Raw genomic sequence first — 72,089 nt, forward strand, 5'->3', positions numbered from 1 at the left:
CATGTGTTGAAATTTGTTGGGAGGAGGAGAGGGTTGTCTGTGTACATGAGGCAGTTATAACATTGCCTCAAGATTCCCAGATTCACCAGCTGGACCGGAGAGGAGATTGACAACTGACCTTTGTACATGCTAGAATAATATTGGGAATTTCTTAATAATTGAAAACAAGGGCCAGTGGGGAGTGAGGGTGTAGTGCTATTAATTTTTAGTGCTGACTTATATAATTGCTTTAGTGAGCAAGTGCCAGGTAACTTAAGTGCAATGTGTTACAAGTAACTTAAATGCAAAAACGACAAACAGTAACTTTCTTTCAAGTGAAACAAGGAAATAAGTACAGTAAGCAATGCAGATATCACTAGTGATCCACAGAAGCGCTGAGAAGCCGCATATTAGGTGGAATTAGCATTCCAGGGAAATAACAAGCAAACAAACAACAAGCATATAAACAAAGCTAGATTCAGCAGGCCTGGATCTAGTCTATGCTACAACAAACAAGGTGTCCCAATTTCAGTAAGATACAGTTCAAATATTCAGGCACTATAAACCTTTAACCAGAAATTCCCAGCTCAGAAGGGCAGAGTTCAGCCTCTTCTCCCACAAGAGTGCAGACCATGAACCTTCTTAATGTAAAATAACTGGCCTGAGGCCCAAGTGCTTAAACCAGAACTAATACACTTGGACACCGGGCTCTCAATCAGCAGTTCCCAACTTAGAAGAATGAAAGCTACCTGTCCTGCCACCACAGTGCATGCCACAAACCTTCCTAATGTAAAACAACTGGTCTGAAGCCCAAGTGCTTAATTCAAAACACTTAGAATGATAGCTACACTTTAATCAAGTTACTACCAAGCAGTAATAAATACAATTGAATACTTTAGAGAATGTCTGGATTAGTGCTCAAGTTACACAAACAAAGCTAGATCCAGCAGGCCTGAATCCAGTCTATGCCACAGCAAACAAGGCGCACCAACTTCAGTAAGAAGCAGTTCAGATATGCATGCACTATAAGCCTTTAACCAGAAATTCTTAGCTCAGAAGGGCAGAGTCCAGCCTCTCCTCCCACAAGAGTGCAGACCGCGAACCCTCTTAATGTAAAATAACTGGCCTGAAAGCCCAAGTGCTTAAACCAGAATTAATACACTTTTAGAATAACAGGCACTGAGCCCTCAATCAGCAGTTCCCAACCTAGAAGGATGTAAGCTACCTGTTCTGCCACTACAGTGCAGATCACAAACCCTCTCAGTGCAAAACAACTGGTCCGAAGCCCAAGTGTTTAAACCAAAAGGCTTAGAATGAGTTACACCAAGCAGTAATAAATACAATTGAGGATTTTTAAGATGATGCAAAAGTAAAATAAAGTAGGTAGAAACACAAGTACAGTAAAAGCAGATGAATTTTTTTTTTTTTTTTTTTTATCTGAACAAGTGCTGAGATCAAAGAAACAGATTTGAGTGCTGAAACTAGAAAACTGGCTAGTTATAAGAAAAAAAAAAATAAGCTAGAAGGCTCCCCTCCAACACAGAAGGGCTTGAGGGCTCAGAAGCCTACAAATAGTCTATACCACTTAACAGGAAAGGCAGGAAACAAGCTTAATTTTTTTTGTCTGTTTCCAAGATGCTCTCTTTGTACACAGTAGGAGTGCCTGAAATCAGAATATGATCTCACTGCACTCAGTTGAGTGAGCAAATGAGATGGGCCCAGAGGCAGGCTGAGGGGCGGGCAGTATAAAGGCCACTAAGATTAACACCAAAACAAAAACAAGGAGGGTGGGTGGGACTAACTGAAGAACAGAGTCAAAACTTCCAGTTCAGTTAATATTCCTGCAACACAGTTTAAATCAATTTAAATGCTGTATTTTTTTTTAAAAGTGCAGATAAAGGTACTTAAATTCTCTTATACGTCCAGTTGAATACAACAAGTTCTTAGCTGGCCAAAGCTGAGGTTTTTAAGCAGAAAATATTTCACACTGTACCACTTAAATAGGCAAGGAACAGGAAATCAAAGAATGTGGCTACCCCCACACCTGTAATTACTAGCAAATAACAAAATTCAGCAAACACTGACTAACTTCCAGTTCATTTACTGAAGAGCAGAGTCAAAACTTCCAGTTCAGTTAATATTCCTGCAACACAGTTTAAATCAATTTAAATACTGTATTTTTTAAAAAAAAAAGTGCAGATAAAGGTACTTAAATTCTCTTATAAGTCCAGTTGAATACAATAAGTTCTTAGCCGGCCAAAGCTGAGGGTTTTAAGCAGAAAATATTTCACACTGTACCACTTAACTAGGCAAGGACAGGAAATCAAAGAATGTGGCTACCGCCACACCTGTAATTACTAGCAAATAACAAAATTCAGCAAACACTGACTAACTTCCAGTTCAGTTACTGAAGAGCAGAGTAAAAACTTCCAGTTCAGTTAATATTCCTGCAACACAGTTTAAATCAATTTAAATACTGTATTTTTTTTTAAAAGTGCAGATAAAGGTACTTAAATTCTCTTATATGTCCAGTTGAATACAACAAGTTCCTAGCCAGCCAAAGCTGAGGTTTTTAAGCAGAAAATATTTCACACTGTACCACTTAAATAGGCAAGGAACAGGAAATCAAAGAATGTGGCTACCCCCACACCTGTAATTACTAGCAAATAACAAAATTCAGCCAACACTGACTAACTTCCAGTTCAGTTACTGAAGAGCAGAGTCAAAACTTCCAGTTCAGTTAATATTCCTGCAACACAGTTTAAATAAATTTAAATACTGTATTTTTTAAAAAAAAAAGTGCAGATAAAGGTACTTAAATTCTCTTATACGTCCAGTTGAATACAACAAGTTCTTAGCCGGCCAGAGCTGAGGTTTTTAAGCAGAAAATATTTCACACTGTACCACATAAATAGGCAAGGGCAGGAAATCAAAGAATGTGGCTACCCCCACACCTGTAATTACTAGCAAATAACAAAATTCAGCAAACACTGACTAACTTCCAGTTCAGTTACTGAAGAGCAGAGTCAAAACTTCCACTTCAGTTAATATTCCTGCAACACAGTTTAAATCAATTTAAATACTGTATTTTTTTTTTTAAAAAGTGCAGATAAAGGTACTAAAATTCTCTTATACATCCAGTTGAATACAACAAGTTCTTAGCCAGCCAAAGCTGAGGTTTTTAAGCAGAAAATATTTCACACTGTACCACTTAAATAGACAAGGACAGGAAATCAAAGAATGTGGCTACCCCCACACCTGTAATTACTAGCAAATAACAAAATTCAGCAAACACTGACTAACTTCCAGTTCAGTTACTGAAGAGCAGAGTCAAAACTTCCAGTTCAGTTAATAATCCTGCAACACAGTTTAAATCAATTTAAATACTGTATTTTTTTTAAAAAGTGCAGATATAGGTACTTAAATTCTCTTATATATCCAGTTGAATACAACAAGTTCTTAACCGGCCAAAGCTGAGGTTTGAAATGTGTGGCTTTGATCATTATTACTACCCCATAGAAGACTCGCCCCATACTACTCACCTCCCTCTCACCTAATTCCTATCTTTCTCCTATTCACTATCCTACACTTAAAGTTGTCTCTTGCTCCAGTCACCTCAACTGTACAGTGCATCTTACTGAGGGAATTTCAAGTCCAGTTCTCAGAAAAGATTGTTCAGCTTGCTTTTATTGATGTAAATATGTGTATACTGTATGGATTTGCTCATCATGTGCTACATTGTTGCGTAAATTTTCTTAATTTTTGATATGCCTTTGTTCTGTCTTTATGCTTCTTTTATATCTGATTATTGTTTTTATACATGCTTGCTTGCTGTTTTTATAATTGCTATATTGCTATATTCTTAATTTTGCAATTGTGGAGCCTTTCTCCCCAGTCCTCTGCTGAAAAAGGGCTTTAGCTTAGTCAGACTAAGTCAGAAAATGTCAAATAAAATAAAACAAATAAATTATTATTATTATTATTATTATTATTATTATTATTATTATTATTATTATAATTATTGTTGCACAGACATCTGAGAAGGATGTAGTCAACAATGTAGGTATAATTGTTGGGCTTGGGTATGTCTGTGGATAAAAATGACTGACCTTGCTGAGGTGATAAAGTTAAAAAGTCATTAGTCTTTGCAGGCCTAGTATATATTTGTGTACACCAAACTGAAATACTTTGGCCATTTTTATCATAATCAGACATGTAATTTGTACACAGTAAATTAAGTGCTCATATCTGTTGAGTACGGGTATTTGTGGATTGTAATAGCAGCAGGTTGAGTGGCCTTTTATGGTTCAAATATTAAGAAATAGATAATTTTGTTAATATTGGTTCACACCTTTTGTTTCACTGCTTACTGGAAAAAAAAATGTTCAAAACTACAGATTTAAAATGCACTCTAAAAATATTTGCTGTATTAACTCATTACAGCATAGTGACGTCTCTAGGCATTTCTGTAGTTATATCCTGCTAAAGCATCTAGGCATTAAATATTGTTTGTTCATATTTATAATTACTCCAAAATCATGCTACATACAATGTATTAGTTTTATGTTAAAGCTTAAACAGACAAAAACAACTGCTTTGATATTTGGTCACTGTCTAGTGCAGATAAAGAGATATTACATATAATTTGTATGGTATTTATTTTAATTGTAAAAGTTTTCATATTTCTCTAAATATTTCAACAATTTGAACTGTAATAATTTTCATATTTATGTAAATATCTCAACAATCAAGTGACAGACAGAACTGTTTAATTTAGCCTCATTTGAAAACTCACAGCTGTGTGAAGAATGGCCCCAGGATTCATGAATCTCAGCGCAAGGGCAGTTTTAGTCTTGCACCAAGCATCCTCCTTAGAGATGGTGCAGCAGCATCATATGAATATTTATGAGGGCACGCTGCTGCACCCTCTACGTGAACAGGAAACATGTGTGAGTGCAGGGGGCGTGTTTAAGTGTGGCGCGGAGGCTTAAACATGCCCCCAAAGTTGCACAACCTACAATGCTTACTATTAGAGCCTGCCCCTAATAGTAAGCAATTAATTTAGTGTCTGTGGATATTGAAATGTATGCAAAGCACACAAGAGTGTCCACAAACACTGAAATAAAATCAACGGAGTAAACACACAAGCATGTAGTCGAATGTCGAGCCCCCGTCCCTAGAACTATTACATTTAAATTCCCCATGTTCCTATTTTACATTTGTATTTCTTTGTTATTTAAAGTGTAAGTGAAGCCCAGCATGTTTGCATGTCACTGTCCTTTGCTTAGTGTAGCTTACACATCAAAATCATCCAAATAGTAAAAACATGCAGAATCAATGTTAATGTCAATAGTGTAGTAGTTAGAGCATCCGCCTAATGAACAGGCATTCAGGATTTGAGTCCCACTACAACACATACCATGTGAAATGGGTATATGAACATATTTTTACATCTTTTTTGCTGTATAACCTAAATAATAACATGTAAATGTGAACTGGAGTACTGCATTAAATGTTTAATTAATTTAATTTAATTAAAGTGGTAGTGTCATAATGAATAAGGCACTAGTAAGCAGGTTTAAGCACAAATAAGCAGTAGTAAATATATATAAGTACTTGTAGGCATGTTTAAGTGCATTTGCACAGGTGTAAGCAGTGCCTACACACATTAAGCATAGTAGAAGCTAACTGAATTAAAGAAACTGTAATTGGAAGTTAGCACTGCTTACCGTCGCGCAAACCCACACACACCCTCTCACAACTGCTTAAAAGTGCTTTAATCACTCTGTATCCAATGGCCCATGTTCTGCCCATCAACAAAATAAATGGCATCTGCAAAGTTCAAACCCAGGACACTGCACACCACAGCCAATGTGATTTACCACTAAGTCATGGCAGATGTGCATAAATCTGATGTTATCACAAACATATTATCCAGCACAGTCATGCAACAGCATAGGAAATGTATATAATTATGTAGATGTATTTGCATGTGTATGTACAGATGTAATCTATATATATATATATATATATATATATATATATATATATATATATATATATATATATATATATATATATATATATATATATGAAGAATGAATGTCGTGACAATAAAGCATACAAAAAGAAAGAGAAGAAAAACAACAGCAACTCCTGTATTATTTAGTGCTGTCATCTTATGTCATATCAAGCTGGGCAGGGGTGAGGAAATCATGGCATCTCAAACCACAGGCAGGATACTACCAGTGGGAGTAACATTGTCGACCTGCTAAGTCTACCTTACAAACAATTACAGGGTAGTCCCTGGTGGGACTACCCAAACATTGCAGGTTGTTTGGACTTCCAACCATTACACAAGCCAGGGCAGGTATGTTCAAGGACTAAAAGGTTAGGAGAGCCTGATGATAGATGGGTTGATACAACATACGTGTAGGGTTCCTAATGCTGGGGAGAGGGCACTGTGTGGAGGTGTGTTATGGCTGGGATAGCAACTGGAGAATGGATGGTTTGCTTGTATGTGGAACTCGGGCGGGGTGGAGGAACCATGGGTATGAGATTATTTATCCAGGCATGTCAGATTTGGATGGCCAGGTTCTAATTGGACCGCCTCATGGAGGTCAGCGAGTTTGTTATAAATATATATGCATGCACACATACATACATCTATATGTAGAAGTACATTCCCTATACCACATTCATTCCTTTTGCAGACATAAATAATATGAAAGTGTCCCTACAAACCTCAACAGTAGATAGAATAATAGGTTGTGCATAATCATAAATTTAATAGGTTCATAGGTTCATAGGAAGGTACTAGGCTATCTGCCCAAGGGCATTTATAAGCCTAGCCAAGGTGTGTCGGCTTACGCCACCCCATTGATCAATTTACTGAGCCCCTGTCAAGAAGAGCTATTGAATTGAATCCAGTATGTTCTAATCATTGCCCCCCCCAATTATATTTGGCTTTGGCTAGACTTCTTACATTAAGAGGTTGAGAGGTATGATTCTTGCGTATATTTAGTTGTGTTGTTTGGCCTCTAAGGCTCAAGTCATGACTAAATGGAGTCCTGACTCATTGGAACAGTCTGTATACTCAATTAGCAGATGTTAAATAAACATTTATTTATAGTTCATTACAGAAAATATGGTGACCCTCTTCTCTGCACTGTGGCTTATATATCCTGACTCAATAGCAGGCAAAATGCATGGCCTTTGTAACAGTGCAGGCCTTACTTAGACTGTCATGAAATGCTTGTTTTATATATATATATATATATATATATATATATATATATATATATATATATATTTATATATATATTTTTTTAATTATTATTTCCTTGCGACATTTTGCACAATTTTGCTGGGATATAAAATTCCAAGGTGAAATAAGTTGTTATGTTTCCATTGTATATTGCAGTACTATAGTATTAGAGTTAAGAGATGACAGAGGGAAGGGACGAATCTGCAAAAATTCAGAAGTGTGTATTATGTTTGAAGTTAATGCTGTTCTCATAAAAATAAAATGTGAGGACTTTCTCATTATGAAATAGTGGAATCAATCCTGTGATTTGCCGGCTACGTCAATGCCAATCACTAAACCAGTCTTATTTGTAATATAATTTTGCCGAACTCGTACATTATTAGTTTTCATGTGTAACATGTGCGTTATCATATAATCTTAGTTATTCATTTATTGTAGTGTCTTGTTAACTGGAGTAATAAAGTAATGAAGTATAGAGTCTAATCTTGAAATAAAGACGTGTGTCCCAGGTAGGACAACCCAAAAATTGGGAATAGTGTCCTATTTGTCACTCATTTCACCAATGTTTGTGAGCTAAAAGGTTGGGATGTCTGAGGATACGTGGATTGAGTTAACCCATGGGATGGGTCCAGAGGAGTAGGGAGTGGCCAATGTGTAGTGGTGTGGATACACCGAGTTCCCAACTGGAGAATGGATGACTGTGTCAGTGAAGTGTTGGGGTGGGCGTTTGGGTAACTAGGATTCATGGGTATATGGGTATATATGCAAATGAAGCAGCACAGCAATCGTGTAGTAGTTAGAATATCCATCTAATGAACAGACATTCCCGGTTCGAATCCCACTACAACACATCCCATTTTCCATTGGAAATCTGTATATGAACATATTTTGACATCTGTTTGTTGTATAACCTGCATAATAACAATTAAATGTGAACTGGAGTGAAGTGTCAGTGTCATAATGAAAAAGGCACTAGTAAGCAGGTATAAGCATAAATAAGCAGTAGTAAGCATATGTAAATACTAGTGAGTGTGTTTGCACATCGGGAAGCAGTGCTAACAGCTGGTTACAGTTTTTCACACTCAGTTTGCATCTACATTACTTAACCTGTGTAGGCAGTGCTAACTTCCACTCAAACAGGCTGAAACCCACCTTCTGCTGCTTAAAAGTACTTACTTCCACTTACCCCCTCGTGAACAGGCGTAGACATGCTTATTGCAGGAAAAAGGTGAAAAAGGGGCACAAATAGGGAAAGACAGTAGGCAAGATAGCTAGGGATGTGCAGGAAGGGTGTAAGGGAGGTCCATACCTGTCCATTTATTCTACAAATGTGCTGGTGCCCGGTGCCACCTGCACTGATAGCATGATACAGGTATTCCCTGGTGTCAGTGGCATCTGTCCATACAGGGCATGTGTGTAAGGCAGTGTATGTCCTTTGTGGATCAAATTTGATGGCACCACATATATTGCAGGTGTCCAATGGGGAACATAGTAAAGGTGCATTGTCCGCAATTATGTGCCACTGTACCAGTGGACAGGGTGCCATACCCTCTGCAGCCCACTGCAATCACACCATGCTTACTATCTGTCAGCAATATGCAGGGTACTAGGAATGTAGCGGCAGTCTTCAAGGCAAGTGTGTTTCTGTATGAGACATGGGTTCAGACTGTATTCTGGGTAATATTAGGATTGCTTACTTTGTTCACCAGGCCTTTTATCAGATGTAGGGTTATGACATGTCAACCCAGTCTCTTGGCTGATTGAAATCTGTAATCCTCGTCAGGTGGACATTGTGACATATAATATGGCCACCATATAGTAAAAGTACAAAACCCACTCCTCAACAAGTATACACATACACACGCGCACACACTCACACACACACACACACACACACACACACACACACACACACACACACACACACACACACACACACACACACACACACACACATATGCCTGCCATGTCTCGGAATATAACTCCTACCTAACTAGTCCATCACACTACAGCATTACACAGTTATAGCATATGCTATAGAGATTACTGGGCTACAAGGTTCCTAGATGTGTATTTCCAGGTGGGTGACATCAGCAGCCTAATTCTGAATGCCTTGCAGCATACTACCCACATATTGGCTGTTCCCTAGGCATATGTGCATATGACACATGGGTAGAGTGTGTGCTCTGGGTAATAGTGGGGTTGCTAACTGTGATTGGCTGGCCTTGATGTCACATGTATGGGTATGGCTTTGCACCCTAGCCTCACAGCTAATGTACATCTGTTATCCCTATATGGTTGACAATGTGATATAGAGTACGGCCAACATACAAACTATGCAAAACCCCCTCCACATTGCCCACAGGTGTCACACACTTACCACCACCACTACAGAGGATACAAGTCACACACACACACACACACACACACACACACACACACACACACACACACACACACACACACACACACACACACCTGTTATTTCTGGTATTCGAACCCCAATCTAACTAGTTTATTACACTACAGCAGTACACAGTCATAGTATGCACCACAGACATTACTGAAGCACCTCTTCCCCAAAGGTATATTTCACAATGAGGGACATCAGCAGGATTATCAAAGAAGACCATTTTAAGTGTACTGCGAGTTTTACATTTCTTTTAAACATGTTTACCTGCTGCTTACTGTCACGAAAACACATTTACACCCGCTTAAAAGTGCCTTATTCTGGCCTAAACAAAGTTATGAACCCTGGACCATGCACACCATAGTCACTGGACTTACCACTAAGCCATCTGAGTTATATACATGTTTTATGGCTTTTAGGATACACTGTTTACTACAGGTATTCCACAGTACTGAAAACACATGGGAGAGTCACTTTGTGTGCATATGTACAGTACCTTTTAATGTATTGTACATTGTGAAAAAACATAGACAAGTCTACATATGTACAACTGTTATAAATACATAATAAATATATATATGCCTTTATATGATGCTTACGCATATATATATATATATATATATATATATATATATATATATATATATATATACATACACAGACACATTTATAGTAATATATATAAACTTCTCTGAACACCCTTTGTGACACAGAAGTATTCCAAAGGAATTGACGTGTACACAAAACACAGGCAACTCTTGTATTATAACATTTAAATATTAATTAGTTCACCAGAGAAGGGATGGTTGTTGTGTATGTGGAGTTTGGGGTGGGGACTGATGGGTAAGGAAATACACCCCGGGGATTGTGGAGTTTGGGGGGAAATGATGGGTAAGGAAATACACCCCGGGGATCACTTCTGAGTCACTGCTTGACAGTGGCACAGGAAAATAACATACCCAACAGTAGTCATTCTTGACTGTCTATTCTTTTCTATTCCTAACTATGTAATAATTTGTAGACTCCACTCACCACAGATGACTACCATGGTGTGCAGCATGTTAAAAGACATAACACATGTGTATGACTGGCTACAGTGTAGTCACACACACACAAACACTTGCCAGTATTCTGCTTACAAGTCTTGCCTAAAGGTTACTAGTAGAGTGGTAAGCAGTTGGGGGATGTGCCACAGAACCCATACAATTACAGTTAATCTGATTCTGCGTCTGAGCTGGGTGACATCACAGGAATGATTACTTGGAGTGGGGAGGGGGAAAGAGGGTGGTTTAGCAGATGACAAGGATAAAGGCCAGTGCAAAACGTGTTTTTTCTTTGGAAAGCAGTAAAACCCACTCTCATGACAGGATGCAGACACAAATACACACACATTCAGGGATTTTCAGACACACACACACACACACACACACACACACACACACACACACACACACACACACACACACACACACACACACACTTGCCAGTGATGGGATCAGAACTCCTGCCTATCTACAGATCACTATTACAGTACAATGCAGTTATGAGACGCGCTACAGAGATTACACATTTCCAGGCAGTTAGAATGCCCTTCTAAGATTGAGGACATCAACAGGAATACTGACAGTTAAGATATACATAGCTGTAAACCTGTGTGTTTAAAGTAGGAGTCCATTACAAACTGTATGCACAAACAAAACACATCATCTGCAGGTAAGACATAGGTAGGCATGAGAGGTGTATTTGTAGCACAACAAGCCCTGTACTGGAGTATGTCCATCTGTGGAATGGACTACTACTATCATTATACAGGGTTACAGTGGGCATGCTAATATTCTTAGTAGCACAGGGCCATTTGGGATGCACTCTGACTCCAACTACACAAGGTTATACTGGGGATGCTCATACACTTAGAAACAAAGGGCTTGTTTGGATGCACTGACTCCAATTACACAAGTTGGCAGTGGGCATGCTCATACACTTAGTAGCACAGGGCTGTTTGGGATGCACTCTGATTCTAACTACAGAAGGCCACAGTAGGCATGCTTATACACTGATATGTACAGAACATAATGTAATGGACTCCTATTGTAAGCACACATGTTTACAGCTATGTACATCTTAACTGTCAGTATATATGCACATCATACAGTTTACTAACATATACCTATATGTGGCCCATGAATGATATATCTGCGTCTGTGCTGTGTGATACACATGCATACATGTACATGAAGTACTGCCATATATATGTGAAGCATGCACAATCATGCATGTGTGGAAGTGACAGACAATTGGTTAACTGGGACACACAGGTGGAAGCAAAGAATAGCATGTGTCACACACATAGCTGCCCTGAAAGGCATACATTGATATCAGGTTGTGGACAATGGCATCATAGTTGGAACAGTGGCATGTGCAAGCATAATATGTTAGCCCCATTGTCTAATGGTACTGAGGTGCAGGTGTCAAGATGACCTCACATGCCTGTGTTAGTAGTTGTCATTATTAGCAGGATTGTTCCACTTAGTATATCTCACATTGGTCATCTACACAACATCTGCTGCTGTCCATCACCTTAGATGTAGCATTTGATACCAAGCACAGTACTGCCACTTGCAGTGATGTCATGGTACGAGTGGCAACTGTTTGACCAAAACAATGAGCCAATGTCCTGCGAAAATGATGAGGTTGTCCAGTGTCTGTCATTCTTGGATGACATGACTGAATGAAGACAAGACTTTGTCACATATCACATGCAGCCATCATTCAAGGGAGTGTGGATAATATCTAGGTTGCATTTACCCATATAGTGCCTTTCCAAGGCAAATGTCCTAAACACTGAAGTAACACCCTGACACCTAAAAGACAATTGCATTGGATGCTTATGCTAACCAGTGCTAGATGTGTGGCTTTCATAATCCACTTGCTCAATATAGAACTTACAGTGGGGAATACTGACATCTGTGCAGTGAGGAACACTTGGCTGAAGGCTCTGTAGTGCACAATAGCACTACCACCATATAACTCAGATCCAAACATGTGGGCCATAACACTGGTATGGACCACTCCAGGTGGTGGTGTCCCAATATTCATAAAAGCTACTCAAAAGTAAAGACCACTACTCCAACATAATTCATCACAGATGAGTCAGGTACAAGTGACAGTGGCAAAATATGCATACTAGCTTGTATCCTCATATACATCCTCCACCCTGTCCTCAGACTACAAACACACATCCATAAATGTGGTATGAAATATTATGGTGCAACACCAAATAACCTTAGACTGGTGGACTGTACCTAGCCCTACATCAATTGTGCAAAGTACCCATGTACTGACACTGTTGCATAATGTATTATGCAATTCAATAATACCACTGTATTTAACCAGGTCAGTTGTACACATGCCAGGGTCGATTGGATGTTGTCAGCAGTAACACAGTTGACTATTGCTATACACCAGTAAACAACACCCTCATGGTCGGATATGACCTAGACGTACCTGCCCTGGATATGTACATCCCACACTCATACACCATACATGAAAATACCATAGCTGTTGTTGTCCTTTGTACATACAGGTGGCTACATTCATTACACACATGCACATGGAAGATAGGTCCATGGCTGCTGAATGCTAACAGTACATAAGGTTTGATATCTATGTTGACAGAGGTAATAATCCTTCTCTACTGGTCACCCATGACACCTATCATATGTAGAATATGAACAGCCAAAGCATGTGTTTGGGGGAATTGAGTATGTGACAGTTTGTATGTATTAAAATGTACTGTGTACTGTGAACTTTGAATGAACTCTGAGCAACGAGAAAATACTGGAAAACAAGAGTCTGCCTGAAAGCAGGAAATGTGCCTTTTATGGAACTGCTTCCGATTTTCTTTCTTTGCCCAGAAATATGATGATGTGAATTGTCTTATGTTTACGGGTAAACCTTTGATTGGTTAATTTCCCTGTATAACGATCTAATTGGTTCATTTTTATATTTTGTACAGTAAGCAATATCACCAGTATATAAGCTTGTTTATTCTTTTGTTCTGGGAGTCTCCCTGGTACTTTCCATGAGGCTCCCACAAGTGTGTACTGTAGATAATAAAAAACACTGAAAGAGAGAAAAAAGTATTTGTCTTCATTTTCAAAGTATTGTGAAATGTAACAATTGGTGCCGTGACTCAGATCTGAATTGAGAACAAGCTGCAGCAGTCAAGAAGTGGATGAAATACTGCTAATGAAAGGGCCCATAACAGACTTTTCTGTTTCTGCAGTGTTTCTTTCATCTCTCTGTATATGCCTACCTTAAAGATTTGAAATTTTTTTTTTTATGCAGAAAAAGATATGATTTCTCTCATTCAGTTGTTTTGAGGTAAGTGGCATGCATTTCTCTTCTGCTATTAAATGTGCAGTATGAGTATGGGTTAATACGGAAATACTGGCGACATACGTATGAAAGGAGGAATGATAGTGGGGTAACAAGACGTTTATATAACACCTTAGCTAAACCTGTGTTAAACAAGTATAGCTTATTGAGTGAAAATGGGAGCTAGTGCAGGAAAAATAACTGAGCCAGAAAGAGGTACGCCAGCTGGTTATATGTTTTATTGTGAGTTGCATGTTTTTAAATCAGTGGATCGCCCTTACTAAAAATGATGGTGACCTTGCTTTTCCCGAAAATGATAGTTTTAATAAAGATATAGTGACTAATTTGCAAAAGAAATTAAAAAAGAAAGGAATAATACCAGGGTTGTGCTGGACAGCTTTTAATGATTGGATGTGTGAACCTAAAGAAAGGGAAAAGGACTTGGTCATTAGTAGTCTTAAGGACAATCAAAAGAAACTAAAAGACAAGATAAAGGAACTGAGACATACTGCGGGTAATCTGGATGTAGCAAATGGTAAATGCTTAAAGGAACCGCCCTTTAAGGGATTATATCCTGTACAAGAATTAAGTAAATTGCAAATAACTGAATCATCTGAAGATGATAACCCCTGGTTCCCCCACCTCCTACGGCCCCTCCACTATAATATCAGCCTTCACAGGTTCAAGACGGAGCAGTGAGCACCACAACAGAGGGTGAAGGCCGGCAGGGAGAAGAGCAGACTGCACTCGACTCTGGAAATGGAACTCAGGCAATGGGAGGTCAGCCTAGCAGACCACTTATAGAGCAACCTGACCAAACAGATACAGGTAAACCATTACCTAGACTAACCTGTTCGAAGACAAAAAACAGCAGAAAAGAAAAGCACAAATGCTTTTTGACCCTAGGTCTAGCCAGTCGAAAAAATATTATAATAAAAAAGCCATATATTTACACAAGGGTAAATATTGCAAACAAAATGTCCAATTATGATTGAAGACAAAGATGACTACAGTGGTCCAGACAAAGCTAATCCAGATTCTGACTCTGAATCGGGCACTACCCCATCAGATGAAGAGGGAGTATTCCCATTCAGAGAAGTCCCAAACCCAGCACATGCTAGAGATGCGGGACAACTGGCTACTGTAGTGGTACCTAGGGTGTGGTCAGCAGTTGATTTTCAAGTGATCACTAAATCACTTCCACCTATTCGTAATAACCCAGCAAAGTTTCAATGCATATTGGCAGGACATATCTGTTTGCAAAATCCTACCATAGAAGAGGTTAGAGCTGTCTTCTAATACACTGTCCCAGCTGATCTCATGAAACATATCTGGGATCATACTAATGTTCCTACCCCAATACCGAAGCACAACACACAAGGGGAGAATGGATTTGAAGCGGTTAGGCAATTTATAGTTGATGCTATCACTGTAAAAGTGCCACCTACCCCCAATTGGTCGAAAATTAAATCAGTCATACAGAAAAAGGATGAACCTATAGACAAATACTTAAATCGACTCACTGATGCCTTTGAGGCATATTCCAGGTACCCAGAGCCCACCGAGGGACCAGCACAAAGTAGGCTGTCAGCTGCCTGTGTAGATGGGTTATGCCCTCAGGTGAGAGGCAAGTTAAAGGAAGTATGTTTAAACTGGCCTAGTTTGGGCCTACATGAGTTAGTCCAGCAGGTACAATACCTATCTGACCATCTAGCTAAAGAAAATAAGGATTTACAGGAGAAATTAGTCAAAGCACAAATCCAAATGTGTAGCGCTTTTGGTCAGCAGGGTAGAGGACGAGGGAGAGGGAGGGGTGGAAGCCAAGGAGCAGTAAATTAAAATAGACAAAACTGGCAGGGAACACAGTCGGCTCCACCCCAGAACTCTACTAATCAGACAGAGTGTTTCAATTGTGGCCAACCAGGCCATTGGAAAAATGAGTGCCCATGTTTGGCTGAGCAACCTGCACCATACACCAATACGTCGCAACAGTGGAATTCTAGCTGGACACCGTCAAATCAACAGCAACCACAATGAAGGTTCCCTGAACAGAAACAACAGCAATTGTGTCCTATTATTCCTGTGGATCAGGATGGACCACATGTTATGTTACTGGTTAAAAATGAACCCTATCCATTTTTAATTGATACCGGAGCAACTAATCCATGCTAGCTGGCAAAGCAGCCATGAAGGTTCCCCTCTCCGACAAAATAACTAGAGGGGTGGGTGTCTCTGGTATACCTATTGAGTATTCCAAAACTATTCCAGTCCCAGTAACTTTGGGACCTCTACAGGATAACCATGCATTCTTAGTAGGACCATCAGCACCTTTAAATCTGTTAGGAAGAGACTTGCTATGCAAAATGGGAGCCACCATTTGTTGCACAACTGATGGAGTTTATCTCCAAGTACCTTCAGACCAACAGGATAGTACCCTGGCAGCTTTAGATGACTCCGTCATTTTACAGACGGTGTGTATCCAGCCAAATTCTGACAGAAACGAGTATTTACATTCCTTACCCTCACAGCTGTGGACTACTCATGACAATAATGTAGGGTTTCTGACCTCAGCTACTCCTGTAAAAATAACCCTAAAACCAGGTGCAAAGTTACCACGAGTACCACAGCACTCATTGACAGCTGAGGCTATATCTGGTATTGCCCCTGTTATTTCTGCATTAGAACAGCAAGGGATCATAGTACCCACCACCAGCCCATGTAACACCCCAATATTACTGGTGAAAAAACCTGGCAAACAAGCTTACAGATTTGTGCAAGACTTGCGGGAAGTTAATAAAGCTGTTTTGCCTGTTTTCCCGATTGTACCAAACCCAGCTATTTTGAGCTGTATTCTACCTACTGCAAAATGTTTTACGGTAATACATATTTCACCAGCCTTTTTCTCTATTCCAGTACATCCCGATAGTCAGTATTTGTTTGCATTTACCTACAAAGGACAGCAGTATACTTGGACTCGATTGCCCCAAGGATATGTAGAATCCCCAACCTTATTTTATAGAGAGATGCATAGACAGTTACAGGATCTGCAACTACCATCACGTTCAGTTCTAGTCCAATATGTGGACGAAATTCTTATAGCTTCACCAGACAGTAACTCATGTAGGGAAGATTCCCTTCTAGTGTTAAACTTTTTGGCTACATGAGGGTTTAAATAAAATAGATCGAAATTACAATTCTGTCAGGAAAAGGTGCAGTATTTGGGACATATTATTTCAATGGTTTCTTATCAAATACTCCCAAATCATATAACTTCTATTCAAAATGCCCCATGCCCTGTAACTCAGAGGCAGCTTCGAGGATTCCTTGGCCTAGCAGGATACTGCAGATAGTGGGTACCTAATTTTTTGGAAATTTTGGCCCCCCTGTTACAACTCCTAAAAAAGGATATTAGGGAACCTTTACCCTGGATATCACAACACAATGAGGCTTTTCAGTCTATCAAGACAGCCTTGGTAAATCCTCCTGCCTTAGGGTTGCCAGATTATTCCAAACCATTTGTTTTCTTTTGCTGTGAGTAAAACAAAACTGCCTTGGGTCTCTTAGCCCAGCAACGCACTGGAGGCTACCGGCCTTACTACAGCACTCAGCTAGGTCCGGTTGCCTCTGGTTACCCAGCTTGCTTATGGGCCGTGGCAGCCACTGCTGTCTTGGTTGACATGGCGAATCCACTAACCCTGGGACATGATACTATACTAGCAGTCTCACATGCAGTTCAAGTGTTACATTTGAAAACAAAAACACAGTATCTTTCAAATGCACGTCTTAGTAATATGAATTAAGTTTAATAAATAACCCCGCCCTGCAAGTCATACGCTGGCCACCACTGAACCCTGCATCTTTAATACCAACATCGGATGAGGGAAAACCACATGATTGTGTGCTTGTAGTTAACTCTGTTCTTTCTCCTAGATTACACTTGTATGACACTCCTTTGCAAAATCCTGATTTGGTTCTCTTTGTTGATAGATCCTGCTTACAAACAAACTCCAGAGAATTCCAAGCAGCTTGGTCAGTCTGTACTCAGACTGAAGTTTTAAGGTCAGCAAGATTACCCCCAGGCACTTCCGCGCAGGCTGAGGAACTAGTTATCGAATGCATGCAAAATAGCTAAGGACAAGTCTGTTACTATATATACTGACTCCCGTTATGCCCATGGTGTTGTTCATGATTTTGGTATACTATGGAAGGAACGAGGGTTTTTAACTTCTTCCGGGTCACCCGTTAAAAAACATTTTTATATTAATAACTTGTTACAGGACTTATTGTTACTATCTGAACTTGCTGTTGTTAAATGTGCAACCCATCAATCTAATGACTCTTTTGAAACTAAGGGCAATAATTTAGCTGACTGGGCTGCTAAACAAGCTGCTCTCTCACAAACTGTTCAGGGACATTTTTTGCAGCCTTTGCAACCAATAGTTACTTTTGATACCACAGTGTTGATAGCTTTACAGGATGAAGCTCAAGAATCAGAAAGGAGACCATGGCTGGCTCAAGGTTGTTTTAAATGCTCTGATCTCATTTGGCAACATCCAGATGGCAGACTGGTCTGCCCAATGTCCATGTTAAATTCTCTTATTAAAGCATATCACTTGCCAGCTCATGTTGGGGTACAAGCATTAATAAAACAAATCCAAAAGGATTGGTTTGCCCAAAGACTTTCTGCTTCTGTACAGCATTTTTTTGAGCATGTGCTCCACTTGTTTACAGTATAACATTTCAAAAGGCACTATGGCTCCTGCACAACCACTGCCAAAACCATTGGGACCATTTTGCACTTTGCAATGGGATTTTATTGAACTTCCGCCTTGGGCTCATTTCAAATATGTTTTAATTGTTGTTGATGTTTTTTCTGGGTGGTTAGAAGCCTACCCATGCACTAAGAATGATGCTATTTCAGTTGCTAAGAAAGTTTGTTATGAATTGATACCTCGTTTTGGTGTTCCCTGTCAAATATATTCAGACTGTGGAACACATTTTACTGCTCAGTTAATTGATTCACTGTGTAAAATGTTAGGCATCACTCTAAAATTTCATTATCCATATAGACCACAGGCATCAGGTATTATTGAACACATGAATCAGACTCTGAAAACCAGACTAGCTAAAATTACTACTAAAACGGGCCTCACTTGGGTACAGGCCCTACCGTTAGCCCTGCTCTCTATGAGAGTGCAAGTACATCCTACTAAAGGTCTTTCTCCTCATGAAATCCTCATGGGTCACCCTATGTGTATGCCCATGACTCCACCACCACCCTTTTCTGAGTATGATGCATTTGATCATGATATTCTTAGGTATTGCACTTCTCTTGTTTCTTTTTTAAAGTTTCATCATTGCCAAGTAGCAGCGGCTCAACATATCCCTGATCCTTTCCTGTCCTCGGCCCTACAACCAGGAGATTGGGTATACGTCAAGTCATTCTTTTGAAAAACAGTGCTTCAACCACACTGGAAGGGGCCCTTCCTGGTTCTACCAATGACATTGTTAGCGGTTCAACTACAAGGCTCACCCACCTGGATTCATATATCGCACGTTAAGAAGGTCATCCCATCGGAAGGTCAGCAACTTCTACCTTTTGCTACTCCTGATTCTCCACCTATTGCTACTCATACTCAAAGTCATACTGTACCAGCACCTGACAATACCTGACATTTATCCATTTGGACAACCTCACCCTCCCGACACAATACAGGTGAAACCACCATTTTCACAAAGGTACTGCACAACTATTTTGGTGGTTATTCTTGTCGTTTTGATAATTTTACTGTGGCCATTTCTATTTCCTACTCCAACTACGCCTCATGCTAAACATGCTGCATGGCATCCACCTTTCAACACCTACCAAGCCATTAAATATGCTTATGCATCATCCCTCAGTATCTCGGACTGCTGGATTTGCAATGCTATTCCTACTGTTCATGAGGGATTGATGCTAAATATAGCCCCTTTAGGGGTTAATGAAACCTGGATGAATTTGATCTACGATATATCAGATGTTATTTCAAAGGACAAGATAGCATCACAGTTGTCCCTCCACCAAAATGGAACTGTGTATTTTCAAAAACTTGGTAAAACTAGAGATGGGTGGAGCCATTGTAACAAAACAGTGGTACATAACTGCACTGCAGACAACTCGGGTTGTGTAACAGATTTCTCACCTGTAAAAAGACTTGTTAAAAACTCTATAGCTAACTTTTCCCAGAAAATAGAAACTGTTTATTGGAAAATATTCCAAGGACTGCAGGATGCCGGCGATAATTTCAAGCCTATCAGCATCACCATTAAAGTAGAAAATTTTTATTTTATGTGTGGAAGAAAAGCATATAAATGGCTACCAGGAAACTGGTCTGGCAGCTGCTTCCTGGGCTACCTAATTCCAGCTATTTGACATGTATCTGCATTACCTAAAGGGAAAATTCAGAATGTTCGAGAGGCCAAGAAGCCTACCAATCCTGTAGGTCAAGTTGATGCTTCATGGATCTATCACCATGATTTAGCTCCTGCTAGCACCAAAGGACTGTCTCACATGGACTTGGGTGATGACGTCATATCATGGACTGGTATAATTCCATCATACGGAGCAGAAAAATCAATTTGGGAACTGAGAAAGCTATCTAAATTGCTTGAAATATTAAGCAATGCTACATTTTCTGCTTTAGAACTAGTGACTGATGAATTGACTGCTATGAGAGCTGTAGTACTCCAAAACCATATGGCCCTCGATTTCACCCTAGCGGTGAAAGGAGGAACTTGCACTTTAATCCAGGAGGAGTGCTGTACATTTATTCCTGATAATCAGCACGAAATTGAAAGTCATCTTGAACTGATTCAAAGAATTTCCGAACTCTCGAAGGCCAAAGAGGCTGATAGTTCAACATGGGCATGGTTAACCCATCTGTTCTCAGGCTGGGGAGGTGGACTGTTGAAGTTGATCTTATTAATTGCAGTATTAGCAATTGTTGATTTTCTTGTCTTATTCCTAATCAAAGCACTGATCTTGAAATTAATGTCTTCAAAAACTGTGAAGAAAGTGCCTAAGTTTTATATGCCTGCAGCTATGAATGTAGATGATAAAATGGCAATGTTTTCTAATAATGAAAAGACCAGTAGCATGGTTATGCTAGAATTGGGACAAATGTATGATAGGTTAAATGGTGATGCTTACACAGCATCAAATGGGGGATTGTAGAATATGAACAGCCAAAGCATGTGTTTGGGGGAATTGAGTATGTGACAGTTTGTATGCATTAAAATGTACTGTGTACTGTGAACTTTGAATGAACTCTGAGCAATGAGAAAATACTGGAAAACAAGAATCTGCCTGAAAGCAGGAAATGTGCCTTTTATGGAAGTGCATCCGATTTTCTTTCTTTGCCCAGAGATATGATGATGTGAATTGTCTTATGTTTATGGGTAAACCTTTGATTGATTAATTGCCCTGTATAATGATCTAATTGGTTCATTTTTATATTTTTGTACTGTCAGCAATATCACCAGTATATAAGTTTGTTTATTCCTTTGTTCTGGGAGTCTTCCTGGTACTTTCCATGAGGCTCCCGCATGTGTGTACTGTAGATAATAAAAACCACTGAAAGAGAGAAAGAACTATTTGTCTTCATTTTCAAAGTATTGTGAAATGTAACACATATCATACAACAATCCATGTGGCATGTATGTCATTAGACATGCCCACCAAATGCAATGCCGACAAACATACCCAAATAACAGGACTGTAGGCCTTACAGACATGACCTGTATTGACAGACTCAGGAAAATACAGCTATGATATGTATGTTCCTGAGTAATTACAGGTGATATGTCCATGACATGTACAGCCATGTGTGACTCACAGCTCCTACATATACCCCATGTCAACAATTGCAAGCCATGCATGCTGTGTGCTGCCAGGACATGAACCTTATTACCACAATAGCCACAACATGCTGGGGTGAGATGTTTATAAGCCACAAACCTCACACATGCTTTAACAAGTGTAATGCCTAGCTCAAACAGAGCACATTGCTGGCACTCGTTCACTAATCATGAGGTGTGTGTGGCAAATATGAGTTGCGTGTGGCAAATATGATGTGCTCACTGTTGACCATTACAGTGCCATGGCTTCACAGTGGAACTGTCAACTAACAGTTTGTGCCATCATGACATGGAATATTGCTTTGTGTGTTGCTTGCTGATATGTGCTATTGGCGTAAATGTCCACTTAGCTACAAAGTGAAGGTGGTTGAGTGTCCTACCGGTTAATGAATAGAACATCCAATATGGTTTACTGCTCAGCTAGGTTTCTCACATGGTGTGGGGAAGGTGTGGAATGTATCCTCTTGGCCTGATAGTCCACTTACTGATGGAGACTACATATGTGTACATGTATTGATGTGTGTTTAGATTCCATGTGTGTGGATTGCCTGATGTTTGAAGGTGACTGTTGTCTTAGGACATCATGCAGTTGCAATGCAGCCTCAACATTGCCAAATGTATATGGGAATATGCTCAAAGTACAGTAAGCTGTACTTTAGGTATGGACAGATGTTTGGACACAACTACTAAGTGGTGGGGCTACTTTGCAGATGAATGATTACTGAAGACAGCTCACAGGTGTGTTACAATCATTCCTACAAAAACCTGTGTAACTGCTAAACTCTGGTGTTGTTACTTGAAGGGGAAGACACACAAAGTAGAATGCAGTAAGGGTGACACTGAAGGCAAACCTCTTGACACCTGTAACAGAAACACCTCCTCTGTGCATATATTGTGCATATGTCAGCACAGTTGGCAATGATAAAAGTCAGTAAGCTTTGTAGCATGTGCAATGGTGCTGTAACTCTGCAATACCTATCATGAGATAGGCAGGTGTTGATTCCCAGTACTGGCAAGTGTGGGTGTATGTGTCTCTATATATGTCACCTGGGGAATACATCCCCAGTGTTTTTTACTCTTCTGTACACTGCTGTAGACATCTGTACAGAGTGAAGTGTAGAAAGCAGGACATAGGCAAGGGTTTGAATCTCACACATGTCAAGTGTCTGTATGTGTGTGACTTAGGTGTATATCTTTGTGAATGCCACAGTGTGTGTGTGTGTGTGTGTGTGTGTGTGTGTGTGTGTGTGTGTGTGTGTGTGTGTGTGTGTGTGTGGCTGTCTGATCCCTGGAGTGAGGCTGTATTTTATCATAATCAAATGATAAAAACCCCTCCCCACATCCACACACTGCAATCTAGTATCCCTGTTGATGTCATCAATCTTAGAAGGGCATTCTAACTGTTTGTAAATGTGTAAGCCCTGAGGTGAGGCTTGTTTTACCATAGTCTACTGATATATCCCCTCTCCACATACACTCACCACAATCTAGTATCCCTGTGGATGTCCTCAGTTGTAGAAGGCCATTCTGACTGCCTGTAAATGTGTAATCTCTGTGGCATGTGTCATAACTGTGTAGTACTATAATAATGACTTGTCCATAGGCAGGGGTTCTAATCCCAACACTGGAAACTGTGTGTGTCAGAGTGTGTTTTCTGTGTCTGTGAAGCCGTGGGTGCGTATGTGTGTTTGCATCCTGTCATCAGAGCAGGTATAACTGCTTTCAAAAGAAAAAAAACACCTTTTCAACTAGCCTTTACCCTTGTCATCTGCCGAACCACTCTTTTACCTCCTCCCCGCTCCTGGTAACTATACCTGTGATGTCACCCAGTATGGATGTGAGGCTCTGGCCACAGTAGCTTACTACACAGCTATCATGCTCTTGGAATATTAGATCAGTAAACATGTTTGAAACTTGGGAGAGTATAACTGTGATGTGGAAGCTACAAAGTGCATGCAGGTATTGTCATACAGACCTGTGAGTAGTCTAAAGTTACATATGGGACACTAACTGAAAGCACTGACATCCCCCTTGTAGTCTGTATGCACACATTTGGCACATGCAATTACACCTGAAAGAGGAAGGCAGAACATCAAGATTAACATGCAGTTACTGGTGTTACACATGATACATACTGTCAACAGTACAAAATGCATTCTAAAACTCTAGCACATGGTATGTCTGCTGCCTGTCAACACTACTCATCAATGCTAATCTACAATTGTCTTCCTAGTATGTTGACCCTGTGCATCAGACTGGGTCAACTTTATTCTCTCGAAAGATGATTCCATCGAATACAAATCATGCAACACATAAAAAGTGAAACATGAATACTTTGAACCAACGAAACCGTGAAATTGAAAACATCGAACCATCATAGTTGGCCCATCTGTGGTATGGCTTCTTAAGGTAAGTGTGCTATGGTTACAGAACTTAGGGTTAGGGTGCGGGTTAAGGTAAGTGCATAGGTAGGTAATGTATGTAATGTATGTAAGGTTTAGTGCAGGGTTTTGTTAAGTTTATGTGTGTGGAATTTCAGTTTGTTTGGGTATAGCTTTGTAGGGTAAGTGTGCGGTAGGTACGGACCTTAGGGTTAGAGGGGGGTTAAGGATAGTGCATAGATAGTTGTGTATGTGGGGTTTAGTGTAGGGTTAGAAGTAGGGTTTTGGTGCTTTGCAGTAGGGTTAGAAGTAGGGTTTTTGTTAGTGTATGTATGTGTATTTTGTTATTGTGTTTGGGTACGTAGTGTGTTGCGGGCAGTGGGCTTGGCCAACTATGATGGTTCGATGTTTTAAATTTTGCGGTTTTATTAGTTTGACATATTCACATTTCACTGTTTATGTGTTGCGTGATTCGTATTCGACAGAATCATCTTTCGAGAGAATAAAGTAGACCCCATCAGACCATATGACCATGTCCCTGCACCGATGGTATAGCTGACAGGGATGCGGCACAGACATCATCATATGCACAGAGTGATAATGTTTGCCAGAGGCCTAGGCTGTACTATTGGATGACATCATGTGTGTGGGTTAAAGCCTTTTATCTCATTGGGCGTGTGTGGATGTTATGCATGTGCGTGTTGAGGTGCCCTACATTTGTTATTGGTGTGTGTGTGTATGTATGCACACTGGTCTGGCATGTGGCTGGCCTACCAGGGGTATTATTATTGACAGGTAAAGACTGTACAGGGCAGATTGTACAGTTCACGGTGTCCGGCCATGGCCGCATGACCTGTGCCTGCCAGGGGGTTGCATGGCCACTACCAGGCAGAGGTCCAGATTGGGTACTGTCTGATGACACATGTCCACCGGAACCATGTTCCTGTTGGAACTGTCCAGGACCATGTGCATGTGGCCTGTTGTGTCGTGGTGTGGACAGCACAGCACCAGCTGCACTGCTGCTGCTACCGCCACTATGGGAGTGGGCATGTGAAGTAGCATGTTCACGTACACCTTCAACAGTTGGTGTAGCTGGCCTACGTCCATGTGCCCGATGCCTTACTCCCACCAGATGTTCTAGCACAGACATTCCACGCTCGAGGATCGACATGCCACGTTCAAGGACTCCCACCATGTCACACAATTGTCTATCCAAAACATCTGCAAGCTGATGGCGAGCATTTGCAATTGCCTAGATGTTGTCAGTTAAAGAATGGGCAGCAGCCCTCTGAAGCCTCAGACCTTCTCTGTTGTGCCATTCAAAACATGCCTGTGCCTCCATTACAGCCTGAAACATGCATCTGGTGATTTCAGCTGATGTGTTATGTCTTACACAGGCATGTTGGCCAGAAGCCCCCCTACGAGCAGCCCTGGGTACATGCCTGTGTGGGACATCACCAGTCAGCTGGCTGGGATCATGGTGTGCAGACACACCTCCCATAGTCTCCACACTTTCCTGTTCCATGCTACTACCCGCCACCTGTCCTTCCACTATGGCCACTGGTGATGGGGTATGTGTAGGCATGACATCTGTGTGTGGGGATGAGGGGGATACAGGTGGAATGCCAAACAGCGACACCGATTCAGCCCCTGACAACCCTGCCTGTGCCTCAATCATACTTTCATCATCACTGCCAGAGTCTGTGGGGACACTAACATTAGGTGGACCACATGTGACGGATCCACACAGTTTACCTGATTTTTTTTGATGCCTCAAGCCATTGAACTGCTGTGTGTGTATGTGTTTGATCATAGATTGATATGTTGCTAAATATCATATGCTGCCAAAGTGAATAAATACATGAAACTTGGAAGAATCATGCTTCAAAGGCAGGCCTTGTACACTGATTCTGGTATAATTGAACTTTAGTTAACTCATAAAGTTGTATGTCAGCTTAAAAGATGTTTACCAGTTTATGGGGGATTTCAAAGAGGAACTATATCACAAGTTTGTGGGCTAACTGTCTCTTGAAAAGAGGAAGTAATGTATAAAACTAGACATTACTACAACTTAAGAAGTGATTTGTAATTTTCTGAAATATTCCATCAGTTTATGATCAAACTTGTGATCTGAATGTCATCAGCCAACAGTTTATGATTAAACTGTTGGCCTAGGTGTCATCAGCCGAACCTGTTGGCCCTATGGCATGCCCAAACCTATAAAAGGCTCAGAGGCTGGTAATAGATTGGAACTCATCATCATCCGGATCTGATTGAAGCAAGAGCCTGAACTGAAATTACAGCCATAATTTGCCAGTGTCGGCCCTGTCTTGACTGAACAGATAGCTGCATTGAATAGATTTGGAGACCCCTATCAGTGGCAAAGATGATTTTATTTTTGCATATGCTTGTAAGTACATGATTTAACAGTTTTATCCTAGGTAATTGTTAATGTGATAGGTTAGATTTAATGTGTTGACTAGTCAATTGTTTTTTCATAACTTTAATTGTTAAAAGCTTAAATAAAATTGCTAAGTTTGAGCCTTGGTGTTTTGTGTCATCTCTAATACTGCATTAACCTCAGAATTTAAAGTTTTGGACCAGAACACTTGGCGTAGTCGGCAGGATCTGAGGTTTGCAGTAGAAATGTCACAACAGCCAATGTTTTTTCCGTTGAAACACATAGGTGTAGGATTAAGTAAGAAACATCCTATAGAAACCAAAAGTAAGGGAGGGGTAAATACTATTTGCCAGCATTGTTTGGAAAATGGGACCCCCTTGCTAAGGTATTGAGTCAAGTTTCACCTCCCCCTTTCCCAAAATACTCACCAGCAAAACCAGTAGACCCTGATGAGCTAGCAAGGGCCTTATCAGGTTTAAAGTTGGAAGATAAGGGGAAAAAGGTGAAAGAAGGAGTGGGAGCAGCTGGATGGCTGTTCTTTGAAGCAATACAGGAGTTAGACAAGGATGTAGAAAACTTGAAAGTAAAAGTTCTAGAATTAGAAGAACAATGTAAAGAACATGCACACACCCACCGATTGGATAGGGATGCTTTAGAGAAGGCAGATGTGGAACTTGCCAAGGTAGGAGAGGATGCAGAGCATTGGAAGACCAATTCAGTGACTCTGGCCACTCGAGTAATACAGCAGCGCAGGCAATGGAGGGGGAGAGGTTCACAGCGACCACCCTCTAGGCCTAGAGTGCGTGCTTTGGTATGTAAAGCAGATTTTGACCCTGAAGAATGGGAAGAAGATCTCCCTTCTTCTGATGAAGCGAGTGATGACTTTGAAATGATAAATTCCCCATCAATGAAAGCCCGACCAATTGTAGAGAAAAACTCAATACATGCTGGGGGAGAACCGCAGCAGTGGGTGGAGTTGTGAAGTTATTCCCAGACAGAATTACTGAACATAATCCAGACTTATAAGCAAAGGCCTGGGGAGACCATTTCAGCTTGGTTTCTCTGGGTTTGGGATACAGGGGGAGAGGCGGTGTCGCTGACTGCTGAAGAAATGCACCAGTACACCTGTTTAGTATTCCACCCCCAGCTAAAACAGATAGTACATAACTGTAACCATAATGATCCCCAGATCAATACATTGGTGATATGGTTAGCCTCAGCCTTTCGGTCTACTTGGCCAGATGCTATGGCAGTAGCAGATGAGCATAAGCCCTGGAAAACAATAGCTAAAGCAATCCAACAGCTAAGGGAAATGGCCATGTTAGCAACTGTTTACTCATTAGAGCTAGTAGATGGGGTGCTGCATATTCTAAAAGGACCAGGCAGACAAATTTTTACTAGTAATATGAGAAACAAGTTAATTAAAAATGCCCCACAATGGTGGAAAGGGCAGCTTATGGCTGCCCTGGCAGGGTGTATAGGCCAACCAATATGGGATGTAGTGTCTACCTTAAATCAGCTGGCAGAGTTGGTAGAGGAGAAGGAGCAGAGAAAGGCCAGGAAGGCAAATGCAGATAAATCAAAAAATAAAGGTAGTGAAAAAATAACTAGGAAGCAAATGTTCCTGGATTTGTTAAGATGGGGACTGGAAGCTGCAGAAATAGATGGAATAGCCATGGAAGAGTTATACAAAAAGAGGAAACAAAAACAGAAGGGGAAGGGATCAGACCTTTCAGGTGGACAAACCCCTGCGAAAAGCCCAACCAGAAGTACCACTGAGGGGAAGACATGATGGAATCAATAGTATCCTGATATCCCTACTGATGAGGAGTTAGCACAGTGGCAGATGGGAGAGTTTATTGATGAAAAAGATTGGGGGGAGAAGGGGTGGAAGACCCCGACAGAAAAAATAGAAGCAAATTGACTAGAAGTCAGGTCCCCAGTAGCTAGAGGCACAGTTAGAGCCATTACACCTGGGGACTGACACCCCTATGTACCTCTTACCATTTCTTGGAGGGGAGGACCACAACACGTAATGGCTTTGGTAGATACCGGATTGGAAATAACTATTTTTGCAGGAAACTCCTGAAAATTTCATGGACAATCTGTGGAGATTGATGGCTATGGGGGGGGGGCAAAGACAGTGGGTGTTAAAACCAAAGTAAGAATAGCCTTCAGGGACGGTATTCCTGTTTTCATTGCAGCTGTGATAGCTCCCATACCAGAACACATTTTGGGAATAGATGTTCTGAAGGGTAGGACCTTAGAGACTACTGCAGGGCCATTTAGATTTGGAGTGCAGCACTGTTCAGTCAATGCAGTCTAGGCTGTTGTTCGAGGTAATGCCAAGTAGGAACCTCTTCATATTCCCACACCAAAAGCAGTAACCAACATTAAACAGTATCGCATCCCAGGGGGCCATTCAGAAATTACTGAAACGATCCAGGAATTACTTCGAGTTGACATACTTGAACCGACTGTAAGCCCATTCAATAGCCCAATGTGGCCAGTCAAAAAACCTGATAGGTCCTGGCGTATGACAGTAGATTATCGGGGCTTGAACAAGGTGGTTCTACCTCTAACTGCAGCAGTACCAGACATTGTTACGATCGTTGAAAGACTTCCTTCTTCTGCTGGATTGTACCATGCAGTGTTGGACTTGGCAAATGCTTTCTTCTCCATTCCCATAGCGGAAGAGAGTAGGGCCCAATTTGCATTCACTTGGGAGGGAAGGCAATATACCTTCCAGGTACTTCCACAAGGATATTTGCACAGCCCAACACTATGCCATGGGTTGGTGGCCAGAGACCTGGCTAAGCTGCAGTTAAACAAAGTGACTTTATTTCATTACATTGATGATGTCCTAATTACTGGGGAAAAGCCAGATGTAGATATTGCATTGAAAACTGTAATTGAACACCTTGAAAACAGAGGGTGGGCTATAAATGAGAACAAAACACAACAAGGAACATCAGTGAAATTTTTGGGTATGATATGGAATGGAGCAAAAAGAGAGATACCCGCATCGGCGCTAGAAAGTATCCAAAGTATTGCAGTCCCAAAAACAAAGCAGCAGGCACAAGCCTTTTTGGGCACAATGGGCTTTTGGAGAGCATTTGTACCACACCTTGGACAAATTTTACGACCTATTCACTATGTGTCTAGGAAGAAATGTGACTTTCAGTGTGGTCCTAAACAGCAAATCGCTTTTGAGGAAGTGAAAAAGGCCTTACAACAGAGTGTGGGACTGGGCTCAATAGAACCACAGCAACCTTTTATTTTAGAAGTGACTGTTGCTAATAACGTCATGTCCTGGGGATTGTGGCAAAAGAATGATGTGGGAAAGAAAAGACCGTTGGGATTTTGGTCTAAATCCCTGACTGGAGCACAGACTAGATATAGCCCTCTTGAACAGCATGTACTGGCTGTATATACTGCCTTGATTCATGCAGAGGGGCTAACCAAACAACAGACGGTGACAGTGAAAGTTGATTACCCAATCCAGGGGTGGTTGCGAGACAATACTCTGATGAAAAGATTAATAGCACAATCTTCAACTGTACAAAAATGGAAATGGTATTTACAAGAAAGAGCCAATATTGTGCCTGGAGTCTCCCAGGTGCAGCAGCAGCTGGCTGGTCTGGTAATATTGAATGATGCTGATACAATAGAACAACAATGGCATGAACTTCCAAAATCACCAATAACTGAGGCATCACCATTTGATAAGTTGGACATGGAAAAAAGAAAATGTGCATGGTTTACTGATGGTTCTGCAAAGATTGGATCAAATGGCAGAACTTTGACTGCCATAGCCTATTGTCCACAAACAGAGACTGTATTGTTCGACGAAGGAACTGCTGGTTCAAGTAATCAAGCAGAATTGCAGGCTGTTGCTTTAGTTATTAACAGTTTATCACCTGGAGATAAAGCATACATCTATACTGATAGCTGGGCAGTTTACAAAGGACTAACAACTTGGTTACCTGCCTGGCAACAACAAGATTGGAAAATCCATAGTAGACCCTTATGGGGAGGTTCAGAAGATTGGCAACAAATCTGGGAAAAGGCACAACAGTGCCAGATCAGTGTTGGACATGTGGATGCTCATGCATCACTCATAACAGATGAAAGAAGGCACAATCAGCAAGTAGATAAGATGGCTGCAGTACGTGTTATCGAGGAGAAGACTGAGGATATCAGCATGGCCAGGTGGGCTCACGATCAAAGTGGACATCTGGGAAGAGATGCAATGATGGAATGGGCACGGAGACATGGTATGCGACTCAATAAAGATGTACTTACAGATGTCATAAAACAATGTGAAGTTTGCCAAAGAAATAAATGAAAGCAACTGCAATCAGAAGCATGTGGACATATTCACAGAGGCAGTCGTTCAGCCCAAATATGGCAAGTAGATTTTATTGGTCCTTTGCCATTGGATCAAAATCAACAATAATGTCTAACCATGGTGGACACTTATTCAGGGTTGTTGATGGTATCCCCGTCTAAAAAAGCAAACCAACAAGCAGTACTGAGGGGACTACATAAACTATGTATAACATATGGAACTCCTATTGAAATCCAAAGTGACCAAGGCAGCCACTTTACAGGAGCAGAGGTCCAAGAATGGGCAAAAGAAAATGGAGTTTGATGGGTGCTACACATGCCATATCATCCCCAGGCTGCTGGCTTGATTGAAAGGTACAATGGACTTCTGAAAGAACAGATTCATAAGAATACAAGCGACGGAGCTTTGTGAGGATGGGCAAAGGTACTGGAGCAAGCTGTAAGTCAGTTAAATAACAGACCTCGGAAACATCAAGGTACTCCTCTACAAATGCATATGAATGATGTTCGATCAGACTGCTGTACTTTAAATCTGGAAAGATTGAATCCAGATGCCATATACCCTATGTTAACAAACATTGATCAAACTCGACTCTGGCTATGTGCATTGACTGAGCAAAGAGTACCAGCACAAGATACTGTGTTAGTTAAGACAGGTTGGAAGCTGTTCCTCCCAGAAAGATGGCACTGGGGGCAAAAAGGACTATTGGGAGAAAATTGGGAAGTTTTCATGCTATGGGAGCCAGAGCAAGAGGTGACAGTAAAGGTTATCAATTTAGATAACAGAACACAAACTGTAAAAAAGGGGCGGCCTTTAGTAGAGATTTGTATACATCAAGATGTTGTCATTCTACTACAAGACTGTGATACTAACCTAAGTAAATGGTTGGGAATGAGGGTAGTAGTGACCACACCCCAACAACCAAATGAACGTGGAACTGTGATCTGTGATGGACCTGGTGATACTGTTTTAGTATTGCTTGATTCCCCTAAACAACCATTGTATTTTCCTCTCCATAGATTGTTGCCGCTGTTTGGGAAGACACCGACTCTTACCAGCGAAGACACCTAGATGGACCATATGAGTGCCGTGATCCTATTCCTTTGTTTAATGAAGGAGAGGTGGCTAATCTGACAGGGGACTGTGACTTTTATTGGAAGCTGGGAGAAGATTTGTATGCAGTGACCACCAAACCTGTCCTGACATGGAATCTGACCAGCACAGAAAACATTACAACTGTTTGTAGACTAAACTGTGACAGGCATCCAGAGAAATGCACTCCTAATCCTGCTGGGGGCTTATATCAGAGGCTGAATGAATCAGGATTTCCTCTGGCCGAGTCTCCATTAGATTCTTCCTGCATAGCCGAATTTCAAAGGAAAAACGACACTGCAGAAACCAGTTCTCCAAATCTGGAAATATATGCTATGGACAACAATTCAACAGTATTTGATGGTCTAGGACATATAGTAAGATACACAAGAGGATGTAAAACTGTAAGTAGTGGTAGAATTATCTAGCACATTAAAATGATAATAAATATGACAGCAGTAAACATCACTACTAGACATTCGCAATGTAAATCCACCAACTTGTGGCCGATTAATCCCCTACACTTAAAATACAAGCATTACAGATGCAGGAGAAACAAACGTGACGTTACAGGGATAATGGGTACTGCTTTGGCAGCAGTTGGGGCAGGTACAGGATTTCTAAATAATATAGACGTTGACACTTTGAGAAGTAAATTAAGCCGTTTAGGTGAGGACTTAAACATGGCTTTTAAGCTGTTAGCTGATCATGATCCAGAGCTCGGTCAGAGAACCGTAGATAGTGTTATAACCCAAACTGTCATGTGGAGATGGATTGATCATGCTAATATGTATACAGAGCAGGTTCTAAATAACCTTACTAAAGAAATAAATCAAACCTTTTGTATTTTGTCCCAATTGGCTGCCAATCAGCAGTATCTGCAGTTCACCCAAGTTTGGGGGGCGAAACGGCCGAGCCACTGGCAAAAAGAGCTACAGTTGTATAATTGGTTAAAACCAATAGATTTCACATGTGAAAATGATTCTTGCATATAAACCTTCGATTATCTTGCTAGTAAGAAAGGGACAAAGCAAGTTTGTCCATTTGTTGCATTGCCCTTACAATTCAGAAGTAATTGGTGGGTGCCTCAAATTTAATCTAATCTAATTGATTATAATGATGTACCCATTGATTTAGCAGGATGTGAGACCTGGCCCCAGGGGTGGGTATGCATACTAATTAAAAGAAAGCCTCATCCATGTCTACATAATGGGACTGGAGAATGTATTTGGCACAGATATATAGTGAATGGAACAGACATTTATCAACTCAATGACATCACAGCTTGTGTAGTATCCTCCTGTAAGTTAGCGTGGAGTGATGGAATAATTACAGACAGTGGAGCACATTGTAAAAGTAATGTACATGCAATCATTGATTTTTGCACTGGGGAACTTATTAGATTGACTAGATGGATGGACATCACATTAAATGCTAGCATAGAACCATTACACACTTTTAGATGACCATCTCTAGTCCACCCGGACTTTAAACAGATTAAACAGGAAGGACAAACTGTGTTACTCCTGTTAAATAAGACTGTACATGATGCGCATCAAACCGTGATTAAAATGATTAAAGATAAAGGTACCATTGTAAAAATTGCAAATGAAATTCAGGACATAACTGTTTCACATTGTTATGATGTTTTTATGTGGTCACCAAAGGCTTCTGCTTGGTTCAATTTGCTTTTACACCCATTGTTGCTGACCACAATAATTTCAGTGTTATTCTGCTTAATTTCTTCCTGCATTTATTGTAAGGTTATGAAAAAGTACAGAATGATGCTGTCAGTTTTGCTCATTATCAGAAACACACAGCAATCATTGCTTGATGCAAGCGGTGACCTGTGACGGATCCACACAGTTTACCTGATTTTTTTTTATGCCTCAAGCCATTGAACTGCTGTGTGTGTATGTGTTTGATTATAGATTGATATGCTGCTAGATATCATATGCTGCCAAAGTGAATAAATACATGAAACTTGGAAGAATCATGCTTCAAAGGCAGGCCTTGTACACTGATACTTCTTCTTCTTCTTTCAGCTTTTTCCCGGTTAGGGGTCGCCACAGCGGATCACCTTGTCCGCACATTGAATGGCAGTGGAGTTTTACCTTCCACAGAAGGCACACGAGTGTCCAATCCACCTGCAGCATGTCTTTGGGATGTGGGGAGGAAACCCCACGACCACAGGGAGGACATGCAGACTCCGCACAGAAGGCACCCCAGCTGAGGAGAACCTCTTGCTGTGAGGCGGCAATGCTAACCACTGCACCACCGTGGACGCCCTATGCACTGATACTGGTATAATTGAACTTTAGTTAACTCATAAAGTTGTTTGTCAGCTTAAAAGATGTTTACCAGTTTATGGGGGATTTCAAAGAGGAACTATATCACAAGTTTGTGGGCTGTCTCTTGAAAAGAGGAAGTAATGTATAAAACTAGACATTACTACAACTTAAGAAATGATTTGTAATTTTTTTAAATATTCCACCAGTTTATGATCAAACTTGTGATCTGAATGTCATCAGCCAACAGTTTATGATTAAACTGTTGGCCTAGGTGTCATCAGCTGAACCTGTTGACCCTATGGCATGCCCAAACCTATAAAAGGCTCAGAGGCTGGTAATAGATTGGAACTCATCATCATCTGGATCTGACTGAAGCAAGAGCCTGAACTGAGCATACAGCCATAATTTGCCAGTGTCGGCCCTGTCTTGACTGAACGGATAGCTGCATTGAATAGGTTTGGAGTCCCCCTATCAGTGGCAAAGATGATTTTCTTTTTGCATATGCTTGTAAGTACATGATTTAACAGTTTTATCCTAGGTAACTGTTAATGTGATAGGTTAGATTTAATGTGTTGACTAGTCAATTGTTTTTTCATAACTTTAATTGTTAAAAGCTTAAATAAAATTGCTAAGTTTGAGCCTTGGTGTCTTGTGTCATCTCTAATACTGCATTAACCTCAGAATTTAAAGTTTTGGACCAGAACACCGCAGGAGGCCAACACACCTACATCAACACCTGTGAGGAGCGGACAAGAACTGTACAATGCCAGTTATACGTCACAGTACAGACACACAGAGACAGACACACAGAGACGGACACACAGAGATAGACACAGACAGACACAGACACATGATATGGCACCCAACGGCATGCAACATGCATGAGATATGGCAGAAGGCATTCAGCTTAGACAATTATAGTGGTAGTTATCATACATCCCTGGGTTGCACACAACAGCATGCATGTGTTATGGCAGAAGGCATGCAGCTAACACGATTACAGCAGTAGTTAGCATACATCCCTGTGTTGTATAGTTTGTGTTATTAGGTTATGCCCCAAACCTGCAACACAACGCATGCACTATGCACTGTTGCACCACACTGCTATGTTTTGTGCACCATACCCCACATTGTAACAGACCTGCCAGTGATGCTTTGTGTTGGCCACTGTCCCTATGTGTGAGGAGGACATGAGCAGAAGGGTATGTTGAGTGAATACTATGTTTGCCAGAGCCATATCTTGCATAAACAGTGCATGTCTGTTCAACATTATTCTGCTAACCCCTGAGCTAAGTCTACAGACAATTTACATGTGGCTGTACACACATGTTTGACATGGCTATCCCTACTTTGCAAAGGTTCCACAGACCAGCACAGGTTAACAGTACACCGGCCTGATGTGTGGCATATGACCTTGCCAATCACATGTAGTATGATATGTCTTCTGCTGACGTGATGAATGACATGCATACATGTTTAACACAATGGTGTCCTTTCAAATATATAGTGAGGTACTGGTGTCCCAATGCAGGGATGTGTTATATTAGCATGGACCTTCAGATGACGCAATGTTGTCAGTCTGCCCTACAGATATACAGTGACATACTGCACATTGAGCTGATGTGCATAGCCATTGCAGGGCATCATGTGACTTCACTATTGCTATACAGTGTGAGTTACAGACACAATTCATAGCCATGGCTGTGTTCAGATACAATACATATCTAATGTGGAATGTGACTTACATCACTGAGGAGTATACACACTAAACCCTAAATTGGAATGTGTGCCACAGGTCACTGAAGGGTATACAGATGACACCCCTGTACATCTGCAATCATATTGCAGATGCCTGGCAACTATGCCCACACATGGCTAACTGTGCAGTATGCCATGTTCCACATGCCATCTGTGTACCTGACACACATGAGGAGCAACCATGACAGTGATGTCTGACACCAGCAAGGTGAATGTACTGTATCTGTGGCCTGATGTGGTTGTATGTATATGTTGTGCAGCACATGTATGTATTTGAATACTGTATAGGTTAAAGCTTTCATACCATGACACACTCGAAATGTTCAATACATGTTTTGTGGTGCTTTTATGTCATGACTACACAAGGTGTGCACAGCCCTGTATGATGTTTAGTGTGTCACATCTGCAATATAACCATTACACAAAGGCCATAGTTGTATTGTGTCGAGCCAATATACAACAGGGTGTACACACATGTATATCCCTTCTACTGTCTGTGCTGCTTCATGTCTCTGGCCATCCTCCATGGCCATGTGTAAACATGTTTTGTCCAGTGGTTGTGATGGGCATCTATTTCATATGTCAGTGTTGTCCCATATGACATACACCGGTAGATGTCATATGCTCCACTGAGGACAGATTTATGCAGGCAAAGAGTGGTATGTTTGGGATGTGAGATATGTTTTGCAGGATAGTTAACCAATGTTGCAGTCAGCCCACAAAATGTCATGGATATGTCAGATAGCAGATGACATTGTGTGACATTCATAGCAAGGGTATACTCCACAAGGGTGAATCCTGTCGATTTGTCATAATCCAGCTCCAAAACATATAGAGCGTGTGCACACATATGCTCTTTGTATACTACTGTTTGTATTCCCACATGTGTGATGCCGATCTGTAGTACATGTCCCTACAGTGAACTACATCTCCACAATTGTATTTGCAGCTGTCCACACATCTGGCAATGACAGTTTGTAAGGTTTAGTGTAGGTGTTTCATATAGTCTTCAAATATTCCACATGGGTAATCACTGTGATGCATTGCAGGTCTGACCTGTATATATTAACAGGATCACCATACATACTGTGTACGTGTGTTAAATGGCCATATGGCAGATAGCATGCATTTAATATGATCTGTGCATTATCGAGCCTGATAAGTAATAACAAACTCATCAGCAACAGGCTGGTACCACTGCAAAATGCCAGAGGTACCTAAATAAGAGTGTCAGTGCAATAATATCATTATCCACACCTGTGTGATAGCTACAGGGTGAAATGTGCATGTTGGCACATAAGCCAGTACATCTTTGCATACATAGAGTAGGAAACTATAGTATGTGGCATGTGTGCATACATGTCTTGCATATGATGTTAAGTTAAATAGTGTACAGTAACACATGTATCTATATTAAATATAGTTGTGTTATATGTGCAGTAGTGACTTACCAGCCAACTTCTGGCTCAGTGACTGTGAGACACCCACCTCCACAATACCAGCTGAAGCTTGTGGATGGAGTTCTGCAGGTGTCCCCAGGGTGTCCAGGAGCTCCTCAGTACGTGTGAGTGGGGGCTTGGTGAGTGGCCCGCCACCTGTTGCATCTTGTTCCCTGGCGATTGTATTTGTATGCTGTTTTGCCTGTCAGTGCAGTGTCAGAGCACCTTCTGATAGGTGCAAATGTGGCCACCAACATCATTTACCCTCCTGTGAAGTTACTCCCACTGGGCATCCCGGTGCTTTGCATCCTGTGGCACATGTCTGAAAAGTGTCTCATGGTTGTCAAGGAGGTATGGAATGAGGACCTCATCCTCAGCTGTACGGTGGTAGCCTGGCACACGGCATACCTGGCAGGCATTATGATGGTGACAGGACGCAGTGACTCACAGAGAAGTACAGAAGTACAGCTGCAAATACATGTGTATCACATTTATTATAATTACAAATATGGCTTTGCAAATCTGCATAACTAACACCACTGACATGTTTAACTCACACACATTTGACACTTACTGGTAATTACATGTTATCACCATATATGTGTGTGTCAAGTGATGACATTGCTCATACTCCATGTGGGTGTTGTCTTGATGTTCGCATGTCTGTTTGCCTGTACTGGTGTCTTTACATATTAACACATACCTGGATGTGTTGACATTAATACAAGAGACCTTAATACTGTGTATATGTCACATATATAGTCATACACAGCCTTAAGGGGCATGACCTGTGACCCTGCAGACTTGATCACAGCAAATTGTATATGCATGTGTTTTGCCATATACATCTACATGTCACTGTACAGCAGTATAGCATCCTGTCATGTATTAACTTTGTTGCACATGTGAAACACATGGGACAATGGCTAGCTTGATGGTATTTGCAAGGTTAGATATCAACTATAGCATGTATAGTCATAGTGAACTAGTAGGCTATATGCCCTGGGCCATGTATGAGAATAGGCTAAAAGGTTACCTAGCTGTAGCCAACAGACAGGTAACTTTCAGTGGCCAGTTCAAGCAGTGCCTACAAGTTTACTGATATATTTTCCATACAGTCATCGCACCATGTCTCAAAGAGGGGCAATGTGCAGCTTTGCTGGACAGGGATGCATAATATTGTAGGAGTATGTAAAGTGTATGGGACAGGGATCTGTCAGGCATGTTATGATCCTTGTACTAGAAAGGTTGATGTCCATGAAGTATGTGTTTATTTGAAATCAGGATGTGTAAGTGTAGCATGTCCAATATCGCTGGGTTGTACATGGCTTTATTCAGGGTAGGCATCATGCTACATAGTGGAGCTAGGGTTTGGGAAGGCCTGTGTAGGCCATCTGAACATGGCCAATAAACCTTAAAGGAAATATGTGATCTATTATGGGTCAATTGTGTTGAACATGGGTGAACAACGATCTCTATATTCATGGATGGCACCCTGTCATGATTAGGAGTGCCACTTATGACTACCTGACTAGTGTGACTATCAAAGGAAAGACTACTGTCCAGCTGGATCCCATACACACACAGTTTCCCTTATGTTGCCCATGCCTAGGTGGTAGTTCATGGTTACAGGGTTTTTAACATAGGGGATGACAATGCAATACTTAGCAGTGAGACTGTGGCCATACGTCAGACACCACACATCTGACCCACAAAGGCCCTTCTGTATGTTGCCCACAGCATTCATTGAGTCAACTATAGCTCCTAGTTCATAGTCATTTGCAAACTTCAATAGGCAGATGTCTTCTGTGTTAGTCTGTGTGGTATAGATTTAGATAACAAAGAGGGGAAGTACCAGGACTGAACCCTGTATTACTGTAGTTGGCACTGGTTTGCTGTGCATGTATTAGCCAGACACCTTCTGTAGTGTTGATTCTGCCAGCAGTCCATTTGCCAACCAATCTTGTGACATAGGAATATACACCTAGTTTACTGAATGTAGTTCAAACCCAGTATGGGTGATGGTGTCTTAAGACCTGGCAAGGTCAAGATATGCTGTGTGAATCAAACTTACTGTCATCTACATCTGTACTGACAACATCACCTAAGTTGATCAAGGTTCATGGCTTTACACACCAGACTCAGCAGGGTAGTAGTGCACTATTTCCCATTATCAGTGGTGTCTCCCCCTTTGTGGGGTGTGATAACTTTTGCTGTGCACCATTCAGTGTGTACACAGCCTGGCATGCAGCTATGATTGAACATGATGTGTAGGTGGAGAGCAAATTGCTCTGATGTTTGTGCAAAACACACCCTGGGATGTTGACAGGTCCCATGCAAGCCGTATGTATGGCTTTAGAGAGTGCAGCCTGTACCTGCATAGTTGTTATTACAGGGACTCTGTAGTGTTCATGAATATATAAATATATGTACCTGTTGGGGGGGGGGGTGAGAGTGGGTTTAAGTTGTCACAGACCCTATCTGGATGAACAAGTACTATTTCTGTAGGTGCAGTACTTCTCATGCCATAGTGCTGTGAAGCAGGGCAGGTGTTGTCATTGCCATTACGATTCATGACACAGCTATAGAATGCTCTGTGATTGGCCTCATAATATGTGGCCAATTAGTTTCACAGTGGCTTTGTGTGGTCTTATATGGTGTATCTAAATCTTACTGAGGCTGACCAGGGATCACCTCTACTCATGTGTGTTCACTCTTGCAACAGTTTCTACCTTCTGTGGTACAGTTTATGGCAGGGTGCCACCAGTTTGACTTCCTGTTTGTGTTTGGTTGAATCTTGATTCTGTTTCAATAGCACAATCACTGCACTAATGTGAGTGCTTAAAGTGCATTTGTGTAGGATTCAGCATTTGCACATGCATTGTCCATCTGCATGGGTGCCATGACATTCACCACTTCTGTCTTAAGAAGCATAACATTGGCTTTGGAGACTGACTATGTGTAGCATACTGTTAGCCCTGTTTGTGTGATATGGTGATCCAGGTCATTGTGGTGATGAAATCCAACATGCATTGAGCACAGGTGTTGGTACATGAGACGTCTTCCCAGTTAATAGTGGGATAGTTGAGAGTAGCCATTATTATGGCTTTCTGTCTCAAGCCTAATATTCCCCATTACAGCACAATATGACAGCTGGGAATTCAGAGGCATGGTGGGTGATCTGTAGCAATGTGCAATTTGGATTCCACTTTGGCACACAGGTAGTTGCTCAGCATAATGCAGCTGATGTTATCCAAGTACAACTAGCCTGGGGGTGTACATATCCTTCAGGAATATGGACACACATGTGGTCTGTGTGTTCCAATAAAGGATAATGGCCAAGAGATGAGGTATGTGTTATAACATGGTCATGCAAGGGTGCTCTCTGGAGCCTTGAACAATATCTCAGTCACTGCACAGATATGTTATCCATGTTAAGGATTGATGTAAGTGAGTCCATATTGAGGTTCAAAAATGTATCATTGAGTAGCTAGACATGCAGTGTATTGCTTGGCTGTCCCTGTTACAGCAGTGGAATTGTCACTTGAACCTTGCATGATGAAGACTATAGGTGAAGCATGAGCCCTAGCCAGTATCCAGATTCCCAGGAGTGACAGGTGCAGGCCCTGTCTGACAAAGCATCATGGTCTGTCAACCATGTTATCCCAGGCAGAGAGATACTGGATACCCTTTGGATTACACCAGTACATTAGACAATTGGGAAATACAATCCTTTTGTCCCTGTACTGTAGTATCATTCTGGGCAATGGCAGACTGCTACCCAGGCCTTGGGACATACCTGCATGGGCTACAAGACCTGACAGTTCCTACATGTGCGTTTCCATTCAGTCCAGGCTATGGCATCCCAGGTCCTGCACAACAACATGGAATATGCCAGAGCCATGTGTACAGTTCAAAAGGTGGTCTGAGTGTATGGGTATGTGGCTAATCATAGCAGACAGGCAGCTGACAGTATGTTTGCCCTCATATAGCTTGGTGTGTGACATAGTGCTAGACTTTGCATTCACAAATGAGTACTGTTGGGCATGCTTCTGGCCACATGTTCTGAGGAGTGGCACAGTTTTGCAACCTATGTCATAGAGTTTGTGTATTTTGTTGTCTGTCTATTCCAGCTTGGGTGGTTCCTTGCTTGACCAGATACTTGGAAGCCTCTGTGAATGTGTGTGCTTTCTGGTGGTATGTGTGGGTGTCCTTACTGTGTTCTGGTAAGGGTATGTGTTGAGTGTGGTGATGAGATACATGTGTTAACCTACACCACATGACTGTCCAGTCCAGTCATGGCTGTAGACTGGACTGCCTTCCAGCTTGCCTCTGTAGCTGCATCCCAGACAATGTGTGGGGTGTTGGGTTAGGTGGATTTGGCAGTGTACATGGCATAGAGATTACATTCCCCCAGGATAGCCACATACACAAAGCTCACATTACTAAACACCAGTAGCTGACTAGTGGACATGCCTGTATAAGCATTCAGTACTACAAGTACCAAGTACTGTATTTAGTTTACTTATTGCTTATGAAGATGTTTAGACGGTGATGCTCACAAGTACATATTTGTGTTATGGATGTGAAAACACTGGCTATTACAGAAACACAGTAGCTAACTTTAGCAGCAATCCTCATATGAGAAGCACATCACATCCTGATAGTTGATTACAGATGAAGCAAGTGTCAACAGGTCTGTATCCTTTTCTGGGTATATACACACATATCCACCAGAACCATGGGGTCTGTTGGGCATGGACACTTACTCCCCAAAGAGAGTAAAGTATCAATAGACTCTGCCGCCACTATCAACATAATCAGGATATAATCAGATAGTGTAAGCCATCACCTATGAAGCAGCTATTACACATGAGCAGCAGTCTCCTACATCTTACACTCCTACTGTAGATGTTACACTGGAGTTAAAGATGATATGCAACTTGTTTCATTAGCAGTACTGCCCACAAACTTACATACAGTATTTGGAAGCAGCTGTTAGGTTGGCAGTGAGAGGTTAGGCTACACAAACATGAAATTCAACCAGTGGGTCTCTACTCTCAATATCCACTCTATGTAGGTGTGCACATAGCCATTTGGCCCAGCCCTGTAACAAGGGTCACAACACATTTGCATAACATGTACACATGCACAGCTGTTATTGCTTACAAATAATAGTAGAGAGGTGGATATTACTTGTCTTATGTGTATGTATAGTTGCCTAGTTCTTCCAATTGTCTTTGCTATCATGCTGCTAAACTGTCAGATGAATACAATTCATATGTATCCTGTTATTGAGTATTGTAATTGCCAACAGGCATAACTAATGTTTGCATAACATAACACAAATGCTATGCAAAATTTAATACAGATGAGACAGATCTGCCTAGGATACTGTACATTACACAGTTATTGGCACATTATCCCACAATGCAAATCATATTTGCAAAGTAAGCCCACCTTTGACATGTTCATCTCATGAATACACCCATACATATGTCTACTGGTACAATATATCAATATATACTATCCCCTGTTATAGCACATACTTGTTGGACCAACCCTAACACAGACAGTGGCTGGAAAAGAAATAATGAGCTCCAAGCCCAAATATATCATCCCTTGTGGTGTATGAGGAGTTTGCCTTGTGACCTATAGCAGTACACACATAGAATACTACAGGCATAACTGCTGCTCAACAATACATTACTGCAAGATAGCTATTTCCACTATATGCATTTATTACACTGTAATTATTACAGAACATATACTACATACACAGACATACTACAATTTATGCATATCTTATTGGTAATTGGAGGTGTTATTGAGTGGTATGTTATTTATTTCAGTATTTGTTTTATTTCTTTTTAGGGTATTTTTTAATGTTCTGCAGGTATATACAGATGGTTTGAATATGCGACAACCCATGCTTTCATAGTTAGAGATCAGTACCATGTGCTATCCTAATCACCAATCGGCGTTCCAACGTAGTTAATTACATGCACATCAGCTGTGTAGCTACTCAATTAGCCAATACCATGGCAACAGTGGAGTATAATTGAGTACTCCAGTTTGACATTGTCCCTTTGCCTTACTTGTGAGGAAGACAGCCTGGAAGTGTGGTCTGAAATCTATTGCAACAGCTGTATGGAGACAATAACTCAACTATATTGTGTGGCATGTCTAGACGTTTTGGTCTACATGTGAGCACTGCTGCTATATTTCTGAACATTGCTACTTGTGCAGGATTTGCCTGTACCTAATACTTCTGCATATGTTTCAGTCTGGCCAGATTGTTTGATCAGCTCAAGACTGTATGGCTATGCATAAAATGTTAGGGGGTTTACAGTATGCTCACCAGACATCTTTAGTTTGGTGTTAATGTGTATCATACAGTGCTGATAATCAGTAATTGGTGACACTTCCTGTTGTAATTACCTCTCAACCCTCTTAAACAAGATTCATTCAAACAAACCCTGTAACATCAGCAGCTGTTCCATCACATAACAGCAACTATTTCAAATAGGGCCATGTTAGTGTGACTCTGTCCAGGCATGTCAAAGTTTCGGCAGATGTCATACAGTGGGTGAATAATTGGTAATAGTATGACAGCATGTATTGTTGTAATTAGTTTGGATGTGGGGGAGATGTTGATGGGTGTACATAGCAGATGCAGGTGTGTAGACACTGCTTTTATACAAATTCTATATGTGTGTTGGGGTTCTTTCCTATGTGAAAACCTATCCCTTAGTGGACTAATACTATGGTAATTGCAGGCTGCTTCATTAAGGCACTGTTAAATGCTTCCTGTATTGCATGCAGGTAATGTTCGTCTTTGAATCCTTTTGGCCATACATCGCAATGTAATAAAAGTTTGCTAAATAAAAGATGTCTGTGTATTTCTGTCATGGATATTTGCAGTCATTGTAGTTGTGTTGGTGACTAACCCTATTTGTCTCATGTCCATATGACATATTTGTAATAGTGTATTGACATATACTCTTCATATGTTATATTCATATTGTTTGGGGGGGCAGACGGTGTGATTGCTATGGTCCATATTATACTCAGATTCAAACACTTCAGATGATGTATACACACATGTATGTACGTATGTATATAAATATATATATATATATATATATATATATATATATATATATATATATATATATATATATGTATATGGGTTCCCTTTAAATCATCGAAAGTTCAGAACACTGAAGTTCTGAACATCGAGCCCAGAACATCGATGTTCAGAACATCGAAGGTTTAAAGTGGAAGTGCCAGGTAAGTTAGATTGTGGAATGTTGTGTATGTATGCAGGGCATCAAGGTACCCTGCATGTTGTGTGTGTGTGCTGTCTGAGTGTTGGCATTGCAGGTAGGGTATGGGAAATCTCCCGTTTAGTGCTACCGCATATAGCAGTAAATGGAAGAATTCCCTGACCCCACTGTAGTGTGATCTCGGAGTTGGAATATTAAAGTAGGAGGGGTGTGGGGGGCACAGGGGGGCAAAGCCCCCCTGCATAACGTAGTGTTTGTGATTTTTTTTTTTTACGATTCATTTTGAATTTTCCATGTTCTGAACATCGATGTTCTGGTCTCTTAGATCAGAACTTCGATGTTTTGAACATTCAATTATTCAAAGTGAATCCATATACATATATATATATCTTTATGTACCAGTAATATATATTATTGCATAAGTTTATATGTACCTCCATAGATGTGTAGATGTTTTTAACCTATATATATATATATATATATATATATATATATATATATATATATATATATATATATATATATATCGACATGCATACATATATACATATATATATATATATATATATATATATATATATATATATCTGTATATATAATATATGCAATGCATATATCTATATAACATACACCTTTCTTTGGGTACATGGCAGTTTGTCCTATTTCCACACAATCTTCCCTTTTGTATTTTAACCTGCCTGAAAACACAGTTGCTATATGTTCATCTCAGGTAGCTTAGTGATAGGTTACTTTGAGGATGGTGTGCATGGTTGTGGGTTCTAATCCTGGAAGTGGTTATTATTTTACTGTCACTTAAAACTGCTTAAAAGTGCCTTAATCAACCTGCATCCAACAGCCCTTATAGAAAATAAACAGCCTTTGCAGGTCTTGAACCCAGGACCATGAACACCACAGTCACTGCCTTTACCACTAAGGCATCTGAGATATACACAAATGTTATGGTTTGTAGAATATACCTTAACTACAAGCATTCTTCACTACTGAAAACAAATGTGACAGTCAGTTGGTGTACATATGTATAATACATGTTAATGTTCATATGTTTATGGAATTATGTGTTGCAATGTGACCTGACAGGGTGTATTTAAATGAGCATGGTTCTGGTTTTGTGTCCTTTTTTATTGTCTCCATACTTCATGTATACAACTCCAGTTCACTTATTGAACATCCAACCCAGGCTCTCCTTGATGCATAATTTCATTACCCATCATTCCTCCCTCTCCCCAAACTCCACATACACAACCACCATCCCTTCTATGGTGAATTAAGTTAATATTAATTGTTATAATACCAGAGCTGCATGTGTTTTGTGTACACTTCAATTCTTTTGGATTGTTTCTGTGTCACAAAGTGTGTTCATAGATGTTTATATATATGGCTATTGATGCGTGTGTGTGTGTGTGTATATATATATATATATATATATATATATATATATATATATATATATATATTGTATTCATTTCTAACAGTTATACATACGCAGACTTGTATATGTTGATTCACAAACTACAGTACATTACAATGTACTGTACATATGTACACAAAGTGACTGTCTCATTTGTTGTCAGTACTGTGGAATGCCTGTAGAAAAAGGTTTATTCTAAAACCCATAAAATAAACAAACAGCTCAGATGGCGTAGTGGTAAGTCCAGTGACTATGGTGTGCATGGTCCAGCATTCAAGACCTGCGATGGTTTAACTTTTTTTAGGCCAGAATATGGCTCTTTTAAGCAGTTGTAAGCATGTTTAAAAGTGATTGTGCGACATTAAGGCGACAGTTAAACACGGTTAAACGAAATCTAAAAGTGTATAACCTGTGCGGGCACACACGGTCACATCCGCTAACTACTCAGGATATATATATATATATATATATATATATATATATATATATATATATATACTTAAGTTTAGTAACATCTCACTATGTGCTTACATAACATTACAATTTCTGTTGCCTTTACTCTCAGACACACATGGGTTTATATGGGTGTTTCAAATGTTGAATAAACTGAAGATTACTACCTAAATATGCAAACTGTGGTTAAGGTATATTTTATAACATAAAAAACACTGCTGATTTTATTGAGATTTGAACCGCAAATGCACAGATAATATGTGAATGTTCTAGCCATTACACTATTGACATTAACATTGCTTTTGCCTATTTTTCTATTTAGATGATTTCTATGTGTAAGCTAGGCTAAGCAAAGGGAAGTGGCACACAAACCCACTGAGCTTTACGTACTCTTGAAATAATAACAAAAGAAATGAAAGGGGAGAATAGAAATAAAATTCCTAACTACATTAAGCATAGCCCCTCACTGACACTCTTCAAGAGAAACCTTGACAGGTGAATGGGTAATAGAATATACACCCCTGGATCATGTGTGTCAGAACCATACAGCTGGGGGGGGGGCAGTTTTACAGCTGCAAGACCTGTTGGGGAAATTAAATGGTGTGGAGTTTTCACATTAACATGCCCTGTTTAGATCACTAAGTGCCCCTATCACCCTCCGCCCCTCCAGTCTTCAACAGCATCTGGCACCTCTGCCTGGAGTCACTTCATTGGCTATGCTTGACAGAGGCTCAGTTAATTGATCAATGGGGCGGAGAAAGCCAACACACTGTAGCTATGCTTCTAAATGCCCTTGGGCGAATAACCTAGTACCTACCTGTGAACCTCTAAGGGGCAGGCCGTCAGTGAAATACAATATTTCAATAAACAGAGCTTTCAGATCACAATATACAGTGAGTAATCAGCATGTAGGCAGAAAACTGTTCAGTACAGCAAGAACATGCAGAACACTGATACTTAATCACTCCAAAACTCTCTCTCTTGGAATCTAGAAGGCTTGTATCAGTTTAAGGCTTTCTACTGCTTACCAGTAAGTTACCTACAGGAAATGTGAGAAACAAGCACAGACGGGAAACATGCATGCAACAATACCATACCAGCTTGCACCTGTCACCCTTAGGCTTTTGGATACTGGCCAAGGCTTTTGCCGCACCCATGGTGCCTTTTTTAGGCAAAGCTCAAAGGTGAAACCCACCTCTGTAAACAGCACAAAAAAGTAAAACAATGAGGGTTATGCTACTCAGTGTCAGGAGTTGGAATCACAACATGCATGCGCTCACAGCACTTCTCGGTATGGACAATGTCAACATCTCTGCAGTAACTGAAGCCAGTTTCAAGGCTCCTGAGAGCACACCAGCACTACAGGACTACAACTCATACCACACATTTTGGCCACAGAACATGGACTGGCACAGAAATGGAAGGGGTAAATCAAGGATGCCTACACCTCCAGGTTAGTGGGGCGGCATGATACCTCTGAGATCATCCATGTGCAGCTAATATCAGCCAAAACTGCAATGCAAATTGTAGACTGCTACAGATCACCCTCCATGACCCAGGACCACTACTCCACCTTCCTGGAGACAGTGGAAAACACGACAGTCCTACCGAACACCCTGATATTGGACAATTTCAAATACCCTACCATTAACTGGGAAAACTTCTCGAGTACTTAATTCCAGGCTCAGCACTTCCTGGAATTTATCATCTCAAACACCCTGGATCAGGTGGTAAACTCCCCAACCAGAGTTGGAAACATACTTGACCTGGTAATCACCAACATGAGCGACAGGTGCAACCCAGCAGAGGTAAACCCGTCACTGGTTAGATATGACCATAAACTATTCACTGTGGATGTCCACACCCCACCATCTCCCCCACCCAAGGAAACCACAGTGAAAACCTTTCCTACAGCTAACTTTACATTACTAAAGACAGAGGTGTGACGTTTCACAGCCCCCACACTAAGGGAAAACACTGCCCAAGAGACAGAATGAGTTACAAATGCACTCTATGAGCACCTACAAGGATGTATGGATCATGCCATCCCTGGTAAACCAAGACTCACTCCTCCAAGACAAGGACACCAGTCTGGTGGACCCCTGCAATAAACAGGCTATATAACAGAAGGAGGACAGTAGTTCAGAAATAAAAGAAACTCCCAAGAAGGAAGGACATCCCTGATCAGTATTAGTAAGGAACAATGGTCCCTCATGTAGTCATCCAATGCTAACTTCAAAAGGGAAATAGCCAAGGATTAGACAGATAACCACAAAGCCTTCTTTGGCTATGTCAAGAATCTAAGTGATAACTCACAGATTTGCACTGTGCCAGTGCAATATAGCAAAAAATATACTGAACCTACTGATATTGCCAACAACCTTGCAGATACATTCAGTGCAAATTTCACCCCCATATCACTCCCTAATGGGCACACAACAATTCACAGAAAGTACAGTGTCCCAGACATCACAGATGCACAGGTGAAAATAGCCCTCTCAAAAGGCAAAAACAATCATCACTGGGGACAAATGGTGTCCCAGGCTGCATCTTGCAAACACTACAAGACAAACTAACCCTCCACCTAAATAAGCTTTTCAAACTCAGCCTCTCCACAGGCTACATGCCCATAGAATAGCACATAGCAATGGTTATTCCACTCCACAAAGGAGGAGCCACAACTAACCATGGTAACTACTGCCCCATAAGCCTAACTAGCTTGGTTTGCATGGCTATGGAGCACATCATCATGGAACTCATTAACAAAGACATTGGTAACCTCCAAACACTTGACCCAACCCAGGTCTTCTTGGTTAAGGGCACATCATGCCTACTGAACCTGGTTGACATCTTACAGACAGTCATCCAGGTGATAGATGAGGGGAGAGGTGGTTCACTCATCCAACCTGGACCTCACCAATACTTTCAACACCATTCCCCACTCGGGTATTATTGATAAACTCACCAGCCTGAACATAAACCCCTATGTCACAGAATGTGTTGCCAACTGGCTTACAGACAGAGCCCACAGGGTAAGACTAATGGCCTCCAGGTCCAACTCTTAACCAGTCACAACTGGTGCCCCACAGGGCTCAGTCCCGGGATCCATACTGTTTGGCATATACTTCTCAGAGGTACAGGCAAACACAGGTGGACTATGGCAGACCACGTTTGCAAATGACTGCAAACTGGTAGCCATAATTGACAGTCCAGTTGACACAGACATCCTTCAAAAGGGCCTCATGGAGATTGACACAGGGTGTCAGAGTCATGGCCTCAATTTAGATGCCACAAAATGCATAGTCATTCCATTTTGGGAAACGAAACACCCACAAATCACCACATAGGTGGCAGCCCCCCTTAATAAGATGAGTTAATAAGAGATCTGGGGACTAAGGTAGATAGTAATCTATCCTTTGACATTCACATTGCCAAAGTAGTTAGGACATCCTTCTGGAAATTTTGCCCTTTCTTCACTGTAGTGCGATCTCAGCGTTGGTATATTTAATTAGCGAGGGGGGTGTGGGGAGGTTACTCATTTCGAAGAACAGCCTTTTTTGTATATTTGGCTGTTCGACATTTAGACTTTTCATTTATTTAATAGGGATACATGAAGAAAATGCTGCTTGCAGTCTATATGCTGCTTGAATGGTTATTGAGATACTGTACTCTGTTTATACAAAATTACATAATTCATATTTACTGTGGTTAGTGGGGGTTATAAAATCCAGTTTAAGACTTATAATTGAATGAATGTATCCATTGTAAAGGTTACTTTGTGCTGAACAATCTGCCATTTATAGTTTTCTAGTAAGACTTATGGTTCTGGAGATATGAACACTTGTTTGAATTTTGAGGCAATAACTTAATATTTTTAAAAGGCTCAGGCTACTCCCACCAGGTGTTAGAATACACACTCAAAGAGCTACATTGGAGTGAATGAGTTAAACAAGAAATATAACTTAAAACAACCAGGAAGATGAATCGAAGCATACACACACATTTATGCAAAGTCTTAAAAATGTGTGCATGGGGGTCATAATCTGAAAACAGCCTGGGCCCCAAGGTGCACTTAATCCACCACTAGCCAGATGCATTTTCAAGAAATGTGAGTTTCAGTACATTTTCAGGGAATGTGCGTTTCAAGGGAAGAGAATTTTATTGTTTTCAATATGAGACTGTTTTGTTTTGTTTAGCAAATGGCCATCAGTGGTTTGTGTCATGAAATTTGGAATAAAAGTTAGCTTATAAATTAAGTATAAGTCCCCATTGTTGATGTAAAAGTAAAGAAGAAAATAGTACGCACAATGACAGTTTTGAACAGTGTTTATGGTAACTGGAGAGACACAGCCAATTAATGGGACACTGGAATGTCTGCGGAGGGGTGTTGCTCCATTATCCCTGCCTAGGGCCCCATTTGACCATAATCTTACTCTGATGGAAAAGATCTTTCTAGAATTAATATATAAGGGTATAGATAACCTACAGACCCTTGCCCCACCCCAGTTTTCAATCATCAAAGGCAGGTCTTGACTATTTAACTTGGGTGACTTTTTCAGAAAAGTTTCTAAAGCAATGGATGGGGGTAAAACAATGCACAGCACATATCTAAACCTCACAAACAAATTCAACATCACCCAACACTTTGGTATCATGGATCAACTCTTTTAGCAAAATATCAATCTCTTTGTAACTCATTGGATAGCAAATTGTCTCACAAATAAAACCCAGGAGATTAGGATGGATGGTGATACCTCTTCCAAAAGACCTGCCACTAGTGATGTACTCCAGGGTTCCATCCATGGTGCACTCCAATTTGGTATTTACTTCTTGGAGGTCAAAGTTAGTGTAAAGGGTTGCAGAAGAATGTAAACTTAGTGCCATCATAAACTCCTCAGAGGATACCAAGATCTTCTAAGAGGGCTTGCCCCAAACAAATGGCTGATGTAAAAACTGTGAACTGAAACTAAATGCAAAGAAGAGTCTAATCATATCTTTCAACAAGAGAATCAGGTGCAGAAGAGTTACATTGAAAGGCATCCCAGAAAGCCTCAAGTACAGGGGTATGGGGAAGTGACAGGAGTATCCTTCTCCAAGATGGTATACCACCTCTTCTGAACATCAAAGATCTGCATGGATTTCCATTCTGTTTCATCATGCTCTGCAGAGTCTCTTCAAAGAAAGCTTCTTCTGTATGGGAATTAGATGAAAGGGAGTCCCCTTCATCAGAAGAGACTTGTCCTGGAGACCACAGCTGACAGGAGTAGTCCAGAGAATGGTCAGTCATATCCTGCTCCTCATCAGAAGAAAAGGAAACCAATTAGAATTTAGAGGAGTAGTCTGCAGTTGCAGAGGCCCAAAGGAGGGAGGTTTCAAAGATATAATCACTTTCAACAACCTTTGTGAAAAGGCCATCCTCCCCTTCTTCCAGCTGCTGAGGGAGAGGCCATATGATTAGTCTTCTGTTTTTTTTTTCTTTTTAGGCATGACATCCACCTGGATGAAAAGGGGAAGTTTGAAACCATGTCTCTATTAAGGAGCCGGGAATCTCTTCCCTAACTAAAATGTTATGAATGCCATGCAGCCTTTCAGAAATGATGAGATGCAGTTGCTTAGATGTATTAGCAGTCTGCAATGCCTCAGGAGACATACCGATCTCCAACAAGTTCTCAGTAGCTGGCAGCTGAGAAGTAGTCTGATGTACCATGGGTTCTATAATCTCAGTGAGTACATTGGAGGCAGAATCTTTAGACTGTGGATCTAATCAAGTCCTCCTAATTTTTTTCTTCACAGTTAGACGAATGTCAGAGGGTGAAGAAGCAGCATTCTTTAACTGGACCAAGTGTTTAAGACACTGGTTCTCAAGAAAGGTGTTGAAAGTATAAAGCCTAGACCTAAGGGTTTTTGTAACAGATGATTGGCAGATAGAGCGATATTTGTGATTGTGTTCCAGGTCTTGGCAAAAGACACTGGGCATGCAAGCCCTTGTATGGAATCTGCCTAATGCACTCACTCCTCCTATCTGAAATCTACAACTTTCAACAAAAATCATAAGAGAAAAAGGAAGGTTCCTCAATGAGGCACTTACATGAATAAATGATCAAAGCAAAAGACACCAACAACCAACCAGCGAACATGCCGATGGATGCACAACCTGCTCCAAGGCTGGCATGAAAAAGCCTGAGGATCCATGCTCATGTATCTGCCTTTATACCCCAGTACATATAAGGTTCATACGTTCATAGGTTCATAGGTTTATACTAGGCTATCTGCCCTAAGGCATTTATAAGCCTAGCCCAAAGTTTTGTGGCTTACGCCACCCCTTATGTTAAAAAATACTGTGCCCATTAGTTTGTTGTGCCTCTGTCCAGCAGTGACACAGAGATGATTCCCAGGTTAAACCTATGATCTCCCATCCACCGGTCAAGATTTCTCTTGAACAGAGCCAGCGAGGTGCTCTGCCTCACATGGACCGGGATTTTATTCCACAGCATAGGGAGTCTCTGGGTGATAAATCTATCCCTCCAGCACGTCCTATTTATATCCGTGCTAAGGTTTAAGTCGCTTGCTCTAGTGGTTCTGGTGGATTTGGATTTTTTGAGGTGGAGCATGTCCATTAATTCCGGGTTGGACATGGCCTTGTATGTCAGGCACAGGTCACCTCTGAGCAGACAGTATGTGACTGAATAGAGCTGGAGTTTCTTCAGTCTGGCAGCAAATGACAGATTTTGGAGTCCCTTTATCCTTTTGGTGAGGAACTTTTGGGGTCTCTCCAATTGTTGCAGGTGTTGGGTGAGATACATCCTGAATGGGGCATTGTACTCGATCATTGGTCTGATAAGTGAAGAGTACAGGGGAACAATGACCTCACTTGATCTGGATGTGAATCCCTTCATGATCAGGTGGGCAATGTAGAAGGTCTTTCTAACCACTTTAGCAACGTGAGTGTCAAAAGAAAGTCCACTATCAACCTGGGTCCCCAGGTCCCTGATAACCTCTTCTGTGCTTAGTGGATTGCCACCTATATGGTAGCTTGGGGTTACATTGTTTTTCCCGAAGGGTATGACTATACATTTTTTGGCATTTAACTTCAGGCCATAGCTCTGGCACCAGCTATCAGTTTCCGTGAGACCCCTCTGAAGGATATCTGTGTCCGATGTACTTTCCACTATGGCGCCCAGTTTGCAGTCATCGGCAAACTTTGTCAGCCATAGTCCTCCTATGTTTGCCTGTACTTCTGAGAAGTAGATGCCGAACAATAGGGGGCCAAGGACTGAGCCCTGTGGGACACCACTTGTGACCGGCTTGGAGTCTGACATGGCGCCAGCAACTCTAACCCTGTGGGTTCTGTCCTTTAGCCAGTTTGCAACCCATCTTGTGACATATGGGTTTACATTTAAGCTGGTAAGTTTCTCTATAATACCCGAGTGGGGTATTGTGTCGAAAGCTTTTGCAAGGTCAAGGTAGGCTGTATGGACTGCCTTTCCCTCATCAATGGCCTTGGTGACTGTTTCGAAGAAGTCGACCAAGTTCAAAAGGCATGATCTGCCCTTGACAAAGCCAAACTGGGTCGGGTCCAATGTCTGCAAGTCCCCTATGTCTTTGTTTATGAGTTCCATTATGATCCTCTCCATAGCTTTGCAGACCAGGCTTGTTAAGCTTATGGGGCGGTAATTACCAGGGTCCGTAGAGGCACCGCCTTTGTGGAGTGGGACCACAGTTGCCGTACGCCACTCCTTGGGCATGTATCCTGTGGTAAGGCTAAGATTAAACAGCTGCCTTATGTGCGGGTTTAGTTCCTCATTGAGTTCGTGTAGCACACAGCCGGGGACACCATCCGGTCCTATTGATGCTGTGTTTTTAGCTTTAAAGAGAGCAGCTTTCACCTGCGCATTTGAGATGTCTGGGAGGCTACACTCCGCTGGGATAGTTATCTCTCCTTTTGGGGGGGAGAGGGGGGTGAAGTTTGCACTGAACCTGTCTGCCAGTATGTTGGCAATATCTGTGGGTTCAGTGATTTTTGTATCATTTTGGACTAATTCTGAGCATATCTGAGAGTTTCCACCCAGGTTTCTAACATAGCTGAAGAAGGCCTTATGATTGTCTTTTGAATCTATGGCAATTTTTTTCTCAAAGTTGGCCTTGGATGATTTTATGAGTGCTCGTATTTTTTTACTAATAATGATCATGGGTGTCTTCCCTTTTATGGATTTTGCTCTATCATGTAATAGCTTTCTCCTCTTATTGTAAAGTTTGTTTATGGCTGGGGTCCACCAGACTGGACGTTTGCCCTTGGTGGAAAGAGTCTTGGTTTTATTAGGGATTGCCTGATCCATGCAGTCCTGGAGGTGTTCGTAGAAGGCATTTGTAAGGGCTTCCGCATCTTGGGTTGTGGTTTCCACTGGCTCGGGGGCCTTTAAGGATACCACACCAGTCTTGAGTAGTTTGAAGTTTGCTTTAGAGAAGTTCTTCACTGTGGTCTTTTTTGTTTGGGGTGGGGGCGGGATGTGGATTTCCAGTGAGATTAGTTTATGATCTGATCTCACCAATGAGGGATATACTTCCGGTGTGGAGCATTTTGTCCCCATGTTTGTGATGATGAGATCTAGTATATTTTCTCCTCTTGTGGGAACGGTGACTAGTTGTTCCATGGCATTTGAATTTATGAACTCCAGGAACCTTTGGGCTAGAAAGTTGGGGCTTGAGTAATGTTCCCAGTCTATATTCGGGTAGTTGAAGTCACCCAATATAATGGTGTTTGGAGATACATTTATACCCTCCAGTGTCTTCAGGAAGGCTGTGTGGGGTTCCTGAGTTTGAGAGGGTGACCTGTAGCATGCTACAAATTGTAGAGCAGTTTTGCCTATGGTTAATTGCACCCGGATAGTTTCCGATGCTTCGTGCGTTGCCACCAACCTGGAGGTGTGGGTATCCTTGATATGAGGTAAAACCTGATAGTGCCAGGGTGCTCTCAGGAGCATTGAACCAGGTTTCAGTCACAGCACAGACATCGATGTTCTCCATACTGAGAAGGGCCTCGAGTGCGTGCATTTTGAGATTTAGACTTCTGGCATTGAGCAGCATTACCCTTAGTTTCTTCCCATTTTTGTTTTCTAGGGTGGTAGGTTTAGAATTTGTGCCTTGCCTAAAAAAGGCACTATGGGGGTGGCAAGAGCCTTAGCCAATATCCGGAATCCCAGGGGTGACAGGTGCAGGCCGTCCCTTGCGAAGCAGCGTGGCTTGTCAAGCATGTCATCTCAGGCAGACAGACACTGGATCCCCTTTGAATGACACCAGAAATTAAGCCAATTGTTAAAGCTGATCATCTTGTCTCTATATTGTGGCATCATTCTTGGTGAAGGAAGGATACTGCTCAGGGTCAGGGTCATACCTGCCTGGGCTACATAATCAGAGATCTCCTCTATGTCTCTTTTCATGTACTTCAGGGAGGTATGTCTCAGGTCGTTCACACCAGCATGGACAATGACTGTGTCATATTTGTACTTGCTGTGGAGTGACCCAAGTGCTTGTGTTATGTGGTGGATTCTAGTGCCCGATAGGCAGCTTACTGTGACCGTCTCCTTGTTCAGCCTGGTGAGTGGGACGTCAGTGTGTCTGACTATGGAGTCACCTATGACAAGTATGTTTGGCGTTGTATTTGGCCTTAAGGGCTGTGACTGCTTTGCACACTGATTTTGTGGTTTATGTGTTGCCTGTGGTGTGTCATGAGGTGGCAGTTGCTTGGGTGTCTGCTTTGGAGGCCTCTGCTGTTTAGATAAATTTTTGCTCAGAGCTTCCGAGTATGTCTTTGTGTGTTTATGTGTTTGATTCATTGTTGTGATAGCTTTATGTGAGACTGGTTTTGTGGTGTGTGTAGTTGCCTTCTCCTCCTGTCTGGTCTTGCCAGTCCTGAGTTGAGAGAGCTCAGCCTCCAGTTTGGCTAAATAGCTGCATCTCTTGCAAGTATTTGTGTTATGTGGGAGGAGGAGAGGGTTGTCTGTGTACATGAGGCAATTGTAACATTGCCTAATATTCCCAGATTCACCAACTGGACAGGAGAGGACGCCAGCATCTGGCCCTTCGACATGCTAGAGAAATTAAGAAATTAGGGGTGTAACTGAATAAGAGAGGACTTAGTAAGGAAGTGGGTACTCCTGGGGGGGGGGGTTTCGCTAGTGAGGGACTTTGTATAATATAGAAGTGCTTAACCTGAAAAGAAGATGCTTTTAAGACAAGTGCTGAGCTTTTTTTTGAAAAAAAAAAGCTTTTAGGAACAAGTGCTGTGCTTTTTAATTAAGGGATATACTGTTTAGATTAATAGTAGAGCAGTTCTAAGGGAAAAAATGAAGAACAGACTTTATGGAGCCAGAAAAAGTTTAACCTTGTTAAACCGGCGCTGCCCGATGGTGCTCTAGTGGCAACTCCGCGCTAAATCGCGCTAAAGCACGCTAAAGCGTGCTTTATAGCAGGGGGCTGGAAAGAGCCAGGAATTGACCCAAAATGGCCAATAAAACTACAGTTTCAAGTCAGTAACCACTCCCACGGGGGGCAGGGAATCTGCTCAATGTTTTTCACTGCCACTGATCAACAGAGAGACTTTCCTTTAGCCCAAGCAAAAATGGCCTCACAGAAACTTACAAACAGTTCAAGAACAGCAAGCCTGTAACTGAACTTTTTTAAATCTCAGAAAAGTGGGAAAAAAGCAAGATTTTTTTTTTTTTTGTTTTTTCAAAGATAGCAAAGGTTCACAAGTAATATCAAGTTATAACAGTGCAGTAAATGACCCCGCACAAGAGTGCTAGGCCAAAGACAGAAAACATGCAAATTTTGAGAAAAAAACGATTTTAAAATTAAGTGCAAACAGGAAATTCAGTAAACAGCTTTTGGTTGTGCTCTAAATACAGCTACTAATGCAGAAATCAAGTTTAACAAGCCAGAAAATGCTCAAACTAGGCGACTATGAAGAAAAACTTAGCAAATAAACAGAGGAAAAATACTTAAAATCTCAAAAGTGGCTCCTTTCTTCTCTCAGTGTTTTCTCCTCTTGGTGGGTGCTTCACCAACAGCTAACAAGCCTGAAAAGACACCAAAACCATGAGGCAACTAGGTTTTAAGAGAGGAAGATGAAGGAGTTTTGGAAATGACCCCTATTGATCAATAAAACTACAATTTCAAGTCAGTAACCACTTCCACAGGGGGCAGGGAAGCTGCTCAATGTTTTTCACTGCCACTGATCAACAGAGAGACTTTCCTCTAGCCCAAGCAAAAATGGCCTCACAGAAACTTACAAACAGTTCAAGAACAGCAAGCCTGTAACTGAACTTTTTTAAATCTCAGAAAAGTGGGAAAAAAGCAAGATTTGTTTTTGTTTTTGTTTTTTCAGAGATAGCAGAGGTTCACAAGTAATATCAAGTTATAACAGTGCAGTAAATGACCCCACACAAGAGTGCTAGGCCAAAGACAGAAAATATGCAAGTTTTGAGAAAAAAACGATTTTAAAATTAAGTGCAAACAGGAAATTCAGTAAACAGCTTTTGGTTGTGCTCTAAATGCAGCTACTAATGCAGAAATCAAGTTTAACAAGCCAGAAAATGCTCAAACTAGGCGACTATGCAGAAAAACTTAGCAAATAAACAGAGGATAAATACTGAGTTCATGTATCAGATGTACAACCTAGGGAAGGTAAAGCTTTGGTACCCTGGCCAGACATCAGCTGTGACAACCTATATCAGGAATACTGCAACAATGATTTCATTCAGGGCATGATGTTGTCTATTTTGATAAGATATTTGTGGAACTCCTAAAAAAGCCTTAGGCTTAAAAGACTGCAAAACAACCCTCCTCCTTGGCTTACTCCTACTACCAGGAAATGAATGATGAATATAAATACAGTCTGGAAGGCATGGCTCAATAATAAAACAGAAAACAGCCTTCAGCAATATAAATACATACTTAATAAAGCCAAATTCCAAATTAGACATGACAAGAGACTTTATTACTCCAATCTGCAGAAAAGATGCTAAAAAAAATCTAGGCAATTCTGGGCCACCATATCTAAAATACTACACCCTGGCTCAAATCAACAACCAAACTCCAACCTCCACTTACCAAAGGGAAAATAAATAAATAAAATAAGTAAAGTATTGCTGCACTGGTAATATTGTGTAACAAGTCTTAGTGATCAGAAGTTACCTCACATCACACTATTTGTTTTATTTAATTATTTTAATGCTTGCTAGTGTTTGTTTTCATACTGTATGATACTGACAAATCCGCAATTTTATATATATATATATATATATATATATATATATATATATATATATATATATATATATATATAAAAACTTAACTGCTTAACTATTTAATTAAGTTTACTTTGCCTAGTCTTAAGAAGATACTTGTTAGTAAAACAATCATTTAAGTCAGGAAGTTTATTCCATTGCAATCTTATTTGCGAATACTATTCTAAGATATCAAGGAGGTTTGCCTCCCCAAATCTACATTCCTACTGTTCAGTGCTAAAAGAGAGTTTCTTAATAAATTCCTCAAATAACTGAATGCTGAAATTAGCATTATTACTATTTCTATTTTTGATTGAACAACTATGTTTCCTCATCCTGTGGCTTAATTTAAAAATGCTTCATATGTTGTTGTGAAGGTTGCACAATAAACAAAGACATTACTATTACAAGTGAAGTAATCATTATTGTCAATGCTTGTTTTAAAAACAACAACAAAAGAAGACCATTGACACCACTTACAAAACCTTGCAAAACCTGCATTTTTATGTACCAATATTTTGACTACTACATATGCTAGTAGGCTAGTAGCTCATGATATACCCACTAGCAGACACTTGCTCAAAAAAACTAGTGCTCTAGTCCCATTAACTCAATCCATTTGTCCTACATAGCTCTCCCTATGTCCAACACTAGATAACCTTACTAGAAGCTAAACCTTAAACTCTAAAACTCCTACCAAGTTCTAAGTATAGTAAGTCCCTAAACTCATGTTTGTTCCCTAAACCTAAAAGTCCCTGATCACCCCTAAACCTGAAATATCTCCCTGCTCCGTAAACCTAAAAGTCCACACTTGATCCCTAAACCTAAATCCTTCTCTATACTCAAGTCCCCAGTCACTCCATAATCCTAAAATTCCCATCCTACTCCCTAAACTTAAAGCTACCCTCCCAATTAAAACCTTACATAATTTTCCTGTTTCCTAAACCTAAACCTCCTTTCATGTTTCCAAAACTTAAAACCTCCCTCACAATCACTGGCTAAACCAACCACCCCACCCATGGCCATTGCACTAACCTTGCCTGAACACAAATACTTTGTTCGGTTGAAGTACAGCAGCTGCACTCCCTCCCTACAACTTCTACTCCTTGCTTGTTCAGGAATGACTAGTTAGTCATAAAGGCTACCAGTTGCTGAAGTCCATGTCTACAAGGAAGTAGCATTGGAACAGCTGGGGCCTTTGTATTGCACCCTATTTCTTTTTTTTAACTTGTTGGAATGTCCTCTTTCACCTTTAATGCCATTTCTAAAATGTCTTTCATATTATTACAGTTTCTGCCTATAAAAACAGGCGTTTCCTTCAACAGTAGTTGTGATTTCTATGTCTTGAACAAAAGTGTTCAACATTTCCCTATTACCTGGAAATATTAAGAAAGAGGTCATCAGTGAATTGTGCATAACAAAGCAAAGTATTTTTCTACCATTCATTTAACACTGAGTTTGCCAAAGGAGGTGCCACTCTAGTTCATAAAACTATGCCTCATGTTTGTTTTTGTGACACCTTTATTAAATTATTACTTAAGACATAAGTATACATACATTAATAAAAACAAAGACAAACCACATTAACATGTCATATTCATGCATTCTGTGTTTTCTTTTTTTAAAAACTTTTCACTCCATTACATAAATTGCTCAAGTTCTGCCTTCTCTTAAACTTCACTCCTCCTGTTAAACATTATTCTGCATGTATTTGTTCCCACAAATTACATTTATTTCTATGCAATTTACTTACTTTTTCATAAGATTCCACGTCTACATTTTATCTCATTTAAAATAAAGAGCACTTCAATTACAATTGGCATTCAATTTCCATTTTCTAGTAATTGTTTTTTTTTTGGGGGGGGCAGTAAATAGAATTAAACAATTAAACCTAATAAGGCCTTGCTATGTCTAGACAACTCAGATCCAGAGTCCCAGCACAAAAGAATCATTTCCTTAGTTACAGACATTTGTTCCCCCCATTTCTGACAGAGTACTTTAAAGGGATTTTTTTTTAATTAATCCCAAACCAGGAAACGCAAGGTTCAACACAAGAGAAGCATAGCGCCTTTATGTAAATCCAAATATCCAATATTCCACAAAAAATAAAAAACAACAAAAAAGATCTAAATAAATTATTTATAAAATATACTTTAATAATATAATTCCACAAGATGAAGGCCCATAGACTGGTTTTGTTGGTATTCTGCCTTCCTCAGTACAAAATGAATATTGCAGGAAATGACATTATTTAAATAACAAAATATTTTGAACATTCTCTGTACTGGTGAATAACAAAACTATTCATAAATTATAATAAGCCTTTCTGTCACCAATATTTATTTAACTGTGGATAAAATAAAGTACCTACTTTAATCATCCATTGTCTTTTTTTTTTGTTAATTTATCATGCCATCCTAGTTTATTTGGCGTACTATAAGCACTCTTATACCCAAACATCTAATGTTCACAGAAGGATGTTTAATTGTGTAGTTATGTAATGCATTATTTGGTTTATAATACTGTACATCACTTAAATGCTCCCTGATATGCAAGTTGAAACTTATAGAAGACTGGCAATAACCCAGTCAGTATTACAAGTAATTATATGTTTTATATAAGATATAATACTAGTGTTAGCAAAAAAAAAAAAAAAACTTTACTTTTAATTATTACTGAGCAAGAAGAACAATGTCCACAGGGGATGCAACTTGCCCCATCTATTCTGATTGTGAGCAACAGTTACGCTTGATTTCTGTCAGCATATATTTAATACCCACTCAATTGTAAGTCGCCTTCTATAACTAAATTGACAGTAATCAGGCAACATACTGGTTAATTCTGAACCTGCCCCCAAAAATTCAGTATTTATTGATAAGTTGTCCAAAATGCTTAGAATTACAATGTTGTAACAAATGAAATGTTAGAATTCTTATTCTCGCTCATTGGTTTATTCATTAACAAATCAGTTTTTTTTCATTTCAGTAATATAATTTCTAGCATGCAAAACTGATTTCTAATTATAAAACCTGCCAATACATCTTTGTATAAGATCATTAATCTGTTTATCAAAATCAACCTGATCAGAACAAATACATCTAATTCTACAAAACTGAGATTTGGGTATGTTGATGATAATATAAGATGGATGGCAACTCTTAGCTTTTAGTAACAAGTTCTTATGGATTGAATTTTTAAAAATCTGACAATTCATTGAACATATTCCCTGTTCCCCCTTTCTTTTCCATCACACATCCAGTGTTTGCTATGTACCTGAAGAAAAATTCTCTGGAATTTTCTTGGCTTATAGAAAGTAGCGTAGCTAGGGCAGGTTAAGCGGGCAACTACACTAGGTGCAAAGTACTGCAAGCTGTGATCAGCTATCTGATCCATCATGCTGAATCCTGATCACTCTATTGTATAATACTGAGTTATAAAAGCTGCTATTTCATTAGTAATCAAACCTGTGCAGTGTATCACTTTGTGTGTTATCTGAACTACAGCAACTGCATGTTGCAATGTAGCAAGCAGTTTTCTACAGTTTACAAGTAAGATTTTTTTTTTTTGTAATTGAAACCTGAACACTGTAGTGCTCTGTGCATTTATAGCAAGCAGTTTACTACAGTTTAGACAGAAACTTTGTCTCTCTTTTTTTTTTTTTTACTAAAATTAGAGTACCCAACACTCCATGCTGGGTATGAACTGTAGCAGTTGCTTGTGACATTTGTAGCAAGCAGGTTGCAACACTTTAAAAGAAAAAAAAAAGGATTTCATCTAAAATGAGAAGGAGGAGGGTCAGAGGCAGGGGACAAAATTGGACCTGTTTGGTTGGGGCAGGAGGGAGGGGGTCATGTTGTTTTTCTGGCCAGCTGGTTGATGTGCCAGTAGAAGCAGCGGACTTGTTTTTGTTCTTCACTTGAAAAGCTGGGGAGCATGCAGACTGAGTGTTGTCTGCAGGAAGCCTGCAAATTGTTACCCTGCAGTTTTGCAGAAGTTTTTTTTGGGGAGTGGTGAGACACTAGTTTGTGGTACCAGCAATGGGCGCAGATTTAACAAGCTATGCTTCTGAGTATAGAGATACCGATGCAATCACTTTCAAGGAAAAAAAATCATAAACCTTCTAGACTTTGTTTCATACTTAGGAATCATCAGATGTCCTTCCATTGTTGCTTTGCAATTTGTTCTAACCTCCTCTGACTGATTCTTAGGGTGATGTTTCTGATAAAGTTCCACCAAAGAGGAACCAAAAGTAATTAAACTTCCATAAATTGGATGTAAATGGTGTTTTAACACCTGGCTCAGCATTTTTATTGTTTTAATTGTGCTATTCCAATACTGTGTTGGTTTTTGGTTCCTGATTCTCAGAGTAATTGTGAAATATTTTATATACCCTATTACTCATCCTTTTTTTAACAGCAGCTTCTGCTCTAGACTTAAGTAAAAATTCTACCAACGATGGTTGTTCACTTTGTACTGCCCCTTTCCCTTTGTCTTTGTCTATACTCTGATATCAGTCACTGATAAGGAAGGCAGTCATTAACCTGAAAGCCAAACTTCTGCTTGACCTCACCCAACTCTACTACTTTTCCCTCATTAGTTATTTGCTCCCATTTCCTTGGTTCCTTTATAGGTTCATAGGTGTGTACTGGGCTAATGACCCTGGGGCCATTACAAGCCTAGCCATAGGATTACCCTGGCATAGTGCCACTCGACCTTAGTTCCCAGTGCCTCTGTTGAGTAGAGTCACTGGAGTTATCCCCGGGGTGAATTTTCTGTTTCCCATCCACTCATCAAGATTTCTCTCGAAGACGGTCAGCAAGGTTCTCTGCTTGACATATATGGGGAGTTTATTCCATAGCATGGGCAGTCTCTGGGTTATGAACGTGTCCTTCCAGCATGTTCTGTTAATTGTGGTAATGAGGTTGAGGTCTCTGGAGCATGTGGTGTGGAGGGATTGGGATTTCTTTAGATGTAGCATTTCTAGCAGAACTAGGTCAGACATGGCTTTGTAAGTCAAGCAGAGATCGCCTCTAAGTAGGCGATATGAGACAGAGAATAGCTGGGGTTTTTGAGTCTGTCCATACAGGACAAGTGTTTATGGCCTAGGATCCTCTTTATGAGGTACTTTTGTGGCCTCTCCAGTTGTTGCAGGTGTCTAGTGAGGTACATACCAATAAGGCATTGTACTCGATGATTGGCCTAATGAGGGAAGAGTAGAGTTAGACAATGACCTCTTTCTTCCTGGATGCAAAACTCTTAGTAATAAGATATGCCACATAGAAGGACTTTTTGACCACAGTGGCAATGTGATCAAAAGAGAGGTTGTTGTCAACCTTTGTTTCCAGATCTCTTATAACGCCTTCTGTGTTCAGTGGACTACCATCAATGTGGTAATTCATGAGAACTGGGTTTTTCTCAAAGGGGATGATAACACATTTTTTAGCATTGAGCTTAAGACCATGGTTCAGACACCAGTCATTGGTCTCAGTGAGGCCACTCTGTAGGATGTCAACATCACTTGGGGAGTTAATAATAGCTCCCAACTTGCAATCATCTGCAAACTTTGTCATCCAGAGTCCTTTTGTGTTGGCCTGGACTTCAGAGAAGTAGATACCAAACAAGAGAGGATGCAGGACCGAACCCTGTGGGACTCCACTCGTGACTAATCAGCAGTCTGACTTGGAGTCAGCTACTTTCACACTGTGGGTTTTATCTGTGAGCCAGTTTGCAACCCACCTAGTAATATAGGGGTTAATGCCTAGTTTAGTGAGTTTTTCTATGATTACTAAGTGAGGAATGGTATCAAAAGCCTTGGCCAGATCAAGGAAAGCTGTATGAACCATCTTGCCTTCATCCACAATTCTGGTGACTGACTCAAAGAAGTCGACCAAGTTGAGCAGGCATGATCTACTTTTCACAAAACCAAACTGTGTGGTATCCAGAGTTTGGAGATTTCCTATATTCTTGTTTATTAGGTCCATGATGATGCATTCCATAGCTTTGCATATCGGGCTTGTCAGGCTAATGTGGCGATAATTCCCAGGGTCTGTAGTCACTCCTCCTTTGTGGAGAGAGATGACTGTAGATGTGCACCATTCAGTAGGGACAAAACCTGAGGTGATGCTGTGACTGAACAGGGCACACAGGTGAGGTGCCAGTTCACTCTATATAGTTCATGTAGAACACAGCCAGGGATATTGTCAGGTCCCATAGAAGCTGTATTCTTGGCCTTAGTCAGTGCTGTTTTAACTTATGCAGCAGTAATATTGGGTGCTTGGCAATCTACTGATATTGTGATTGGTCCTTTTTGGGGGGAGAGATGGGTAAGGCTGGCAGTGAATCTGTTGGCCAGCATGCTTGCAATATCTGTTGGCTCAGTATGGGAGGTACCATTGTGCAGTAGCTCAGAGCAAATTTGAGTATTGTCGTGAAGATTCTTTACATAACTATAGAAGGCCTTGTGATTGTCATAACTCTCTGCTGCAAATCTGTTTTCATAGCTAGCTTTGGAGGATTTGATGAGGGATCTCAACTTTATGTTGAGGCTGATAAGGGAGTTTTTCCAGTCTTGGGACTTCACCTTATTGCACATCAGTTTCCTCCTTCTGTTGTAGAGTTTGTTTATGGCAGGGGACCACCAGATTGGCTTCTTTTTTTTGAAGGAGAGCATCTTGGTTCTATTGGGTATGGCGAGATCCATCCATTTGTGTACATGTTCGTACAATGAACTGGTGTATGATTCAGTGGTCATACAACTATTCTTCATTTGCATGGGTGCCATGACATTACCCACATCTGTTTTTAGGAGCCCAGAGTTAGCTTTGGAGAAGTTTTTCATGGTGGTTACGTTTGCATTTACATTTCCAAGGTTATTAGTTTGTGGTCGGCTCTAACCAGGGAGGAGCTGACTATTGGTGTAGAGGAATGGTCACCCATGTTAGTAATGACCAGGTCAAGGATGTTGCTACCTCTAGTGGGGGTAAGAATGAGCTTGTCCAGGGCCTTGAAATTAATGAACTCCAGGAAATGTTGGGCAAGTGAATTGGTACATGAGTAGTTTTTCCAGTTAATGGAGGGGTAGTTGAAGTTGCCTAGTAAGACAGTGTTAAGTTGGACCCTAATATTCTCCAGGGTGCTTAGGAACATGGAGTATGAGTTTTGGGACATGGTTGGGGACCTATAGCAGGCTACGACCTGAATCACTGTATTACCTGCACCTGAAATATCTCTGATGCGTTATGTTGGGCTACCAGTCTGGAGGTGTGCACATACTTTATGAATATGGAAACCCCACCACCTTTGGAGCTTTGGTCCAAGTTCTGGGGCTGAAAGGTGTGGAATGAGTTATAGCCTGGTAGTGCAGGAGTGCTTTCTGCTGCCTTGAACCAGGTCTCTGTTACAGCACAGATGTTGATGTTCTCCATTTTAAGAAGTGCTTTGAAGAAGTGCATTTTGAGATTTAGACTTCTAGCATTGAGCAGCATGACCCTCAGATTGTGTTTGTTTGTAGCTGTAACAGTGGTAATTTGGTCTTTGGAACACTGCCTAAAAAGGCACTATAGGGGTGGCAAAAGCCTTAGCCAGTATCTGGAAGTGCAGGGGTGACAAATGCAGGCCATCTCTGGCAAAGTATCGAGGTCTGTCAATCATGTCATCCCAGGCAGACAGATACTGGATCCCCTTAGAATGACACCAGAAACTTAGCCAATTGTTGAAATCAATCATTTTCTGCTTGTACTGTGGTATCATTCTGGGTGATATAGGATGCTGCTCAGGGCTAGGGTCATACCCGCCTGGGCTACATTATCTGGGAGCTTATCCATGTCTCTCTTCATGTTGTCCAGGGAGGTATGTCTCACATCATTCACACCCACATGTACAATGACAGAGTCATTTTTGTATCTGCTGTTGAGGGACCTGAGTGTGTGTGTTATGTGATGGATCCTGGCACCTGAAAGGTAGTTGACTGTTACTTTCTCCTTATTCAACCTAGTGTGTGGGACATCAATGTGCCTCGCTATAGTGTCACCTATGACTAGTGTGTTTTCTCCCATAAATTCCAGGCCCCTCTTGTCTATTTTGTATGCACACACTTGCTATCATCCCTATTGGTAAAAATCTCCTTTCTGTATTCATGTTTTGGCTTAGTTCTTAGAACATTTTCTGCAATCTTGTGAATATAAATTCATGCACATGAAAAAATATTGCTTTACACATGTTCAAGCAGAGTAAAAGACATAATTATTTTACTATCAACAAAGGCTGCCACATTTGTCAAAAAATCCTTGCCACTTCTAAGCTGCTGAATCACAGCTTACAGTGATGAAATGTCAGTAGTAATTCAAAGGATCATAGGAAGTTACTAGGCTAGTGGCCTTAAGGATCTTATAAGCCTAGCCAAGCGTTTAGCCCATGTCTAGACAAATCAGCACCCAATGCCCCTGTCCAGCAGGGACACGGCTGGAATCCCAGGGATGTATTTTCAGAAAAAAATGAAAAAAAAAACCCTCAAGTTTCTCCATGTATGAAAACAACAAAATTAAATCCAGAACAGAGTGCACAAGTCTGAATGAAGAAACCATTTGCACAGGTTAAAATGTTAAAGCAGTTATTACAGTGAAAAATAATAAAAAATAATAGTTGTATGACAAGTGACAGGTGAAAACCAAAATAAGGCATTCTGCAAGCAGCAAAGAGGGCATAATCACCACCACCCGCAGTTCTTTTAGCACAGTTAAAACAATTACTCCACTTTTGGTAGCAAAAACAAAACATTTACATTTCCCAGGGTCATCTCCCATGTAACAATTTGAAAGGGCTAATGTAAGTGAAGGATTAAAGAATCTCCATTGCAGATAATATAAGATTGTGGAGCAGCTGGTCCTGTTTATTTTTGTCTGCTTCTTCTTTGCTTAACATACACTTAAAAATGGAGCCTCTCTGGTAGAATATTGAAATAAAGGCATGACTATGGCCAGGTGACCCGGGTTCAATTAGCGGCTTGGGTGACCAAGGAGTGGCAGGAAGGAATGGGCATGCATGTCCTTGGTAGAAGGGTGTTCATTGATGGAACTCCCTAAGGGGAGGCATGATACAAAGCAGGAGTTGCCCTTGGATACACACACACACACACACACACACACACACACACACACACACACACACACACACACACACACATATATATATAGTAAATATACACTGACAGTTCATTACATCGACAAGCATTTTAGGTGGGGGGCTTCACCCCCCACACCCCCCAATATGGGGGGCTATGCCCCCCCCCTAACTATATATATCAACTCCAGGGTCGCACAACATTGGGGACGGGAGCAAATGCTTGTCGATGTAATGAACTGTCAGTGAAATAAACTGTCAGTGAAATGAACTGTCGATCAAATGACATGAACCCATATATATATATATATATATATATATATATATATATATATATATATATAAAGAGAGAGACAGATAAATAGATAAGTGTGTGTTTATATATATATATATATATATATATATATATATATATATATATATATAGGGAGAGAGAGAGAGATACGTAGATAGATAAAATAAAAAAAAATAAACAAATGAAAGCACAGACAACTGAGCTGCAAGGATGCCTTAGGATCCATAGCCTCTCCCAACAATACTGGAATAAGTCCATGTCAGTAGCAGGATGACTGGTAGACCCATCAATGTAGGGCACTGGTGGTCAGGCCAGTAGGATGAACGACAAAGACACCAAAAAAAAAAAAAAAAGGCCTCCAAGTTTCTGTTAAAACATTCTATTAGTTTCTAGGTATTATAAAGAAGTTCTCAGTTGCTTCACCTGAGAAATCTGATACAAATGTTTTATTATTTTAGATAAAAATGGGATGTACTGGTCCATTAAGATCTTCCTGGGTATTTCTACCCACAAACAAATTGAAGAACCATTTCCTTAGCTGCAGCCTTGGAACTGGTCTTCAATAGGGGAACAGCCTCTGGAAAATAGGCAGCATGATATGATATAAATAAAATATATTTATTGTCACTTGTGGTTTTGACAGGGGACCTACAATATTTATAGCAATCCTATCAAAGGGGACGTCAGTTATGCAAATGTTTAACAACAGGGTTTTAAACCCTGAAAGATGAGCCATCATCTGATATTCTGGACAATTTGTGCAGAAGTTTTCCATTTCTTTTATATATCTAGGTGTTGGTCTTGTCCATTCACAAATAGCCACTCAAAATATAGCTATGCATCATTTTCATTACCATGGATGTAATTGTCTAGGAAACCAACAACTGATATCTGATCTTATTCTTACCTTCTAATGAAAAAATCAAGTAGGTCATTCTATAATTTATTACTGTCAAAGGGATCTTGCACTGAAGTATGAACATTCTAACCTATGCTGATGCATATGGCTCAGGGTTTTATATTCTTTTTGAGCCTTTCTGAAATTCCCTGCACTAGATGAATTTTCCAACAGATTGGGTTCTCGTCATAAGCTCCTGTAGAGGTGGCAGATTTATGTTCCTGTCCTGCTAAGATATGCACAAAGTAGTTGGTATCCCACTATTCACCCTTAAAAGACAAATCTGCTCAGTGTTTTTTCTGAATATACTCTGACCTCATAGAGAGTTGGTTTGTGCTTCTGTTCTTCCATTACTGTAGTGTGGTGCTTTACTTTTCTGTCATTTATTTCTGCTATGTCTGTCTTTTAGATTTTCTCTTCCTTTTTAGCTGATTGTTCTTCTTCTTTTCTGACTTAATCTATCTCCTCATGTTTCCTTTGGGGGGGGGGGTGCTGCCCTTCCTCCTTGCTTCCAGGTAATTGAACTTGTCCACTCCCTCAATAGTTCTTTAAAGTTTGGGAAGTCTTTTCCTATAAACAAATCATTGTTGAGGTAAGGGCTTATCACAGCTGGATGGTCCACAGTCACAAACTAGGTCTGTACCTGCACTTGAGTGATTGGACTGTCCCTTTATTTGGCATACATGCAGATGCACTCCATAGTTTTAAGGTACTTGGTTTTCTTTGTTCACAGATATTGGGTTTTGACTAGTATGATCATGTTACTTGAGCATAAGAATCTTTGAAACTCTGAGCCATCAATCATAAGTGTGCACTTTGTTAATTTAGCTGTAGCACAATAACAAAAATCAGATTCCACTAATCATGTGGTAGCATGGTTACATTGTATAGTCTCTAGCTCTCCTTTGGTAATCCTGGATGTCTGTGTGGGTGCCTTCTGCCTACCTTCTTTACAGACCTTGCCTGTGTGGCCTTTCTTCCACATTTAATGCAAAATACAATGGACACCTCAGAATTACCTTTATTAATTCCCTTAGTAGTGGTGTTCTTGAATATGTCTCATTGCATAATACCCTTTGTACCAGGGTTAAAAATCATCTGTACTGTGGGGGTTTAGCTTATCACACTCAGTGTTCAATAGTATTTATTAGCAAATGCTCTCTAAAAAATATCTATGAGCAATATTTCCAACATTGCTTCTTTGCTATTCCTCCCATTTGGAAATCATCTATATCTTGCAAAGACTTTCAGTTCTCATAATAGAGTTCTTATGGTTGTTAATGTCAAAAAGAAATAGTCTTGAAATTTATCCACCTCTGCCTCAGCCATTGCCCTCACTAGCATGATTTCTTAATCCTTTCATACTCTACAGAATCAGCAGGAGGAACATCCGTATATGCCCTGGGGGCCTCTCCTGTAAGGTGAGCAGCTAGAATATGTGCCCAAGATGAGTGACCAACCCTACCTATTAGTCCTTTCAAATATAACTGAATATGCCTCTAAATCCTTTTTTGAAATAAACCAGAGAAATTATTTTTAGGGGAATTAATACTGACAAGGAGCAGCAGGTGGAAATGCTTGGCAAATCTGGCCATCTTCAGTGTCCCACTGCATCCACCAGATGTAGAAGACTGAATGCAGAGAATGCCTGCTCCATTTAAAAGCAGCACTGTTTGAAGAGTGACAGGTGGAAAACAAAATAAGATTTTCTGAGACCAGAAGTAGCAGTAGGTACCTCCACCCACCTGCAGTTCTTTTACACAGTTAAAACAATTATTTCCCATTTTGTAACAGAACAAAACAGGTGTAGTCCATCACACAAATGACTTTTAAGTTTATGACAGATAAGAACAAAGAAGTTTCTCTCTCTTTGTCCCATGAAAGTCAGCGCAGACAACACAATCAGTTATTGTTCTTCCTATCATGCTTTGCAGCAATTGTACTGGTTACTAAATAGTTTGAAGAGTTTGCTTTCTTAAGCAAAGGGGAGAAATGGTTTACATTCTCTGGAAAAAAAACAATAATGGAAAATATTCAGTGTGAGCAACACAAAACAGTTCCTCTGATAGCAACATAAAACAGTTCCAGAAAAAAAAATGTTCCTCATAATGCCTTCTCAGTAAAAACACAAGTTTTCTACAGTTCACTTTCTGGCAGTTCTTCAGTAGAAACGCAAAACAGATTTCAGCTAGTTCACGTTCTGCAAGCTCTTTCTCATAAGCAATATAAAACACGTTCCAAGCAGTTCACCTCTCTCTGTCTCTCTCTCTCTCTCTCTCTTTCTTTGTAGTAGCCAAGGTTTCAACTGCCAACATCAAAAAAGCAAGTTGGAACAAATTAACAAATGGCAATAATATTCCTGTTTCCAACTGGGTCTTCCGCTGGCAACTTCTACATTACATCAGCAAAGGCCAAATAACAGATGTCTTTCTCTCTCTCTCTATCTCTTAAGCTTTCCCCCTAAAAATGTGTAAAACTTGAGACAATATAACAGCTATTCTACACAAACTTTGCTGTAGGTTTATAGGCTGATAGGTGTATACTAGGTAACGACCCCTAGGGCCCTTACCAGTCTAGTCATGCAACCCAAACGTGACCCATAAATTTGATTTATATAGGTGGTGATTTACTGACTGCCCATGTTCATCAGAGACATAGGAGCCAGACCAGGGTTAAATTTCT

The sequence above is a fragment of the Protopterus annectens genome, chromosome 10.part0 (genome assembly GCF_019279795.1).
Source record: "Protopterus annectens isolate FY-2018-M chromosome 10.part0, PAN1.0, whole genome shotgun sequence".
NCBI classification, from domain to species: Eukaryota; Metazoa; Chordata; order Ceratodontiformes; family Protopteridae; genus Protopterus; species Protopterus annectens.